This window comes from Meriones unguiculatus, chromosome 7, assembly GCF_030254825.1.
Source record: "Meriones unguiculatus strain TT.TT164.6M chromosome 7, Bangor_MerUng_6.1, whole genome shotgun sequence".
Classification (NCBI taxonomy): Eukaryota; Metazoa; Chordata; class Mammalia; order Rodentia; family Muridae; genus Meriones; species Meriones unguiculatus.
This window is the reverse complement of record NC_083355.1, coordinates 67,557,192-67,629,280: the sequence shown is the minus strand read 5'-3', so window position 1 is coordinate 67,629,280 and position 72,089 is coordinate 67,557,192.

The following is a 72,089-nucleotide window of genomic DNA, read 5'->3' as shown; positions in this document are numbered from 1 at the left end:
GGCAGCTCAATATCCAAATGGGTACCCTAATAAGGGGATCAGGGTCTGTCTCTGACATGAACTTAATGGTTGGCTCTTTGATCACCTCCCCATGAGGGGAGAGTAGCCTTGCCAGGCCACAGAGGAGGACATACAACCAATCCTGATAAGTCCTGATAAGATAGGGTCAAATGGAAGGGGAGGAGATCCCCCCTATTAGTGGACTTAGAGAGGGGCATTGGAGGCAATGAGGAAGGGAGGGTGAGATTGGGAGGGAATGAGGGAGGAGGCTACAACTGGGATTAAATACGTATAAACTGTAATTAATAGAAAAAATTTAAAAAAGGAAATGCTCAATGTCCTCAGCCATCTGAGAAAAGCATATCAAAATGACCCTGAGATTCCACCTCACACACATATGTTACATGAAAAAATGTCAGTTCTTCTAGAAGTTACATCAATTTTTAAGTCTAAAAACCTTTCATTGGTTGTCCTTGCATTTTCCCATTTGGTCCTTTTTTTAAATTATAGCTTGGACCTCTGTTATCTTTCAGATATCAGATAAACATTAATATGAAACTGTATGAAAACCATATTGAAGTCAACATGTAAAACTTGTAGGTGATATGTCAGGATTTCTAGTGAACATCTTAAAAATGATAAAATATACAGAAAATACCAGCTTAGTAATTACACTTTACTTAGTACAATACAAAATGTAATTTTAGTGTACAATCACTATGACAGTGATGATGAAGTATTTAACTTCCTTACTTTCGAATCTTCTATGCATGTCAAATAAGTAGTTTTTACAAAACGACGACAGCCCCTGTGGCTGAAGCGCTGCCCTTGAGCTCACAACTAAGGAACTCAATGGCAGAAAGAAGCTAGCAGAGAATAATGCTTGTTATCATGGTAGAAACCTCCATCACCATGTCGTTTGAGCATTAAGGGTTACTGAGGGGGAAAAAAAAAGAAAGTACAAAATGAGTAGTTGTGCACCGAGCTGACATCTCTGTGTAAGTCAGGTAACTGATCATTCCCTGTCAATAGTTTCTGTGTCCAAATGACAGAGAGGATGGTTCACATGACAATTCCTTGTTCCTATTGAAGAAAAGACACTAGCTGCTTATTGTTTTCTCCCCAAAATAACAAGTGCTTTATTGAACAAAATAAACTCTATTTCTAGATGAAAAAGAAATGCGATTGGGATTTTTACTAATCACAAAAGTCCTTTTTTAAAAAACATCTGATAATATTAATGTGAATTTATCAGCTCAGAGCATGAAGAACATCCCAAAGAGAACTTTTAAATATTTATTCTGAAACCTCTGTGTTGATGGAAATAATATTTTTTTTATAGAAGTTATCTATGGACTTTTGGAGGGTGTTTGCCTCTGCTTTATTCTAGACAAGTGTCCTCATCGGGAAACAGGCACTACCTACCTGATAGGTAAGTGTGGAAAGTGAACTCCTAATCCACCTATACAGACTGTATGAAGTAGCTCAGTAAAATAGCCCTGTTCTGCAGCATGAAAAATGCTGTCAGAAGGTAGAGGACCTCATTGTTCCTCCAAAAGCCTGTTTCCCTAGCTCTCAGCTCATTTACAGATGATCAAAGAAAAATTACCTGCCTAATGTTGCTGGCCTTTTAACTTTCATGTTTCCAGGCCCCTGCCATCATTTTGTTGCCATTTTCTAAGCACAAATGGCAATTTATTAAGTGGTGGCCTAGTTCAGTCACTTCAGGGAAGTGAGTCAGTCGTTCATGGTTGGCCAGAAGAGTCTGATTGATTTATTTTTTAAATGTGCTAAGGTTCACTTACATTCTTATTTATTTGAGTTGTTTGGTATTTTAAGACTTGAAGTTATTTGTTCAAAATAAAAATACAACTGGCAGGACATGTGTTGGGAACATTGAGTTTAATGGGTATGGAACATGATGTTTCCATCATTCCATGTTGTTTTCTTCTCTCTACTTAGATATTATCATTTCAGTGTAGAGGTCCACATCATTATACATATATATGTGTGTGTGTGTGTGTGTGTTTCTGATATAGCATGTTTTCTGATATAGCAAAGCTATAATTTTCAATTGTGTTTATTCTTACTCTTACATAAGATTTGTAACATAATAATGTATGAAAATTAGAGAACTAAGAGTCCTCTTACTGTGGGGCTTTGGAAAAGTAAAGGCAAAATATTATTACAACATGCTCTATAGGAAAATTATACTGTTTTTAGGCATGAGGGACCATTTTTTGAAACTCCACTTCTTATTTATCTTATTAATTTTACTTTATTCACTTTGTTTCACCCCATAAGCTCCTACCTCCTCCCCTCCCAGTCCCACCTTCCCTCCCCCTTCTTCACACATGCCCCTTCCCAAGTCCACTGATAGGGGAGGTCCTCCTCTCCTTCCTTCTGATCTTAGTCTATCATATCACATCAGGGGTGGCTGCATTGTCATCTTCTGTGGCCTGATAAGGCTGCTCCCCCTTCAGGGGGAGGTGATCAAAGAGCAGGCCAATCAGATTATGTCAGAGGCAGTCCCTCTTCCCATTACTATGTAACTCACTTGGACACTAAACTTCCATGGGCTACATCTGTGCAGGGGTTGTAGGTTATCTCCATGCACGGTACTTAGTTGGAGTGTGAGTCTCTGGGAAGTTCCCTGTGTTCAAATTTTCTGGTTCTGTTGCTCTCCTTGTGGGGTTCCTGTTCTCTCCAGATCTTACTATTTCCCACTTCTTACATAAAATTCCATTCACTCTGCCCAACAGGTGGCCATCAGGCTCAGCATCTGCTTTGATAAGTCTGTAGGGCAGAGGCTTTCAAAGGCCCTCTGTGGTAGGTTCCAAGGTTGTTTCCTGTTTTCTTCTTCTGATGTCCATCCTCTTTGCCTTTCCGGATGGGGATTGAGCATTTTAGTCAGGGTCCTCTCGATTAGTTTCTTTAGATGTACAGGTTTTAGTAGGTTTATCCTATGTTATATGTCTATATGAGTGAGTATATACCATGTGTTTCTTTCTGCTTCTTGGACAGCTCACTCAGGATGATCCTTTCTAGGTCCCACCATTTACCTGCAAATTTCATGATTCCCTTCTTTTTCTTTTTTTTAATTTTTTAAAATTTTTTATTATTATTTATACATTATTAATTTTGTATTCCCCCATAAGCCCCTCCCTTCTCCCCTCCAGATCCCACTCTACCTCCCCTTTCCCCATGCATGCCCCTCCCCAAGTCCACTGATAGGGGAGGTCCTCTTCTCCTTCCTTCTGATCTTAGTCTATCAGATCACCTAAGGAGTGGCTGCATTGTCATCTTCTGTGGCTTGGTAAGGCTGCTCCCCCATCATGGGGAGGTGATCAAAGAGCAGGCCAATCAGATTATGTTAGAGGCAGTCCCTCTTCCCTTTACTATGTAACCCACTTGGACACTGGACTATCATGTGCTACATCTGTGCAGGTGTTCTAGGTTATCTCCATGAATAGTCCTTGGTTGGAGTATGATCTCTGGGAAGTTCCCTGTATTCAAGTTTTCTGGTTCTGTTGCTCTCCTTGTGGAGACCCCGTCCTCTCCAGCTCCCACTATTTCCCACTTCCTACACAAAATTCCATTCACTCTGCACGAGAGTTGGCCATCAGGCTCAGCATCTGCTTTGATAGTCTGCAGGGCAGAGGTTTTCAGAGGCCCTCTGTGGTATGTTCCTAGTTTGTTTCCTGATTTCTTCTTCTGGCTCTCCTTGTGGAGTTCCTGTCCTCTCCAGCTCTTACTATTTCCCACTTCTTACATAAGATTCCATGCACTCTGCCCAACAGTTGGCCATAAGTCTCAGTGTCTGCAGGGCAGAGACTTTCAGAGGCCCTCTGTGGCAGATTCCTAGGTTGTTTCCTGTTTTCTTCATCTTCTGATGTCCAGCCTCTTTGTCTTTCAGGATGGGGATTGAGCATTTTAGTTAGGGTCCTCTCTCTTGATTAGTTTCTTTAGATGTACAGTTTTTAGTAGGTGTGTACTATGTTATGTTTATATGAGTGAGTATATACTGTGTGTGTCTTTCTGCTTCTGGGACAGCTCACTCAGGATGATTCTTTCTAGGTCCCACCATTTACCTATAAATTTCATGATTCCCTTATTTTTCATTGTAGAGTAATACTCCATTATGTAGATGTACCACAATTTCTGCATCCATTCTTCAGTTGAGGGACATCTGGGCTGTTTCCAGCTTCTGGCTATTACAAATAAAGCTGCTACAAACATGGTTGAGCAAATGTCCTTATTGTGTACTTGACGCTCTTTTGGATATATGCCTAGGAGTGGTGTGGCTAGATCTTGAGGAAGCGCTATTCCTAGTTGTCTGAGAAAATGCCAGATTGATTTCCAGAGTGGTTGTACAAGTTTACATTCCCACCAGCAGTGGAGGAGCGTTCCCCTTTTTCCACAACCTCTCCAGCATGTGTTGTCACTTGAGTTTTTCATCTTGACCATTCTGATGGGTGTAAGGTGAAGTCTCAGGGTCACTTTGATTTCCATTTCGTTAATGGCTAATGACATTGAGTGTTTCTTTAAGTGTTTCTCTGCCTTGAGGGACCATTTTGAATAGAGAAAATTTAAGTAAAAGTCTGTCATTAATTACCATGTTGAATGGCATTCAAGTTCTTGAATAAAACTTGAGTAAAACTTGAATAAAACTTGAGTAAAACATACTTAAGATATAAAATTTCTTCTCGGGTCTTATGAACAATTTTTTCATAAAAATATTTTTGTATTATCAAATAAGGCCATCATCTTTGATAGACTCTTTTAATTTACATAATGTGTGTGATGAGGTTTGTGACAGCTACAATCTAGGTATATTATACTTTAACTGAAATTTCTTATAAAAAATAAATGTTTATTTATTTCATTATTTTCTATTATTTATCTATCTCATTTTTATATGTATGGATGTCTTCCCTGCATTTATGCCTGAGAAGTATATCATAGCTTCTGGAAAAGGAAGTACAAGTTTCTTAGTCACCAAGTGTATTCTGGGAGTCAAATCTGAGTCCTTTAGTTCAACATTCTATGCTCTTGTCTGTTGATCCATCTTTCCAGCCTCCATAAATCAGTAAGAATAATTTGATCTGTCTTCCTAGACTACAGAGATATTATCAGAAACCCTCCATTGTCCATAAATATTTCTACACTAATGTTTAATATCATCCTTTTAATTAAGCCACTTATATATAAATAACAACAATTTTAACAAAAAGACATCTTCATTTGCTTCTACCCTTCACTGTCATTTGTTTTCCTTTATAAATGGTAACAATTCACAGTTTTTTAACTTAATAATTCATCAATTTATATGCAGTATAGTGTGATTCAATGAATTGTTTCCTCATTTTCAATAAAAAGTAATTGCAAAGTGTAATTGATTTAAATAATATTTAATATTTCTAACCCAACATCAATTACTTATCAATTATCTACATAATGAAATAAGTTAGTGACTTAAATTACATAAAAGCACCTTTAATGCTTGTGATCCTACATTTCAGGAGAGGGTTAGGATTCTGTACTATGGCTTGATTCTTCTCCTGACTGACATAGGGCAGCTGAAATGGAAATCATGGACTGAACATGGCTTTATGAATATGTATGATTATAGGTCTAGTGGCTACAAAGTCTGGAGCCTGGCTGCTCCTCTATTTCTCTGTTTTTGTTATTGAACTTAGGAGTCAAAACTTGTGCCCCAAATAAGGTACAGCTACCTATTCGCAATAAACCAATCAAAAGAGCAAAATTAAAAGTGGAAAACAATGGGCCATTGACTTCACAAGAAGACCTACAGAGTGAACTATCCTGGGTCCATGGAGGCACACAGAGAATGAACCACCAACCAGGGCGCAAGCATGGGCTGGACCTAAAACCCCTACACATATATAGCAGATGTGCAGATTGGTCAACTTATAGGTGCCATAACAATGGTAGTAGGGACTGTCTCTGACTCTGTTGCCTGCCTCTGGATCCTGTTCCCTCAGCTGGGCTGCCTTGTCAGGCCTCACTGGGAGAGGAAGCACTTAGTCCTACTGAGAAGTCAGAAGCTAGGGTGGGTTGGTACACCTTGTCCTCACCCCCGTTCTCATAGAAGGAAAAGGGGAATGAGGAGAGGGCTACATGAGGATAGGTCTGGGAGTAGTGAAGCAAGGGGGCTGGAATCAGGCTCTAAAATGACTAAATTAATTTTTAAAAATGAGGGAAAATGGAGTCATAAATAAGTAAATGAAAATCACGTTGGGAAAGAGGCAGGAGCAGAAGCATCAAACAAAAGGAATATACTTAAAGTTTATTATAGACTTTTGTAAAAATTATCTTATAAAACATGATATAATAAAAAAGAAATTTAATGTTACTATTGTATGACTTAATGTGTTCCATATTCAAAATTTTTAAACATTCCTCATAGTATTTTAAAGTATTTTCCTCCTGAACAGTAAGTGCCAAAAAATGTGGAATATGATAAAATAAAGATTTATTCAATATGGCCACACTGGGAAGAGGAACAAAGAGATCTCACAAACTGCTCAGGTAATTTTTCTGGGTTCTGGAGTGAGATTAAGTTTTAAATAGACAACCAAGGAATTTACATCTAAGCAGTCCTGATCAAACTGTGGTTGCATTCACCATTTATCCACATATCTAGGTTTCAATCTCCTCCTTAACATGGTCTGACAAATTGTGAAAAATGTTTAAAATTTCTTTCCAAAGGCCTGTGTCCCTTCTGGTGAATGCTCTTTTCTTCTAGCATGAGATTCTTAGGCAAACTTCCATATCTCTGGGATCCATTGTTCCAAAGACTGATTGAATGAAAGATACTAGGGTCTTTTTTAGAATTCCTAAATTTCTGCCAGACTAATTACATTTTCTTATGACTCTACCTTCTTCAGAGAAAGTCACTACTTCTTTCTTTTTGGCAGAGGAATTTACCCAAGGGGTTAGTTAACTCAGTGACTCAAGATTTAACAGTAAAGAAGTCATTCTCATTACTGAAAACAACTATCATGACTAGCAGGGGAAGTCAAAGTCTCCTTGATGGAAGGAACAGATTGGTGATACAAAAAGCCAATATTAATAGCTGTCTCATATCCCAGAGACTGTTCATAATTCCACACTCTTCTGATTCTCCGTCCAACCTAACTCTGTTTGATAACAGCTGTTCCCTAAGACACGTTTTTAATACTGCCTCATAGACAGAATTCTGTAGGCTGAACTCATGCACCTGTGAAGGTTACTGTTAATTTGACAGTAATACAAAGTACTAATTAGCTAAAAGTAATAAGATTTAGTGACCAATATATTAAAAAAAATAGTGACTACAATAAGAGATTATCTAATTTTGTGAATTTTAAGTCTTATCATCACAAAAGAAGATAAATATATGAGGCCATGGGTTTATTAGGGTGACTTTATCATTCTATTATACACATGTGTCTCTGTTACAGGATATTTATTCCCATTGTGATCCCTGAAATTATGAACTATGAAAAACCTGTCTTTTGTTTAGTGTTGTTCAGCCCTAACAAACAACTTTAATCCTAAAGCTTTCTCTACACAGGGTTTAAAAAAGTTAATCCTATGTCAAGAGGCAGGGCAAGAAACCAGTTGACATGGATTAAGCAGTAAGGAAGGACTTTGAGACAGAGGTATTTAAAACAGTGTGGAGAAGGGAGAAGGAGGAAATCTTTAGCATCTTGGCTTTAGTGCTAGCTCTTGGGCTTTTCTTTCTTTTTTTTTTTTTTCAATGCAGTTTATTCAGGAACGTTGAACAATCCTCGGACCCTGGGGAAAGCCAGCCCACAGCTTAAATAGCCTCTGGGTAGCCAACCCAGGCGTGCCACGTGGGCAATGCAGATAGGTCCACATACATGGAAGCAAGCCAGATTCTCAGCCTTAGCCAAATGTGGAATTGTTCATGACAGAGAGCACTCACCATCGGGAAGGTGGAAGGCGGAAACCAGCTCCATCTTTAAGGCATAGCATTCCGCAGCTCTCTACAGTTCCCCCTTTTTGTTTTAGACGCATCAGGCAAGAGTAGAGGTCTGATCTCTGATATTAGAAATAAATTGGGACTTTGTACCGATGTTCATTTAGGTGTCATCCACCCAAAGAGCATCAGACCCGTCGAATACCTTTTTCTCAGAGGCGGGACCTGGGGCATCAACCCGCATGCAATCAGACATGCTCTTCTCTGGGTCCAAAGCAGCTGACCCTGAGTGCAGTGCTTAGCCTCGCATCCTGAGCGTAATATTTTAGCTTTTTATGGTATCCAACCATGCTTGGGGAGACTGTCCTGCTTCAATGGCTGTAAAGGCCTGAATGATCATGGCTGCATCACACTGTTGTGAGACTCTAATCTTGCATATATACCACAGGCAAACCAAGGAGACCAACACCAGAAGGCCTGCTAACGCTCCCATGCCCGCCCATTCCTTCAGATGATTCATGGCTGCAGCAATCCATGATGATAATCCTGTGGCTAGTCCTGCGTCCACTCTGGTAGAATTTACTGTGACAATGGCCACTCTCAGCTGCTCCATCGTAGTATCGAATTCTCCAGTCCAATTACCTAAAATATAGCTCGACAATTGTGACATAATCTGATTGGCCTGCTCTTTGATCACCTCCCTCTGGGGGGGGGGGGGAGCAGCCTTACCAGGCCATAGTAGAGGACAATGCAGCCACTTTTGATGTGAACTGACAGACTAAGATCAGAAAGGAGAGGAGAACCTCCCCTATTAGTGGACTTGGGGAGTGGCATGCAAGCAGAGGGAGGAGGGAGGGTGGGATTGGGAGGGGAGGAGGGTGGGGCTTATGGGGGGATGCAGAATGAATAAAGTGTAATTGATGAAAAATTTAAAAAAAAAGGGAAAAAATAATTTAAAAACCTTAAATGACTTTCAAAAGTGGAGGAAAACATGGAGTTAGTCAATTGGCAAGGAGCACGTCTCGCCCCTGGGGGCAATGGTCTCCTGAACCTACTCAGACCTCGGACACTACCACTGCTAGTTCTAGAACTGATGCAGGATGTTCCAATGAGTGGGTTAAGCCTTCTCATAATATTTCCTATAAGCCCACACCTGTTTGTTTATATCCCCCATTTCTATTCATTATTAGCCAGATAGAGCCAAGTAATTGTGGTAATGATACTTGCTTTTTTGCCCAATGCTGGAATGCTAGTAAATTTAGGTATGCCCTGGTTACTCGCATACCTCACTGCGTGCCTGTGCCCGTTGATGCCCCTCACGCTATGACTCTCTTCAGACAGAAAAGGGATCTTGGAACTACAGCCACCATTGTTACTACCATCTCATTGGCGGCTGTTGGAGCTACCACCGGGGCATTAGCCATGAGTCATACTGGGCAGAGTGCTCAGACCCTGAACAATCATTTAGCCAATGTAGCTCATGCCTTAGTTGGACAAAAAGGAATTAATGCTCAACTAAAAGGAAGCTTGATGGTGTTCAATCAGAGGAGTGACCTCGTGGAGGAGCAAATTGATACACTATGGCAAATCGCTCAACTTGGCTGTCAATGAAAATATGCTGGACTTTGAGTCACTAGCATATAACATGAGAATTTTTCCTGTGCTCTTGGGCTTTTCAATGTTGGCTCTTTCCTCCTGGGCTGTCAGCTGAGATAGCAAGCTTTTAGCTTTGGGCTTTAGGTCTTTTCCTTTTAAAACATGAGCTGAGTAGGAAGGTCAGCAATGTGCTTTCTCTGCCTCTCTTATTTAGTAGGTTTTCACCCCATAATTAGCTCCTGAGTCTTCATTGGTAACGTAGAATGGTTGGAATTTTCATTTTTAAGAACAACTTGTTTCAAAGTACTTTATTATACATTATATATAAATATATGTATATATACGGATAATTAATACTGTAAGTGAATACAGTGAAACCACAACAGACATACTCCAAAGGTAGGAAAAAAAAAACAAAACAGTTTATTGGGGAATGCACTGCTGGCCTGTCTCAGGAGAGTAGAGATCAGCAACCCACTCCTGAGAGCAAGTAGGCTTTATCAGGTTTCTAAATGCTTAAATGCAGATGCATTCCTCTACGGGGAATTTTTCTTGTCCTTGGTAGAACACAGTCTCAAGGCTGAGCCTCTGGGAGTAAAGTCTGTACCTGATACAATCAGGGCGCTTAATAGGTAGTCGATGTCTTTTTGGCTGTTACCACAGTTATCTGGTAAACAAGGTCCCTGAGTCACAGGGTTTCTAGGAAATGGTAGTGGGTTAGGTTTCTATTTCCTCATGGTCAATCTGCCCTGGTTAAACTCTGGTAGCCCTGCCAGTGTGTTGGTAGCTGGGCTGGCAACTTAGAATTCCATGTTTTGACCTACCAAATACACTGTGAAAATTTCTCAAAGAAAACACACACACATACACACACACATACACACACACACTTTAATCATGATTACTTTAAATTCAAATTTGTTTGTTCTATTTATAATATTATCATTCTGATACTGTTGAATAATAAATCTTATGAGGCCAAAGAAGAAAAAGAAACTGAAATGTAATTTAAATTAAATATTTTATGGTTTAAAAATGAAAGCTTGAAAATAACACAACCAGTAAAATTTAGCATCTCTTATTTTAAGTTTTTATTATCATTATTTAGGTCTTATATATTCCTCAGTGAAGTTTTCTAATGGGTCATATCCCTGGCTTTGTAGTTCATTTGGCAAGTTGAATTTCCACAGCTCCAGAAGTTCTTTCTTCACAAAGCTGCATTGTAAACATGACACTGTTTTTTGTTTTGTTTTTGTTTTTTTGCTTATTATATTTTCTGCATTTCACTATTATTGTTTATTTTATAATGTTTTCTTGGATTTTAAAGACTGACATGTCCCAGAGACCAGTACTAGAACCTGCTGTCTCTTATATAATAGTGTCCTTGCTTTCATCAATATTCAACTTCTATATTATCTGCAAAAGAGAATCCTAGTTCTGATTACTGAACTTAATAATATGCAAGTGTGTGTTAACAAAGCAATAAATTAAAGGCAATTCTTCTTAGATAATTTTATAGATACTATAGAGATTTTACAAGCCTAGAATATATAATTTATTGCACATTTAGGCTCTATGTTATATGCCATTGTATGTGTGCTCTGAACTTGATCTAATATCATTATGCAGTGCATGATGTTATATCCAAATGACTTCCTAATACTTTCTACATATACCTACTAAACAATTATCATATAAAATTCAGACCCAATCCAAAGTGTCTTTATATACTTTCCTTAGTCAGCCCACATCACATTATTGCCCTTAATTAAGATAGTGATGAAGCCATATAACATCTTTTCTTTCAACCTTAACAAAAATGGCTATCAGCCACGTGGATGCCTAAAACTGGTGGCAAGCCATATGTTGCTTATATCTCAAAATGGATTCATTATACTTGGTTCCTTTAAGATTACCTATGCTTGGATTTCCAATTACAAACTCCGTGTATGTGTTGTAAAGTAACGTTTTATCGCAGGTATTATAGATTTTTTTATTTTTTATTTTTTTAATTTTTATTTTATTATTTTAGAACTTTTTCACTTTGTATACCAATTGTAGCTACCCTCATCTCCTCACAGTCCCATCCTCCCTTCTTCTTCTCCCCGTATCCTTCTCTCCTAGTCTACTGAAAAGAGTCCTTCTCCCTTACTATCTGACCCTAGCCTATCAAGTCTCATCAGGACTGCCTGGATCCTCTTCCTCTGTGGTCTGATAAGACCACCCCACCAGGGAGAAGTGTTCAAAGAGCAGACAAATGAGTTTATGTCAGAGTCTGCCCATGCTCCCCTTACTAGGACACACACATGGAGACTCAGCTGCCTATAGGCTACGTCTGAACAGGGCCTCTCCATGCATGGTCCTTGGTTGAGTCATCAGACCAGACTTTTTGGCTTTGTTGGTCTCCTTATGGAGCTCCTGTATAGAAATTTCATTTCATAATTTTAAGCAATAAAATGAAACCAATAATCCCTTTATTCTGCTTTGCCCCTTTCTCTTATCTTAGCTATTGACCCTAGCTACCAAGACTTTAAAAATATGCCTTGGTCTGCCAAAGGTTATTCATAACCCAATCCAGAGCCATATTTTCAGTAAAATAGAACAGGTTTAATATTATATATAACAAATTGACATTTAAATCACTATTATATTAGTTCCAGTGGCCTTGGTGGCTAGTGGCATGAAAAACAGTACAATAAGCTCATACATTCACTAGCAGTAGGACACACGCAGTGGACACCATGCATTTATACATCACAAAACAGACAGTCGAAAGCAACTTTCTGGTGTAGTAGGTGGCTGAATGACCTCATGCACTGCTATAGTAAATGGCTACAGGGTGTGGTGTTAGAATTGGAGCTTCAGTTGTACAACAGAGGTGTTTAAAAATCAATTTCATTTTCTTCTCTGCCAGCTTATGTTAATAAATATCAACAAGTTCTGAAACAATGAAGTAGTCTCACTTTTAGATAATATATATTTATAATGTTCCCTATCTCAAAGCATAATAATTATTTTTAGTGAAATAATTCCAACTTTTAGTCCTATGAGAATCACATTCATCACTAAACCACTATAACTTCCCACTTTGGCCACTGTGGAGTCCTCTAGAGTATACATCAAGATTCCTATCTAGGTTTCTCAAAACCCCTTACTCACATTGCTGGACAAGTCCTTCCAAATCACTTTATCATTGATACTGTCATAAGTTCATAAAGCTTAAAACAAATGTTCATCAGCGTATCTGTATTGATTAGCTACATGGCTTAAAAGCAAGGATTTCATGAAGATTAGAGTTCTGAGTGCAGTGTTGCTGATATTATTTAAGCATATATTTTGGTCACTCCATTTGGACATTTTCTCAATATTTCTATAATTCTGTGCTGTGAGTGTGAATTCTGCACATGTTGAGAAAGTGTTCTGTAGTAAAGAGATGAGTAGTTTGCTTTAATCTTTTGTTTTTTCATACGCATACATATGATTATATAGTCACATATATGTGGAGGCAAAAGACATGGATCTCACCTTAAAATAAATAAGAGGTAATTTATTCTGGAGCCATGTTGAGTGAGCATGGCCCAGAAAAACACTTTCAAGTTACTCCAAAGTTTACTTTTCAAAACAGTTTTATGAAGTTTTTATAATTTTACAGAATAAATAAATTTATTAATTGGGGCCAGTTTAAAATTTATTAAAGGGTATATCAAAAAAGCAGTTATAAAGAGATGGGAGAAGCCTTTTTTTAAAAAAAATAGGTACAGATGCTATCTAATAATATTTGTAAATTTGGATTGGTAGAAGCTAGTGATCTGTTAAGTTAATAGATGCTAATGTGTTTCTATTCATCACAAAATGTTAGCTATGGCACAGAAATGGGCAAGGAAGAGAAGTTTCAGATATCTAAAAGTAATTAATTTCTGGAAATGTAATTGTCCAATCTTTCCACCAAACTGAAATTCTAAACAATCAATCTCTTCAGACACAAATTCTTTTCAGAAGTTCATTCACATATATATATGCATGACATGTGTGTTTGTGAGAGAGAGGAAGAGAGACAGAGACAGAGAGACAAAGAGAGAGACACAGAGAGAAATGAGAGAGTTCATAAGCACACAAATATGAATATGTGTGCACATGTTTGTGAAGGGCAGAGGTTTATATTGGCTATAGTCCCCAGGCACTCTACCCCTTATTAACTGAGGCAGGGTCAGTCAACCAGGAGCTAGCTGATAATGCTAGTCTTTGGGTTACCCTCTTTATGTCTGGACTACAGGTAGGAGAGGTATGTCACTGTGTTCATCTTTCATTTATACTGGAAATAGAATGTAAACTCTGGTCTTCACACTAAGCAGCAGGCGCTTTATCTCCTGAGGTGTCTCTCCCACCATCATTCTTATTTTTTAATTATGAATATCACAAAGAAACCAAATGAAAATATTCTGCTAAACAATGTACATAAATGATGTAGAGGAATTTTAATCCAGAAACATGGCTGCTCTGGCAAGGGATCATATTAAAAGAGCTTCCAGGTCTATGGGGAATGCAGACATCATCTGGAGTACAGTATGATCTGGTTAGAATATAATCATGCCATTAGTACACACCTTTACTCCCAAACAATGAAGATAATGTTGATTTACAGAAAAACGCAGCCATGTTTGAAAGCGAACCCTCATTGAGGGACAGATAAAGTAATAAGTCAGAGAAAGATTTCAAAGAATGAGTCAGAGATAGGATACACTCAACTCTCATGGTTAGGAAAGAAAGGCTTAAGATCAGTGCAGGAAGAGAGAGGGTTGCACTTATTGATTTATTTATTTGTGTTGTTATTGATAGTTTCTTACCTGTGCAGTATAACAGAGACAGGTTGAAAAGAGAACAAGCTAGACAAAGATGAAGACAGAATGAGCAAGATAATGTGAAGGAGCAGAAAATTTAAACATTTTTAGATTTAATTTGAGACCAGAGGAAGCCAGCTTGAATCAGTCAGCTTGAAGAAGAGTTTATGCCAGACAGCTGAGTTGAATCAGTCATCAAGAGTTCAGAAAGAGGTAGGAAGCCTTGGAAACAACTCTCATCTCTTCCCCTTATCAGAAGAAATAAAAAACAACATTAACACAAGCAATTTCATACAGAATGAACAGGTTATATTTAGGAATATATATGAAGACATATGCATGCCATAACAATTAGTGAAAATGAAGCTATGAATTTGAAGAAGAGCAAAAGGGATATATGGGAAAGTTTGGAGGGAGAAAAGAGAACAAAATGTAATTAAAATCTTAAAACTGAAACAAAAATACAAACAATGTAAAAATTGAGTTTCTAATATGAAAAAACATAACTATAATTTATATATATGTATATTAAGCCAAGAAAAGTCCTTATTCATCACATGAAAATATTTTAAACATTAACAGATGAATTGGATATTCAAGGTAAATTCTAACTAGTAATGAGTATAATAATGAATTGAAAATCCATACTTATGCTTTCTCACGTCTGTCTCCTCTTGAGGAAGGCTTTCCCATTAGGTTAAAACACAGTCAAAGTAAGACCTCAACTTCACTTAGCATCATACTCCTTAATGTGGCTTTCTCTTACCAACAGCTGAAATATAAATGGATTAAAAACCATTGTGAATTATCCAAAACTCCTCTGAGATTCATTTTTTAAACTTTTATGGAAAGGAAATAAACTGACTGACATCTAAGGTTCTTCTTAACAATAATAATGCATTTCAAGCCCTTCACAGAGATTAAGCACTCACATGCAATTGAACATCACAAGTACATCACAAATACTTCAAACATACAGCTTGCTTGAAATTTATGGACATTTAAAAATATTTTTTTTAATTTATTTTACATCAAAGGGTATCCCCTCCCTCTTCTCCACCCAGTCCTCTCTTTACCCATTCTCCTTTTCTCCTTCTCCTCCCTCTTTGCCCTCAGAAAAGCAGAGCGCCCCTCCCCCTGTATTAATCTTCTCCAGCACATCAAGTCACATCACGACTGAGCATATCTTAATCCCCTGAGGCTAGGCAGGGAAAGTTATTTAAAAGCAGTAGAATCCATGTGAGAAACAGCCCCCACCCTCTCCACATATCAGAAAACCCATACGAATGTGACATAAACCCAGAGAATCTAAACCTGTTAGAAGAGAAAGTGGAGAAAAGTCTGGAACTCATTGGCATAGGAGACAACTTCCTAAACAGAAAACCAACAGTCTCTGAGATCAATAATTAATGAATGGGATCTCATGAACCTGAGAAGTTTCTGTAGGTCAAAGGACACTGTAAATAGGACAACACAGCTGCATTCAGATTGGGAGAAGATCTTCACCAACCCTACACCAGACAGAGGGCTAATATCTAATATATACAAAGAACTTAAGAAATTAAAAGTCAACAAATCAAATAAACCAATTTAAAAAATTAGGTACAGAGCTAAACCGAGAAATCTCAAATGGCTGAGAAGAACTTAAAGAAAAAAATCTATGTTCTTAGCCATCAGAGCCATGCAAATCAACATGACTCTAAAATTCCATTTTATACCAGTCAAAACGTCTAAGATCAAAACCTCAAATGACAACACATGCTGGCAGAATATACAGAAAGGGGAATGCTCCTCCGTTGCTGGTGGCATTGAAAACTTGTACAACCTCCTTGGAAATCAGTCTGGCACTTTCTCAGAAAATTGGGAATAGTTCTTCCTCAAGACCCAGCTATATCATTCCAGAGCCTATACCCAAAAGATGGTTCCACCATACATTTGATAAAGTATGTTCATAGCAATATTATTTGTAATAGCCAGAAACTGGAAACAACCTAGATGTCCCTCAACTGAAAAATGGATATGGAAATTGTATTACATTTACACAATGGAATACTACTCAGCAATTAAAAACAAGGAAATCTTGACATTTGCAGGCAAATGGATGGAACTAGAAAAGATCATCCTAAGTGAGGTAACTCAGACTAAGAAAGACGCACATGGTAAGTACTCATTTATAAGCAGATATTAGACCTATGGTACAGGACAACCTTACTACAATCCACAGACCTAAATGAAGCTAATTAACAAGAGGGCTCAAGGAAGGTTGTCGGAATGTCACTCAGAAGGGGAAATAGACTCACCAACAAAACCTGTGATCGAAAAACTATGAACATTTTTACTCTCACATTATGTGCATACAAAACTTGGTTATAACTGACCTGTGTTGTATTGGATTACTAGAATGTAATATATTTTCTCTGTAAGAAAGCTCCGCTTACATTTTCAAATTTTTATTATCACAAGGCCTTTAAAAGATCATATACAATTTCAAACATTTAAAGTCAAGTAGAAGTACTCCTTTCACACAATTCATGGCATAATAGACCCTAGAAACTCTACATTGTAGTCCAATAAACTTGCCTAGTTCATTATTTCGAATATATTTTAAATTACTAAATCATTGATTGCAAAGTTTTCTGTTACAAAGTTTATTTTTCAAGGTCTTCACTTCTAAATTATTAATTTTATAGTCGATAAAATTTTCAGGTGCAAGGTCTGGTTTTATAGGAGTTCACCTCAAAGCATTTCAATTAACTAAAGGTAGGACCTATTCATTATCTCTTGTGGTGTCTGTAATAATTTCAATTCCTTGTTTCCTATAACCTAGGCCAAATTTAGATTTTCTTTAGCACTTCTAACTTCCCATGTACCTTAACTGAGTTTATCTTATATTTTATTTTCATGAATATTTGGCATCCATATGTGATATATTTACCTCATTTGCTTTTGAGTTTGCTGATGACTCTGCATAATGATGGCAATTTTTTAAGAGTAAAAAGAGAAAGGCAAAAATGTGCTAAGAGAAACAGAATTTCAAAGTAATTAAATAATTTTTACCGTGCTTACAAATGACTTGGCATTTTCTCATTAAAATAATTAGGGTAAAATCTTAATTATGTTTTTAAAATAAATTATTGAAAACAAAATTATTTTATGCTTTTTTATTTTTATTGAACATGAACTTAATTTGACTAGTTACATTTATTACTGTCTTTGTCTATTTGGGCTCCAATAATGATATACCCTAAGTGAGGGGGCTTAAAAACAACCAGAATGGATTTCTCACAGATTATAAGATTGATCTGAAATGGATGGATGGAAGGAACTGGACGATTTGGTGCTGGGAGAGGGTCAACTTTTTGGTTCAAAGTGGTGCCTCATTGTTCAGCCAGGCATGGAGGAAGGGTGACATTTTTCTTTGAGGACTCCTCTCTAAGGGTACTCCTACCCTTATGTTCATCCTGTAGTCTGGAGTTACTCCAAAAGGCCCCACCTCCTACTAAAATTATTTGTGGTGTTATAAGATCAAGGCCTAGACTTAGAGAGTGAGGCACAGTTATTTATATTTAAACAGTTATTAATGTAATATTTATAACATACATGTAAATGAAATTAAGTGTAGATTAAAATATTACAACTGTTTAATGTGATATATATGACAATCACTTGCTAAGCATAAGAATATATATTAAACATAACTTAAATATAAATATATTTATATTGAATAATAAATATAATTCTAGCAAATTAATAGTGCAGAATACAAAGAGTTAATAAAGTTTATAACATTTATGCCACAATTTTAGCATATAAAATAATATGCACATATATAGAGAAGAACTGGTCAGTAACTGGGTTTTAACTTTCTTTATTTGTGGAAAGGCTATCTCCTTTTGATTCACAGACAAGGAAAGGTCACAGGATCTCTGATGTGCTGTTCCACATTCCAAAGATTCTTGAAACTCCACTGTCAAATGGTAAATTCTTTTCACCTGTCAAAGCAGGCTAGATAGCTTGGCTTAACCATGTGTTTATGATAGCACTGAATCACTGCCATTAATTTATGCCTTGGGTTTTTCTGAGCCCAAAATTCCCAGCTCAGATTTTGTCGCTTTAATCTAGCCATAAAGTGAGTCCCTGTATAGTAATGACTGGCCATCCTCACAGAGAGTGCCTTTGGGAAGAATACATTTCACAAATTCAATCACCACCACCCCCCGACACACACACACACACACACACACACACACACACACACACACAGACACACACACAGGCACACACACATACGTGTGACTGAGAACCTGGATTCATAGAAAAGATTCTTCAGTTTTAAAAAATTCTATACAGTGGATTCTGGACAAAACTTAAGACTCTTAGAGAGACTTGGAGAGGACTGGAAAAAGACATTCCATGTCATGTGTTCTGATACTCCTAGGATTGCCTCTTGTTTGGTATTTTTCCTTATCAGCAAGCCTCCCTGTATTTTCTCAGGAAAATTCTTCCATGAATACCTGAGACAACTGACCATTTCCCTAACCCATGAAAGTCTCCCAAAAAGACAGATTGGCTTACAACTGGGTTCTCATCAGGGCTCCAGCACTCAGGGCTACCTTTTCCAGGACAAGCCTCTATCTGCAGCACTCTTAAGTAAGTGTCTTCATGTTTGGATCAATCAAAACATAGTGATATATCTGGATCTCTTCTTACAACTTGTAACACACATGAAAAGCTGCCCTAGTGTTTGAGGTTTCATATAGTATTTCTTAAACTTGGCTTATGATCTAATGGAACCACTGAAGTACATGGGAAGCAACACTAGGGAAATGGATTGAAAAATGCTTTTATCTACATAGTGTATATTTTGTCATTTAAATTCATGTGGGTGAAAAGATTTCCTTTGACGGTATGCTGGTAGGAAGAGCAAAGATGAAAATTAGATCATGGGACAGAAGCCCAGTTGTTCCAAAGGTGAGTGATGCCTAGCTCTCAGCTTTCTGGGAGACTCTGACAATTGTTATAGAGCACATATATTTTCATCTTGGATTTTATTTATGCTAGAAACACTAACATACCCTACATTGATTGCTCCAGAAACATTTCCTGCTAAAGCACAATTTAATATTCATCATTGCAGTCTCCTCAGATATTTAGAACCACACTATATAGATGAAAAAAAATTTCCCTTCAGCTATTGTGTTTTATTATTATAATACATTCAGTTTTAAGATGTAACTGAAGAAAAGGAATTGTTCAAATAATTTCTTCAATAAAACAAAGTTATTATGAAATATACTAGGTTATTTCCCATAAGTGTGTCCATAGCTACATGCTGAGAAAAAAATCAGGAAAGAAAAATAATCCAAAAAATAAATATGACAGTTTCTAATATTAAAAGAGAAATATTTTCTAAATAAGGCATAAAAGTAGAAGCTTTAATTTAATATATCCATGTTATTGAGCAAAATGGTAAACCTCTATGCTTACCATTTAACAAATCTAGGAAGCAGATTATTAAATCTACTCTAACATGGGCATTTACTCCATCATGTCTGCCAGAAGCAATATTTCCAGGCTAAATATTTACATGTTGAATTATTCTTTTGGCCTAAGGGACCTTATTTGTTGTAATTTATACTGTACTGGCTTGTATTTTTATTAGGTGTGTTATACACTTTGTAGTACTTTCATAAATAATAATCAAGCAAGTGAAACACTTATTTAGAATATGTATAGTGTGAATTATTTCTCATCTTTTAGAATTATCTTAAAATATTGATATAGTAAATAGAAAAAGACTGAATGATTTCGTAAATATGGCATTTTAGTCCACATTCATTCCAGCTTGGAGATTATTCAGTTTGGAATGTTAAACTAAAATTGCATAGCTTTATTCAGGAAACTATGTTAAACACCGAGAGTAGTGTAATGTTGAGAGTGGAAACATGGCTTTTACTTGCTTGCTCTCAAAGCTCAGAGAGTGCAATATGGGGAACACTTTCAATTTATTTTCTAGGATAGGGTAGTATTCTATCCTTATTTGATTCTAGCATTCAGAGGAAACAGAAACATATTTCTCTTCTCAGTGTCTGTTTTCATCATTTGCAACAATATGTACCCTTAATACAATTCTTTGGTTAAGAAAATATTTAAGTATATGTTAAATCAACATCATACGATAACTCCAGTACATCATTTCTCTATCAAATTCAAGTAAGCGAATCAACAAAGCAATGGCAGGCTCTTGGACTTCGTAAGAACTTCATGCTTAATACAGATGCCAGTAGTACATTAAGTTTTCATATAATCTCTACAACATCCTTTTATTTAACTTCCAAGTCCTAATATTTTTGTTTGTTTGTTTGTTTGTTTGAGACAGAGTATCTCTGTGTAGTCTTGGCTGTCCTGGGCTCCCTTTGTAAAGGAGGATAGCCTCAAACTCACAGAGATCTGCCTGCCTCTGCCCCTGTGAATGCTGGGATTAAAGGCCTGTGAGACCACACACGGCTTCCTAATTCATTTTAGGATAGCCTAGGATCCTAGGCTATCAGGTCCCATCAGGACTGCCTGGAGCATCTTGGTTTGTTGGAGCATCTTGGCTGGTTAGGTTGACTCACCAGGGAGAAATGATCAAGGAGCAGGCAACTGAGTTCTTGTCAGAGACTGTCTCTTCTCCCTTAACTTGGAGACTCATGTGAAGACTGAGCTGTCTATTGGCTGTATCTGAGCAGAGGTCTAGATCCTCTCTATGCATGGTCTTTGATTGATGCATCAGTCTCTACAGTACCCCTTGGGTGCAGCTGTTATTTTGTTTGTTTGTTTGTTTTTGTTTGTTTGTTTTGTTTTGTTTTTGCTCTGTTGGTCTCCTTGTGGAGCTCCTGTCTCCTCCGGGTCCTACTATACCCCAAGTCTTCTATAAAACTCCCTGGGCTCCGCCCAAAGTTTGGCTATGAGTCTCTGCATCTACTTGCTAGGTGGAGTCTTTTAGAGGACATCTGTGGTAGGCTCTCATAATCTTTCCTCTCTTTTACCGCTTCTGGTGTCTATTTTGTTTTCCCTTTTGAATGAGAATTAAACATCTTCCCTAGGGTCTTCCTTGTTGTTTAGCTTCTTTAGGTCTGTAGATTTTAATATATTTAATGTGTATTATATGGCTAATATCCAGTTATAAGTGAATAAAACCATGTGTGTCTTTCTGCATCTGGGTTACCTCACTCATGATCTTTTCTAGTTTCATCCATTTGCCTGAAATTTTCATAATTTCCTTGTTTTTAATAGCTGAACAATATTCTGTTGTTTAAATTTATCACAATTTGTGCATCAATTCTTTGACTGAGGGACATCTAGGTTGTTTCCAGATTCTGGCTATTATGAATAAAGTTGCTATGAGCATAGTTGAGCAAATGTCCTTGTTGTATGGTTGAGCCTTTTTCAGAAGTTTGCCCAGGAGTGGTATAGCTGGGTTTTGAGGTAGCACTATTACAAAAAGTGCCGGATTGATTTTAAAAGTGATTGTACAAGTTTACTTTCCCATCAGCAATGAAGTAGTGTTCCCCTTTTCCCACATCCTCTCCAACATGTGTTGTCACTGGAATTTTTCATCTTAGCCATTCTGATGGGTATGAGATGGAATCTCAGAGTTCTTTTTATTTTCATTTCCCTGATGACTAAGGGTGTTGAACATTTCTTTAAGTTTTTCTCTGCCATTTGATATTCCTCTACTGAGAATCCTCTGTTTAGATCTGCATCCCAATTCTTAATTGGATCATTTGGTTTGTTGGTGTTTAAATTCTTGAATTCTTTATATATTCTGGAAATTATCCTTTGTCAGATGTAGCATTACTGAAGATCGTTTCCCAATCTGTAACCTGTCGTTTTGTTCTGTTGACAGCTTCCTTTGCTTTACAGATGCTTTTCAGTTTTATGAGATCGCATTTATTGATTGTTGATCTTACAGCCTGTGCTGTTTGTGTTCTGTTCAGGAAGTTGTTTCCTGTGCCAATGTGTTCAAGGCCCTTCCTTACTTTTCCTTCTAATTTTTAGATATAGACATCCAATTAGACCAGCACCATTTTTTTTTTTTTGAGTTGTCAAAAATCAGGTGTCCATAGGTGTGTGGGTTTATTTCAGGGTATTTGATTCAATTTCTTTAATCCTCTAGTCTATTCCTAAGCCAATACTTTGCAGTTTTTATTACTGTTGTTCTATAGTACAGCTTGAGCTCAGGGATGGAGATACCACCAGAAGTTCTTTTATTGTACAGAACCATTTCAGCTATTCTGAGTTTTGCTTTGTTTTGTTTTTCCATATTAAGTTTAGAATTTTTATTTCAAGGTCTGTAAAGAATTGTGTTGGTGTTTCTATGGGTATTGCATTGAATCTGTATATTGCTTTTTGCAGGCTGGCCATTTTTACTATATTTAAAATATAGTAAAAATCCATGAGCATAGGAGGTCTTTCCATCTTCTGATATCTTCTTCAATTTCTTTCTACAGAGATAAAGTTTTATCTTTCATACAATCTTTAACTTGCTTGGTTACAGTTATACCAAGGAATTTTGTGTTATTTGTGGCTACTGTGAAGGATGTCATTTCCCTAATTTCTTTCTCAGGCCATTTGTCTTTTGTATACAAGAAGGCTGATTTTGTTTTTTTTTTTTTTTAGTTAATTTTGTATCCAACCAGTTTGCTGAAGGCGTCTATAAGCTATAAGAGTTCTCTGGTAGAATTTATGGCACCATTCATATATACTATCATATCGCCTGCAAATAGTGATAGAGTTCAATCTGTTTGTAACTTCAATAGCCACAGAAACAAATTATGAATACTCAGTAGTTGACTCCTAAAATTGATTCTTGCAATCTAGAATTCTACATGTTATTTTCTGTTAAATTTATTTCACATACAGCTTGTTTAGCTACAGCTTTTAATTCTAGTATCAGTGGCTTCATCTAGAAAAGAATAAAAATTTACCACTTCATCAAAGACATAGTTTGCTCTGTTAATAAACAGTACATTATCATAGGATCCTTCTTGCCTCAAGCTGTCACACAGAATAGCACCACTTGCTACAATAAACAGGCCTGTGTTTGCCCGGATTGTTAGGCACATTTGGAAAAAAGCTTTGTAACCTGCCTTTCAGCTGAGGATGAACACAATGGACTTTTCTGAATTAACTTAAAACTGTAAGTAATCATTTCACAACACTTGTCGCAACCGCCTCGACCAGCAAGGAAGACGCAACACTGGACTCTTCTCAATGCAGTTTATTCAGGAACCTTGAACAATCTTCTTACTCTCGGGAAGCCCAGCCCGCCAATTAAATAGCCTATAGCCAGCCAATCCTGACAAGCTACATAGCACCTGCAGATTAGCCACAACTGCGGAAGCGAGCCCGATGCACATACACAACCAATTAAGGAGTTGATTACCGAGAGCTTTTACCTACCAGAGGCAGATGCCAGCGCCATCTTTAGGGCGCGGCAGAGCTTGGCTCTCCACAAACACTGTCTATGATTTAACCAAACTATTTTAATTTATTTTTACATTTACTTATTTTTGGTATGAGTTATATGTTTGGATATCACAATACAACTTGTGGGAGTTGATTTTCTTTGTCACCATGAATCCTAGAGATTGAACTGACTTTACTGAGTTTGGTAACATGCTCTCTTACCTACTGAACCATCTTGCTGCCCACAAAAGTTTTCTTTTCTTTTTTCTTTTTTTCCTGTGTCCTTTATATAATAAATAAGCATCGGCTTTTACAATATTCTCAGTAGAGTATTTATGTAAATATGCATTTTTCTTGTAACCAACTATTTCCACACTTAAATTTATTAACTGTTTTATTTACTAGAGATGGTTAAAAATAAGTGCACACTGAAAGTAAATAGAAGGAACTGAGGCAGTCACAACTGTTATTGTTTCTAAAAGACCTTATGTGTCCAATGATCTTTCTATTAGTGTGTGTGTTCTACATTTGATGCAATGCATTTCCTTTATATTGTGTTTCTCAGAGTAGAGAATCATTGTTTTCCGTTCATGTCCACCCGAAGACCTACATGTAACTACTTTCTTAAAATGATTTAATGGATTGTATTCTTCCCATGGAACTGAGTAAACATTCATTTTAAAGCTGTTTCCTAAATTAATGAATTTTTAATTCTGAGGTTGTTTTAAAATAAATCAAAGCATATACTCTTAGGGAATATATGCATAGTTACTTTCATTTATTCAAGATAAACATATCTGGATCTATTAAATATTGTGTCATAAATGACTAAATTTTAGGAAAATAACAAGAAATCATTATTAGTGTATAGCATCTCCCAAACTTCATCCTCAGACTGGAATTATAATTTAGTATACAATGATTGTTTAGCATGTATGGAATTCTAGGTTCAGTCCCCAGGACAAAAATAAAACAACCTAAAACATAATGCTAAAACACCCACCCAGCAGAAATCAATCTAACACAATCCCAACATGTCCTTTAACAAGCTACTTAAATGATACAGACCCTATCAAACCAAAGAAGTCTGATGTGGCTAATGTTGTAGTGAGGGTGATGATTTGGCATTTATTATATTACATAACAACTTTCAGGAAAGAAAATAAAATGAAAAGATTCATCAACAGTGACTGATGTTTCTTTGAAGGGAACATCTTGGTGATGTCACAAGTAGATCCAGATTGCCTAGTATATTTATTTGTGACCATTTGGGGAATTACAGTCCCTGAGGTTAGGAACAACAATTAGATAAATATAAGCTGAATGTTAAAAGGAGAAGAGACTAGAAAAATTCATTAGGGTTTTCAGACCCAGAAGGCTCAGTGTGAAGGCTTCAGGCAATCTTTCCTACTATACACCAAGGTTCTCTTACAGCTAATAGGAAAAAGCATTTTTTTAATACCAATACAGTGTTAACAATATGTTAATAGTGGTATTTTCTCCTTCTCCACAAAACAAGTATTCTGTGAATTAGTAACACTGATTAAAAATATTAACATGTTTCTTACATATTTATGTTTTGTGTATATGTATCTGGCCTTATAGAATGTGTGTAGATGTTATCACAGGTGCCTACTGGGATCCCCTAGAGCTGAAATTATGGGCATTTATGTGGTACTTGATTGAATTATGGTTACAAAACTAAGGTCTTCAAAAAGAATGGAACTTTTTCCCAACCCCTGAGCCATTCCATCATCAAAGTCTTGGTCTTCATAGATCAGGTTTGTTTTTAGGTATCTCTATGAGGAATGGTTTTGATTATAAATTGATATAGGAGGAATCATCTGATTGTGGGTGACATTATTCCTTAGGTAGAGAATCCTGAATTCTATATCATTAGAGAAAGCTAACTGAGCACTGAGCATTCATGTACTTCATTCTCTTTCTCTTCCAGAGTGTGGATGTGATTGGGCCAATGTTCTCCAGCTTCTTCTGTTGAAACATCCTTACAAAAATAGAATAAAAGCTGAAATTGTGAACTATAGTAAGCTATTTGTCCCCAAGCTGGTTTGTGTCAAGCATTTTGACACGGAAACTGAAACTTGTACCGAGCAAGTACAGTCACTTCTGGGGTCTATCCACAAAAGCCATATGGCTCCTAAGACTGAACTGTGAGAGAAATGTGGTGGTGGTATTCTTTATTTTTCTGCTATTTACTGTGGCTTCAGCTATCTAAAGCTCCTGTCACTGTGACTTCTCCAAAGTGATAGATTTTACCTCTAATTTTGGGTGAAATAGAATCTTTTTTTTTTCTCTCCTTAGTTGCTTTTTCTCAGGTTATTTTTTTTGTCATGACACAGAAATAAAACTAGTACAGATGGTAACCCCTCACCTATGGATTGTTTCTCTTCCTTTTTTTTTAATTGATTTATTTACATATGGGGTCTAACTTTGGAGGAACAAGCTTAGCTCTCTGTAGTATTCACTTCAGACTGCCTCTTTAATGTGGAGGCTAAAGTCCAAGGTGTCTTCGCCAGACTATAGGATGGATATTTCTTTATTTTTTTTGGGGGGGGGTATACTTTTTACATTTTTTCTTTTATTATTATTATTATTGTTTACAATTTATTTACTTTGTATCCCAGTTGTAGGCCCCTCCCTAACCTCTTCCTGGTCCCACCCTCCTTTGTCCTCTTCTATCCCTCATCCTTAGTCCACTGATGGGAGAAATCCTCTTCCTACTCTCTGACCCTAGCCTATCAGGTCCCATCAGGAACTTTCTTCTTGAAGCTACATTAAAAATATTTAAAATTATATTCCTAGTTATCACTGATAGATTAGTTAAAAGAGAAATTAAAATAAAAATATTTAAAAGTAAAATGTCATAAATTATTGTTAGAAAGAAACAAGTTTATCCACAGAACATATTTATTACGAGGTTGTGCTTGTATGGATTGTGTTTCTGTTTGCTGTGAGAAAATATCTTATAAATCAATTTGGGGAAAGAAAGTCTGAATTTGGCTCACTGGGGCATTTTCTTCTGATGGGGCAGCTATGGCACTAGAAAATAGAAGCTTCTTGTGGCATTACGTTGAGATCAAGACACACAGCATGAGATAAATGTTAGGACCCACCTATTCTCTCTCTCTTTCTCCATCTATCTATCTATGTATTGCTCCCTGTCTCTCTCTCATTTTGAAATTATAAGATAATTAATTATGTTTCTCCCTTTTCTTTTCTCCCTCCAACCCTTCTCATGTACACTTTCCCATTTTCCCTCATATTCATGGTCTCTTTTAAAACCAGTTGTTATTGTATGCCTGTATGTGTGGATATATATGATTATGCGTATATTTCTAGATATTACGTGCTTATCTGTATGTTAATTGTAGGTATGTTTTCAAGGCCGACTGTTTGGCACTGCACAAACAATTGTGCTCTTGCCTAAGGAAAATGATCTCTCCCACTTGCAACTTTTACTCATACACCTTCAATTCTTTGAATAGGGTTGAGGCCTCATGAGCTTTTTCCTGAACCCTTGGGCATGTACATTGTGCAGATCAAATTGATGAGATTTTATAGATATGAATTCTGATTTTACTAGGAGATAAAATCCCACAACAAGTTTCTTGATCCTCTGTCTCTTATCATTTTTCTAGTCCTCTTCCACAATGTGCCCTAAGTCTTAAGTACAGGAGGGTTTTGTTTGTTTGGTTGGTTGGTTGGTTTTTTAGATGTATCAATTATTTTTTAGATGTATCCATTATAATTGGGCTCTGCAGCTCAGCATTGCAATTTTTTAAAGGGTGAAAACAGCAATTTTCTGTGGGTATAAGGACAAATGTCTGTAGCCTATTGTTAGGAATCATGCTACCTTAGTAAATTAGTAGTTGTCGATTATCCTCTAATAGTCATGATTTCACTAGCTAGGTTTCTAATATGAAGCATGGTCTCCCTCTTGAAATCTCAGATCATGGTCTGGTGCCATACACATTATAAGTGAGTCTCCACATCTAGCTTAAATAGAAATGGCATCATAGACACACTCAGAGGCTCATCTTCTACCAGATTATGAGTCCTATATAGTTAATGATAAAGATTAACTATTACAAAATATTACCATTAATCCATATGTCTCATCCACTGATTTTTAAACTTTTTTGGTTAAAAAGTGAATAATTACTTTCTTTTAAACCATAGCACAGCCAGACATTTACAAAAAAAGCCTGAATTAAACCACCAGCTTTACAAAAATATAAGTGAAGAAATAATAAAATAATTGAATGAGACTCAGCATTAAAAGAACAAGTACTGCTTTTTAACTAATTTAATAATATATAATTAACTCCACCATCTATAACCAAGCAACAAAATGAAACTTCAAAAAATGTTAATGATACATCATTAAGAAGGTTAACATTACACTCCTGACTAAACTTAGATGTTTCAGGCATCAATTGTTTGGTTTTTGTTGTTGTTTATTTGTTTCATAGAGAAAAAGCAGCTGGCTTAACAACTGGATATAAATTGTGAGGCTTCACAAATTTCTAGTATTAATATGTGAGTAACTGTGTCTTCTGACACTCTATTTTTATATTTCTTACACATTAATGGAGGCAAAACTGACAGAGGACCTGAGATTTTTCCTGGGGCTATGGTTACCCTCCACAAAATTACACTTATAAGCGGGAAGCCTGTGCTTTTACAAGATGGACTGAGACTTTTGAAAAACAACAAAGTAAATAAATTAATTTCATATAATTATATATTATTAAATATACACTAATATAATAATTATATGTTTATATAATATACAATATATTATACAATTACATATAATAAATGATATATTTTACATAATTGTATATATTATATAATATATAAGATATATAAATATATTAATATATTTAGATATATTGATATAGTATATTAACTAATTATATGTAATATAACTATTTAAATATAGTGTAATATTTAAGTACATAGTTATAAATGGAGGACATGAATCAGCTTTTGTCTTTCTGAGTATGGAATTCCAGATCTCGTACTGTACCACTGAGTTATAATCCCAGTTCTTTCTCATATCAAGTTGAGATAATGTACAGTTAAGTATTTTCAACTATTTTAGAATTTTCTAGTCTCATACCTTAAGATCAAGGCATGAATCACCATGCCCAACACATGTTTGTCTTGCTTTATTTTTGTTCATATTTTAAGGACATTCATTCACATTGTGAATCCTGAGATTGTATTCTTTACTGCACAAACCTGTTTCTAGTTGTGGTATGGCTCAGCCCTTGCCCACACCCCTAATCCAAAACCTTTTTGATTGAATATTGTTAAAAGGATTAAACAAAAGTCAACCATAGGTCAAAAGGCAGAGTAAGAAGCCAGCTGACAGGAAGTGAATTAGAAAAAAAAAAAAAAAAAAAAAAAAAAAACAGAGAGTAAGAGAAAGTCAGGAAGGTGAATAGAGAGTCACAGTAAGTAGAAGGGGGTGATACCCAGATTAAAAAGGTTTTGAGATGGCTAGGAGGAAGGTCAGCTGGGTGCTTTCACTGTCGTCCTGAGCTATCAAGCTTTCACTGTCGTCCTGAGCTATCAAGCTTTCCCTGCAGCATCTCGTTCCTGAGGAGTCTTTATTAGTAAAATTGAATGACAGAGACTTTGTTAAAAAACAACTCCTTTTTAATATTTTTAAGTTAATGACTGGCTATAATTGTCAATTATCTTGCTTTCACAATTAAATGACGCCTAGGAAAACCATTATATATTAAGAATAATTTTCTTAACATGAACAAAAGAGAAAAAACAAAACAGATAATGTTACTGTGTGTGGGGAGGAGCTCTAAAGGCCTCAGACTTAAAAGAAAAAGCACAAGTAAGTAGATAATACTGAGAGTAGAAACAACAGTCTTTCCAAGAGAAGAATATATTAACTGGTTATAGAGGAATTTCAATCCAGCAACATAGATACTCTGGCAAGCAATCACAACCAAAGGCCTAGGTCTGTGTGATCTGTCAGGAATACAGATTGACCCTAAGTACATACCTTTAGTCACTTTGGCTGCAATACAGATGACTTTAGTAAACATTCTTTTCTTTTTTTATAATTTTTATTATTTTTATATTAATCACAGGTTATTTACTTTGTATCCCCCTCCCTGATTCCTTCCCAATCCCACCCTCCCTCCTTCATCTCCTCCCTGCCCCTTTCCAAGTCCACTGATAGGGGAGGACCTCCTTCCCTTCCATCTGACTCTAGCTTATAAAGACTCTTTAGGACAGGCAGCAATGTCCTCTTCTGTGGCCTAGCAAGGCTGCTCCTCCCTCGGGGGGGTAGGGGGAGGCAGAGAGCCAGCCATTGAGTTCATATTAGAAATAGTCCTGTTCTCCTTATTAGAGAACCCATTTGGATACTGAGCTACCATGGGCTATATCCAAGCAGGGGTTCTAGGTTATATCTATACATGGTCCTTGGTTGGAGAAACAGTCTCATGAAAGACCCCTGCGCCCTGATATATCAGTAAGCAGTCTTAATCCCATGCAATGATGACTAATTGAGGGACAAAATAAGTCAGAGAGAGGATAAACTCAACTCTCACAAGAGATGCTACATTTTATATTTAACAAATAATTCATAAATATTTTTTGCTTCTTTGTTAGGACATTTTAATTTTAGGTTCAAATGTTTTGATGTATTTTAAATAATTTTCAATTTGCATTAGACTTCCTAGGAGATTTCATGAGTCTTAAACCAGCCTATAGCACTATATAACGGTAGTTTATCTATAAGAGCAAAGAACTCAAATTTGATACAATATAGCTAATGAAAGGAAATGATTTAAATATATTAGTGCCCTTCCAATCCCATTTACTTGTCTCAGAAACATGATATATTCAATCCCCTTTAATAACATCTTCTACAATTATAACCTATGGCATTTCTTAGTCTTCTTTTGCATATTACAATTTAAACATTTGGAAAAGTACTACTTTTGATTTTTTACTTTTGACCTGCCTATTTGGTTTACATGATGCTTCCCCTAAGTCAGTAAACTTTCTAATGTCTTCATGTAATTTCCTTTTCACATAAATCCCCTCTATTTAAAGCTAGCACACTGGCTTGGACTGAATGATACCGGAAAGCTTGCTGTCCATTACCACGCTGCACTTGCTCCTTCTCGTTGTTCACAGAAAACAGAAATAGCTGTATTGTGAATGTGGCTCCCTTTTGTTGTCAATCAACCTGATAACACTTCTCCAAACACAAATGTTCTTAAAATTTACTGTCCATGAATGTGACATTTTAAATAATATTTTGTCAGAATTCCCCAGAATTAATTCTCCATACATAGCTCAGCTACCCAAATAAAAGATACAAAAGTACAATCATCAAATCCAATATTCATTTCCCCAATTTGATTATACATTTTAGGATTTCTTTGCAGAAACTTAAAAAAAAAACTACTCACATTTCCAATTTAATCTCTTTTATATAGCTATTTCTAATCTTTTTCTTTACAAAATATACAATGAGAAATATTTTCATTTTCTCATTTATTGGACTTAAAATCTTAAAGCCGTAAGAAAACATACAGAAAGCAATTTTCACATAAAAAGAGAAAATCAGATATGAGAAAGTCTTAAAGGGTTCTCCAGAAACTTGTCTGAGAGAAGTTCATTTTGGTTAAATGAACTGATAACATTTTTATGCTAGTCTCTGTCTTTAGGTTATATACACATAAATAATAAAATATCAAACTGGTTAGGTAGTAAGCCTTAATAAAATTGCTCTCGTTTTTTAAAATTAATTTTATCAATGTGATTTTTTTAGATATATTTTGCATACATGTATGGTATTAAAAATCAAGACATAGCATTTGAAAGTTGCTCTTCCTATGTTAATGTTAGTGTTCTTGTGTCACTGAAGTTTCTTACCTCTAGAGTCTAAACCCATGTGCCACTTGGAATTTCTTCTCTCTGCTTTTTGTCTGTGGTTCAAAATGTCAGCTTTCTTTTCCCGCGGGCATACCTGGTGTTGTGGCATCTTATCTCTCTGGAACTGTAAAACAAAATAAATTTTTTTCTTCCATAATCTGCTATGGGTTATGGTATTACATCAAAGAAATAGAAAAGTAGTTATAACAAATGATTAGATTAAAGACTATTTGCATATTTTATCTAAAGGTGAGTACCTAGTTCCAACAATGCAAAATTTTAATTTTTTATGTATGTTAGCTTTCTGAAGCAACTGCAAAACACAATTTCTATCCATTTATGTTCCTAAATCATGAAGATTTACATAAATAATTTAATTTCTCCTGACTTCTATATGTAAAATCGCTTTCTACAATAGTTATTAGAATATCTTCTTTATAGCAGGAGTTCTACTTACTAACAATGTAGGTATTTGCTTTTTCTTTTGTTTGTATTTTTTTTGTTTGTTTGTCACTTGAGTTTTTTTAATTTTTTTAATATTAGTTACAGTTTATTAACTTTGTATCCCAGCTGTATCCCACTCCCTCATTCTCTCCCAATCCCACCCTCCCTCTTTCATCTCCTCCCTGCCCCCTTCCAAGTCCTTTGATAGGGGAGGTCTTCCTCCTCTTTCATCTGACCCTGTTTTATCAGGTTATCTTCAGGACTGGCTGAAAATTCCTCCTCTGTGGCTTACTAGGGCTGCTCCTCCCTCCAGGAGGAGGGAGGTCAAAGAGGCAGCCATCGAGTTCGTCTCAGAAATAGTCCCTGTTCCCCTTACTAGGGTACCCACTTGGACAATGAGCTACCATGGGATATATCCGAGCAGGGGTTCTAGGTTATATCCATACATGGTCCTTGGTTGTAGATACAGTCTCAGAAAAGACCCCTGTGCCCAGATATATTTGGTCCTGGTGGAGCTCTATCCTCTCCAGATCATACTAACTCCCTCCTTCTTTCATATGATTCCCTGTACTTTGCCAAAAGTTTGGTTGTGAGTCTCAGTATCTGCTTTGATACACTGCTGGGTAGAGACTCTCAGAGGACCTCAGTGGTAGGTTCCTATCCTGTTACTTGTTTTCTCTTGGCCATACCATTTGTCTTTCTAAGTGAGGACTGAACATCTTGCCCCAGGTCCTCTTTCTTGTTTATCTTCTTTAGGTGTATAGATTTCATTATGTTTATCATATCTTATAGGTCGATATAAGTGAGTATATAACATATGGGTCTTTCTCCTTATGGAATACCTCACTCAGAATGATCTTTTCTAGATTCCACCATTTGCCTGCAAACTTCATGATTTCCTCGTTTTTAATTGCTGAGTAGTATTCCACTGTGTAAAAGTATCACGATATCTGTATCTATTCCTCCGTTGATGGACATATGGGTTGTTTCTAGGTTCTGGCTCTTATAAATAAAGCTGCTACAAACATGGTTAAACAAATATACTTTTTGTGTACTTGAGCATATTTTGGATATATGCCTAGGGGGGTTATAGCTGGATCTTGAGGGAGCACTAGTCCTAATTGTCTGAGAAAGCACCAGCTTAATTTCCAAAGTGGTTGTACAAGTTTACATTCCCACCAGCAATAGAGGAGGGTTCCCCTTTCTCCACAACCTCTTCAGCATATGTTGTCATTTGAATTTTTTATTTTAGCCATTCTGATAGGTGTAAGGTGAAACTCTCTGATAACTAAGGACATTGAACATCTCTTTAAGTGTTTCTCTGTCATTCTATATTCCTCTACAGAGAAATCTCTGTTTAGTTCCATACTTTATTTTTTAATTGGATTGCTTGATTTATTTCTTTTTAACTTCTTTAGTTCTTTATATATTCTGGATAAGAGGCTTCTGTTAAATATAGGGTTGGTGAAGATCCTTTCCCAGTATGTATGCTGTCATTCTGACAACAGTGTCTTTTGCTTTAAAGAAGATTTTCAGTTTCATGATGTCCCATTTATTGATTGTTGATCTTAAAGCCTTTGCTGTTGGTGTTCTGTTCAGGAATTTGTCTCCTATGCCAATGAGATCTAGGCTCTTTTTCTTTTAATGGATTTAGAGTATCTGGTTTTTCTTCTAATGGATTTAGAGTATCTGGTTTTATGTTGAGGTTTTTGAACCACTTGGACTTTAGTTTTGTACAGGGTGATAAATATGGATCTATTTTCATTTTTCTGCCTGTAGACATTCAGTTGGAACAGCACCATTTGTTGAAGATGCTGTTTGTTTTTGTTTTAGTTTTTTTTTTTTCTCCATTGAATGGTTTTGGTTCTTTGTCAAAAATTATGTATTCATAGGTGTGTGGGTTCATTTATGAGTCTTCTATATGGTTCCATTGATTCTCCTTTCTGTTTCTATGCCAATATCATGTGGTTTTTATTGCTATTTCTCTGTGCTACAGCTTGAGGTCAGGGATGGAGATACCTCCAGATGATCTCTTGGTGTACAGGATCGGTTTGGAAATTCTGGGTTTGTTGTTTCTCCATATGAAGCTGAAAATTTTTCTTTCAAGATCTATAAAGAATTGTGTTGGTATATTCATGGGAATTCCATTGAATCAGTACATTGATTTTGGCAGGGTGGCCATTTTCACTGTGTTAATCCTATGAATCCATGAGCAAGGGAGATCTTTCCAACTTCTGATATCTTCTTCAATTTCTTTCTTCAGAGACTTGAAGTTGTTTTTTTTTTTGTTGTTGTTTTGTTTTTTTGTTGTTGTTTTCGAATAGGTCTTTCACTTGCTTGGTTAGAGTCACCCCAAGGTACTTTAGGTTATTAGTGGCTATTTTGAAAGGTGTTCTTTTCAATTTCTCTCTTGGCCCTTTTCTCTTTGTTATACAGGAGGGCTTCTGATTTTTTTTGTGTTGATTTTTTTATCCAGGCGCTTTGCTGAAGGTGTTTATCAGCTAAAGCAGTTCTCTGGGTGAATTTTGGGGTTCGCTCATGTATACTATTTTATCATCTGCAAATATTGAAAATTTGACCTCTTCCTTTCAGATTTGTATCCCCTTGATCTCCTTTAGTTGTCTTATTGCTTTAGCTAGGATTTCAAGTACTATGTTGAAGAGATATGGAGAGAGTGGGCAGCCTTGCCTTGTCCCTGATTTTAGTGGGATTGATTTAAGTTTCTCTCCATTGAATTTGATGTTGTCTATAGGCTTGTTGTATATTGCCTTCACTATGTTTAGGTATGTGCCTTGTATCCCTGATCTCTCCAAGACTTTAAACATGAATGGGTGTTGGACTTTGTCAAATGCTTTTTCGGCGTCTAAGGAGATGATCATGTGGTTTTTCTCCTTCAGTTTGTTTATATGGTGGATTATATTGATGGATTTCCATATGTTGAACCACCCTTGCATACCTGGGATGAAGCCTACTTGGTCATGGTGGATGATATCTTTGATGTATTCTTGGTTTCAGTTTGCAAGTATTTTATTGAGCATTTTTGTATCAGTGTTCATAAGAGAGATAGGTCTGAAGATTTCAATTTTGTTGGGTCTTTGTGTGCTTTAGTTACCAAAGTGACTGTGGCTTCATAGAATGAGTTTGGTAATGTTCCTTCTGTTTCTATTTTGTGTAATAGTTTGAAAAGGATTTGAGTTAGCACTTCTTTGAAGGTCCGGTATATTTCTGCACTAAAACCATCTGGCCCAGATGGTTTCTACCTGATCTTGACTTAATGTTGTTAGATGGAATTTATCAAGAAAATTGTCCATTTCTTTTAGATTTGCCAATTTTGTGGCATATAGTCTTTTGTAGTAGGACCTAATGATTGTTTGTGTTTCTTTAATGTTTGTAGTTATGTTCCCTTTTCATTTCTGATTTTGTTGATTTGGATAGTTTCTCTCTCCCTTTTAGTTAGTTTGGCTAAAGGTTTGTCTATCTTACTGATTTTCTCCAAGAACCAGCTCTTGGTTTCATTGATTCTTTGAATAGTTTTATTTGTTTCTGATTGATTGATTTCAGCCCCAATTTTGATTATTTCCAGCAGTCTGCTCCTCTTGGATGTATTTGCTTCTTCTTCTTCTTTTTTTTTTTCCCTAGGGCTTTCAGTTGGGCCATTAAGTTGCTTATATAAGATGTTACAAATTTCTTCTTGAAGGCACTTTGTGTTATGAATTTTCCTCTGAGCACTGCTTTCATTGTGTCCCATAAATTAGGGTATGTTGTACCTCCATTTTCATTGAATTCTGGGAAGTCTTTAATTTCTTTATTTCTTCCTTAACCCAGCTCTCATTGAGCAGCAAGTTATTCAGTTTCCATGTGCATATAGGATTTTTGCTAATTACATTTTTATTGAGGTATAGCTTTAGTCCAGGGTGGTCAGATAGAATACAGGGAATTTTTTCAATCCTCTTGTATCTGTTGAGGTTTTTTTTTTTTTTTTTTTTTTTGTGACCAACTATATGGTCTATTTTGGAGAAGGTTCTATGGGGTGGTGAAAGAAGGTATACTCCTTTGAGTTTGGGTATAAAGTTCTGTAGACATATATTAGGTCCATTTGAGTTAGGGCCTCTATAGGTGCCTTTATTTCCCTATTTGGCTTCTGTCTAGATGATCTATCCCTTGGTGAGAGTGGGGTGTTGAATTCTCCCACTATTAAGGTGTTGGGATCGATGTGTGATTTAAGTTTTAATAATGTTTCCTTTACAGAAATCGATGCTCTTGTATATGTGACATAGATGTTCAGAATTGCTATGTCCTCTTGGTGGATTTTTCCTTTGATGAGAATGTTGTGCCCCTCCTCATCTCTTTTGATTAATTTTGTTGAAAGTCTATTTTATTAGATATTAGGATAGCTATCCCAGCTTGTTTTCTGGATCCATTTCCTTGGAGAACATTTTTCAGCCCTTTTTCTGAGGTAATGTTTATCTTTGTTGCATAGGTGTGTTTCTTGGATGCAGCAGAATTTCGGCTCCAGTTTCCGCACCCAATCTGTTAGTCTCTGTCTCTTTATCAGAGAGTTGAGATCATTGATGTTGGTAGATAACAGTGACCAATGAACATTTGTTCCTTTTATTGTGGAGTTGGTGGTCTTGCTATGATTCATTGCTTGTTTTCTTTTAATTTTTGTTGGGAAATTATCTGTATGTTATGTTTTCTTGGTATAGTTGTTTTTGTTGGATTGGAGTTTTCTATTTAATATCTTCTGTAGGGCTGGTTTGCTGTGTAGAAATTGCATAAATTTAATTTTGTCATGGAATATTTTATTTTCTCCATGCAAGTTGATTGAAAGCTCTGCAGGGTTTAGTAGTCTGGGTTGGCATCTGTGGTCTCTTAAAGTCTGCATGACACCTGCCCAAGCACTTCTGGCTTTCATAGTTTCTGAGGAGAAGTCTGGTGTGATTGTGATAGGTCTACCTTTATATGTTACTTTTTTTCCCCTTGCTGCTTTTAATATCTTTTTGTTGTTGTTTTTGTTCTGTATGTAGATTTAGTGTCTTAACTATTATGTGATGTGATTTTTTTTTTCTTGTCTAGTCTATTTGGTGTTCTGTAGGCCTCTTGTATGTTTATGGACATCTCTTTCTTTAGGTTGGGAAATTTTTCTTCTATGATTTTTTTGAAAATATTTCCTGGTTCTTGGAACCTGGAATCTTCTTTTTCATCAATTCCTATTATTCTTAGATTTTGTCTTTTTATGACATCCTTGATTTCCTGGATATTTTGTGTTTGGGTCTTTCCTGATTTTACTTTTTCTTTGAGAGAATTATCAACTTCTGCAAGTGTATCTTCAGCACCAGAGATTCTCTCTTACATCTTGTCTATTCTGTTGGTGATGCTTATCTTTGTGGTTCCTGATATTTTCTCTAAGTTCTCCAGCTACAGAGTTTTCTCAGTTTGTGTTTCCTTTATTGATTCTAATTCTGTTTTCATGCCTTCATTTTCTTCATCTGTTTGAATGTGGATTCCTGTCTATGAAGGTCTCTATTTTTTTGTTCATTTCCTCTCTGTATGCCACTTGTGCCTCTATTTGTTTGGCTATATTTGCTCATGTTTCTTTGAGAATTTTGTTCATTTCCTCTTTGCCTCCCATTGGTTCACCAAATCTTTGAGAGATTTGTCTGTTTCCTCTTTACCTGTCTGTATTTGTATGGCCATTGCTCTGAGAGATTTGTTTGTTTCCTCTTTATGAGCCTCAAATGATTGAATAAGCACACCTTTAAAGTCATTTTCCTGTGTTTCAGATGAATTGGAGTATCCATCAATTTGGGGGGTTGCTGGTGAAGCCATAATGTCCTGATTTATGCTGGAAGTGTTCTTTCACCTACCCCTGGCCATTTGCTTATCTGTAACCCTCCCTGTTTGTTTCTGCATTCTGCAGTTCATCCTGGTACCATCTTTCTCTGGTGTCTGGAGAATTCTTCAGGAAGTTGAGAGCTGTCCTGTGGCCTCAGTGTGCGCGTTGGTGTTTCAGCTGTACCTGTGGGAGGAAAGTATGCTTGTGCAGAAGGACAAATACGAATGTAGAAGGTCAAATGCAGGCGAGCACATGTGGGTGGAAGTGTACCTTGAGGGACAGAGTGGTAGAGAATGTTGAACCCTTGAGTGTGTGGGAGGGACTCTGCCTTGCAGGCATCTAAGGGTTTACTTATGCATATTCTGTAGCAGATGCTGGTGTTAATCACAGTGTAATTTCCTTATGCAAATTTACTGAATACTTCAATGGCGAACAGGTTACTATGATTTGGCTCTGTCTGAGCTCTAGGTTATCTTCCTGAACTCCACTATTGGACCAGCAGAGCAGGGGCCTAGATGTCTCAATAGTCCCTCTGTTTCCCATAATGGGCGTGTGGGTGGGAGGGTTCTGATATTTAGCTGCTAGTTTAGAAGGATCCTGGATCTGGGCCTGTGCAGGCACCTAAGGTCGCACTCACTCTCAAGCAGGTCATATAGGTAATCAGGCATCTGGGCTCTCCACTCTCTGGTCTGGACCCATTTAGTCCTATGCAGGAGGACTGATGAACTCTGACAGCTCAGTGCTGCTGCAGCCCCCAGGTTAGGAAGTCCAGCTGCAGACTGAGATGCTGGTCCAGATGTCTTTTGAGAAGTCCTGGGGCCCTGCCACTGTGTTGTCCAGACCTGGGTGGCCTGCCTCCTGGTGTGCCTAATTGGTTTGGTGGGTCTGCTGGACTTTGGTGGCTATATAGCCAACGATCTTCCACTGAGGGTTTGGGCAGGAGGAGGCATGCAGTCCCCAGGCAGTGAGTTCTGAGCTGAGAATCTCAGTGAGCCAGCTGTGGGCTGTACCAAGGAGGAAGGAGGCCAGAAAAAGGGGAGTGCAAGGAAATCAAATGATCATTTCTTTCCTTCCCCGGACTTGGAGAAGTCTTCCGGTGACCTGAGACTAAAAGTCTCAACTCCTGTGATGTTCCCTCTCGTTCAGAAAGTCTCACCATCATTTCCCTGGCTTTAGATGTCTCTCCAGTCACCAACTCCGGTGGTTCAGCTCCTCTGACTCTCAGAAACTGTTCGTGTTCGCCACAGCCATCTTGGATACACCATATGTTCACTTTTTCATTACTAAAGATTCAAGTATTGAAGTTATATCTAAAGGAAACTCTCCTGAAAATTTTGTTTTCTCTTTATTCAGTCACTTAAAAATGTTATTTTAAAAACTCTTATATAATCATTTATAGCTCAAAATTCATGGCATGCTTCAAAAACATAAAGTTGAATTATTATTTTGGCCATTCAAGAGTATCTCCAAGCCTCGAAACCTACTTAAAATTTTCAGGTTTTAATATTAAATGTAGTCTTATCATCAATTTCTACAAGAAGAAAAACTGCAACTTACTGTCTTGTAGAGGTTAATATACTTGTGTACTCAGACATAGTGCTAGTTCCCTTAAATATTTCTTTATACCTTATAAAAGAATAGAAAGAACAACAAAACCTCTTTCCTTCTAGAAATGAATATCTTGATATCTTAATGATCTATCCAGCTCAGGTAATTAATCCAGTCCTAGCAGAATAATTTTTTTAGGCTGCTGTCAGATATTGCCCGCTTTCAAGTTTAATAACAGCAATGACACTTAGCTCTTATAGAGAGAAATCAAATCTCAGTGCACCACACAAACATTACATAATTAAATTTGAAAGTGCACAGTGCTGTAAGTACAAAATCAATGCTAAAATTCCTGCAATGAAAAGTATGCACATCATTACTTCCAATGAAGGGAAGCACAGTCAGGGATAACTACTTATTCTCAGAAACAAGTTGGGGTATGTAGGAGTTCTAGTGTTTATTGGAGGGAGAAGACTTACCAGTCCACAGAGGAAGACAAAGAAGCCAGTCCTGATGAGACCTGATAGATTAGGGTCAGATGGAAGGAGAGGAGGCCCTCCCCTATCATTGGACTGGAGGAGGAGCATAGGAGAAGAAGAAGAAGAAGAAGAAGAAGAAGAAGAAGAAGAAGAAGAAGAAGAAGAAGAAGAAGTAGAAGAAGAAGAAGAAAGGAGGGTGGAATTGGATAAGGATGGGGAGGGGCTACAGCTGGGATACAAAGTGAATAAACTGTAATTAATACAAATAAAATAAAAGTTTAGAAAATAATAAAAAGAAAAAAAAGAAAAAACATAATTTAAAAACACATAAATATTTGGAAAGAAACTTAAAAGTCACAGGTTTTTATTTCCAAAAAACAAATTTTCTAACACTGCTCTTTTTATAACTATTGAACATAATTGATAAAAATAAACATTTATCAGAAGAAAATACTCAAAATTGGAATGTTAGAAGTATTGTGAGGAAATTTGAGGTCATAGCAATTGCAATTTTTCAATGCAAAAGTATTAAGCTATAAGAAGATAATATTAACTAAAATTTATCACTCAGAGTAGTGAGCTTAAATGTATATGAGTATAATATACAGAAAGAACCTGTGATAATGAAAGGATCCCTCTATGTAGTTGAAGACTTCATCAAGTACCATAAGTTTTTGACCCATCAAATGTGATTTTCAAATGCCCATCATTACAGATAATAAGTCAATGATGCTTATCAAAATTTTCTAGATTGGATTTTTTCCTCTTTCTCAAGAATATTTACATTCATAAATGTGTAAAAATCCCTGTAAGTTCTGTACCTGATTTATCTAGAGAATTTATAAAGCTTCAAAACATTTAAAATAAGTGGATTTATTTTGACTTAGCCTTTTTTTGAACACCTGCAAAATCACAGCCTTAATTAGGATACAGCTCACTGATTGTGGTGATGATGGTGTCTATGTTGACTGATTGGCCGATTTTATTTGATAGTACATTGAGCGTTCTTCTTTTTCTCTTTGCCTTGAAATTTTACCTTTTGTAGGCAAAGATTTAAATGATTAAAGACGTAAAATGGAGTGTCACTTTGCCACTATCAACAGTAGGAAATGAACTGCTTTCAGTGAATAAACAGTGCCAGACACCTGGGTATGGCTTCTTCCACTTCAGAGAAAGAATATTGATCTTAGGAACCAATTTGCTCAATGGTTCAGCAGTCACAAAAGTAAATGTTTTAAACTGATGAGGCATACAAGCTAGTAGAAATGTCAAGGCAGCAGGAACAATTAGTTTTGCTTTAAAACGTCCACGAAAGAAACCACACTGCTTATGATGAGTGTTAAATAAATGTGGAAGCTGAAATTATTTTTTCCACATAATGTCAGCAAGCGTTTTCTATAATTTTATGTTATACTTTGATATTTAAAACAATCATTTTAAAGTTCCCTCAGGGTAGAAGTCTGCGTTTTTTTTTTTAATATAATTTTTTCATTTACTACAATTTATTCATTTTATATCCCAGCTGTAGCCTGATACTTGTCCCCTCCCAATCCCACCTTCTTTCCCTCCCTCATTTCCTTTCATGCTCTTCCCCAGTCCACTGATAGGGGAAGACCTCCCCACCTTCCATCTGACCCTAGCCTATCAGGTCTCATCAGGACTGGCTGCATTGTCTTCCTTTGGGGCCTGGTAAGGCTGTTCCCCCTTCAGGGGGAAGTGATCAAAGAGCCAGCCACTGAGTTCATGAGAGAGACAGCTCATGTCACCCTTACTAGAAAACCCACTTCGACACTGAGCTTCCACGGGTTACCTCTATGCACAGAGTCCAGGTTATCTCCATGAATGGTCCTTGGTTGGAGATACAGTCTCAGAAAAGACCCCTTGGCCCAGATTTTTTGGTTCTGTTCTCCTTGTGGAGCTCCAGATCCTATCTTTCTATTTCCCCCTTCTTTTATAAGATTCCATGCACTCTGACCAAAGTTTGCCTATGAGTCTCAGCATCTGCTTTAATACCCTACTGAGTGAGAGTTTCAGAGGCCCTCTGTGGTGGGCTCCTGTCTTGTTCCTTGTTTTCAACTTCTTCTGATATCTGTCCCCTTGACTTTCTGAATGAGGATTGAGTATCTCACCCTTCTTGCCTAGCTTCTTTAGGTGTACAGATTTTAGTATGTTTATCCTATACTATGTCTAATATCCACTTATAAGTGAGTATATGCCATGTGTGTCTTTCTGCTTCTGGGATAGTTCACTCAGGATGATCTTTTCTAGTTCCCACTATTTGCCTGAAAATTTCATGATTTCCTTGTTTCTAATTGGTGAGTAGTATTCCATTGTGCAAATGTACCACAATTTCTGTATCCATTCCTCTGTTGACAGGCATCCAGGTTGTTTCCAGATTCTGGCTGTTACAAATCAAACTGCTACGAACATGGTTGAGCAAATATCCTTGTTGTGTACTTGAGCTTTTTTTGGATATATGCCAAGGAGTGGTATAGCTGGATCTCGAGAGTTCTGCTTTTACAGAAAAACAAATGCTATAATTATGATTAGCATTTTTGCCATTGCTCATTGAATAATTTCTCAATCTCCTCCAAATATCAATATCATTTGAGGAGATTGAAATGATAATCCACATTATTCTTTAGTTTTTCTGTACATATGAAATAGTAGTGTATTGTAGAAATTATTTCCTAAAAACAAGACAAACCAAAACTCCCTAGCAAAATTTAAAAATCCTATAAGGGCTAAACTAGAATTGTAAAAACTTACTTTATTATGTGACTTTCAAATCTTTTTATCGTTGTACTCCTGAATACTCAATAATTTGCCATTTTCCTCAGAGTATAGTGCTAAATAAAATAATCTTTGGAAAGTACTGCCCAAAATCTTTATTTCAAAGGTAGAACTCTTAAAAAGAATTCTGTTTTGAAAGCTTCTAATAAGTTAATTTATTGCTGAGACACTAAATCATCCAAACTTTGGCTTTCTATGCTATATTTAATTGCAATGCACTCTATACAATTAACACCAACTTCAATGATCTAAGGGTATTTCACTTTATTCACCTATTAATGTTCACTATACTAGTTTCCTTCTTTAAAACTAGCTGAGGGAGGCTTCTGTAGCGAACAGAGAATTAAATTGGAAGACAGACAATTAAGAAGCATGTCACATGGTGATGTGCTTGAGCAGATATAAATACAATATATTGACCATAGCTTTAAGGAGAAACATAAAGAGTTTTGGAAATATATTTTCATAGACTATTTTAGTGATTAATCAGCTCTTAATATGATTAAAACATAAACCTAAGCTTCAAGGTAGTGTAGATAATATGAACAGACACATAACACATACACACATACACACAAGAAGAGAGGGAGACTAGCTGGGCTGTATATATGCCATCCCATGAAACATTCCTAAGAATGCTTCAATTGCTAAATCTGTCTTGGGGAAATGACTTAATTAGACTAGCCATAAAATCCTACCCTCTACGACCCTGACCTCAGCTTACAAGAACCGCCTAACCATTTAACTGCCTTGTGTTTGCTACTGTAAATAATGTTTGCTGACTACAGATGGCCAGAACTGCTTTTCTAAGTGCATTAAAATTGTTGTCCTTGCTTTTGTGATTTTTAAAAAACTGGAAGTTAGAGCTGTTTTCCACTACCCTGCTGGGCATAGTCCTGCCAGCAGAGGGTAAAGACTCTATTTTGGCTTATTCAGGATTTAGGGGAGATTTTCTCTTCAAGTACACCATAAAAAACCCCAAAACTTACCAACTTCTTATTCCTCTTGGAAAAGAAAATGTTGTGCCTTTGATATCTTAAAGCATTCTATATTTAGTAACGATGTATTTGTCAGGGTTATGGTTGCTCTAATTATGGTGTCTTTTTGCAGATAGAGTATTTGAAATGATAAATTAAACAAAGTCACTGACATCTGTAGTAGTGTTTTTCTACTTCTGCTTTTCAAACATTTTAGCATTCTATGTGTTTATGTACAATAGGTTAGCAATTTCAAAATTGTATCAGTATAATGAAAGAACAAGATATACTAGTGGATATGTGGGATTACAACACTTAAAGGAAGAGTAGTTTGTCAAAGCAAAGAGGAAGAGGAGTTACTATATATATAAAAAAATACGTGAAGATCCAGAAATTGGCTCAAAGGTTAAGAGCACTGCTGCTCATTCAGAGGACCCAAGTGTAATTCCCAGCACCTCCATGGCCTTTCACAACTCTGTGTTAATTCCAGTTCTAGGATATCTGTTGTCCTCTCTGGTCACAATAGGCATTACACTCACAGTTTGAAAAGACATACATTGAGAAAAGCCTCACGTACCTAAAATATATTGAATAAATAAATCCATGATTTTAATCTGTAGAGGTGAAGCATATAATAATTCATATGAGAAAAGACTGGGTCTGGGTTTATCAGAATGCCAGAATTTCTTGTTAGGAAACAATGTTGAATCTCTAATAATCATTTAGATATATTCATATTCTTTTTTTTTTTCAATGCAGTTTATTCAGGAACCTTGAACAATCATCTGACCCTGGGGAAAGCCAGCCCACAGCTTAAATAGCCTCTGGGTAGCCAACCCAGGCGTGCCACGTGGGCAATGCAGATAGGTCCACATACATGGAAGCAAGCCAGATCCTCAGCCTTAGCCAAATGTGGAATTGTTCATGACAGAGAGCACTCACCATCGGGAAGGTGGAAGGCGGAAACCAGCTCCATCTTTAAGGCATAGCATTCCGCAGCTCTCTACAGTTCCCCCTTTTTGTTTTAGATGCATCAGGCAAGAGTAGAGGTCTGATCTCTGATATTAGAAATAAATTGGGACTTTGTACCGATGTTCATTTAGGTGTCATCCACCCAAAGAGCATCAGACCCGTCCGATACCTTTTTCTTAGAGGCGGGACCTGGGGTATCAACCCGCATGCAATCAGACATGCTCTTCTCTGGGTCCAAAGCGGCTGACCCTGAGTGCAGTGCTTAGCCTCGCATCCTGAGCATATCATTTTAGCTTTTTATGGTATCCAACCATGCTTGGGGCGAATGTCCTGCTTCAATGGCTGTAAAGGCCTGAATGATCATGGCTGCATCACACTGTTGTGAGACTCTAATCTTGCATATATACCACAGGCAAACCAAGGAGACCAACACCAGAAGGCCTGCTAACGTTCCCATGCCCGCCCATTCCTTTTATATTCATATTCTTTGGCAAGAAAAAGCTTTGAATTTAAGATTCTATGAGGACTCTATGAAGAACTCATGTGTCATTGCAGAGAGAGCCAGCAAGTCCTTCATTAAAATGCTCCAGTGTTTAGATATTAAAGAAAACTAGGCAAATATTAGAAATCAAAGACAGTGAAGAACATTTTACTATAAAATTTGATTCAAATGGAATGAGAATTTATTTCATAGGTAGCATGCTTTCCTGGCATGCGTGAAGCATCTGGTATCACTCCCAATACTACCATCTAAACAAAGATGATATCTAAAGATTCAGAATTTGGTGGACAACTGAAAAACTGGATACTATTTATAACTAGGGTCATGAGAAACACAAAATACTCATTTCTAAATTTCTCTATATGTATTTCAATATAGTTGGTAATGTGAAATGTAAGAAAAATAGAAGATTCTAAATAAATATACAGAAGAATTGATAGAGCAATTGTTGATCAAATGTAGGTAGTATGTAGAATTTGAAAGTATAATAATAATAACCAGTTTCTATAATCTCAGGAAAATTGGGGAATATAAATTTAAATTTCTTATACTGTAGATATATCTGCTACACTTATCTTATCTAATATAATGAGGATGATAATTTGTTCCTTATTCACAAATGTTACTTTGAGAAATCAAGTAATCACTTTGCCCCAGAAATTACAGAATAGTTTAGAATTTTAAAAAAGTGAATATCAATTTATCCTTTGATGCCTGAAAACAATTTAAAAGTATTGCAGGGACTTGACACTTTTAAATTATAAAAAACACAGGATGAAAAATATATAAGAAGATATGATTACACATATAAATATATAAAAATATACTACCTGACCAAGAAAATTCAAATGATTTTTAAGGAGGATTGAAAATTCCACATTGTCATTGTACAAAGAAATGGTCTAACTGGATGTCTAGAAAAATGAAAATAGATTCATACTTATCACCCTGCACAAAACTAAAGTGCAAGTGGATCAAAGACTTCAATATGAAAACAGACACACTAAACCACTTAGAATAAAAAATGTGGAAGAGCCTTGAACTCATTGGCATAGGAGACAACTTCTTGAACAGAACACCAAAAGCACAGGCATAAGAGCAACAATCAATAACTGGGACCTCATGAAACTAAAAATCTTCTGTAAAGCAAAGGACAATGTAGTCAGAACAAAACGACTGCCTACAGATTGGGAAAGGATCTCAATCAACCCTATATCTAACAGAGGACAAATATCCAGTATATATAAAGAACTCAAGAAGTTAAACAGCAAAAAATCAAGTAACCCAATAAGAAAATGGAGTACAGAGCTAAACAGAGAAATCTCAATAGAGGCATATCGAATGGCAGAGAAACACTTAAAGAAATGTTCAACGTTCTTAGTCATGAGGGAAATGCAAATCAAAATGACCCTGAGATTTCACCTTACACCCATCAGAACAGCTAAGATCAAAAACTCAACTGACAACACGTGCTGGAGAGGTTGTGGAGAAAGGGGAACCCTCCTCCACTGCTGGTGGGAATGTTAACTTGTACAACCACTCTGGAAATCAATCTGGTGTTTCCTCAGACAACTAGGAATAGCGCTTCCTCAAGATCCAGCTATACCACTCCTAGGCATATACCCAAAAGAGGCTCAGGTACACAATAAGGACATTTGCTCAACCATGTTTGTAGCAGCCTTATTTGTAATAGCCAGAAGTTTGGAAACAACCCAGATGCCCCTCAGTGGAAGAATGGATACAGAAATTGTGGTACATCTACACAATGGAATAATTACTCAACAATAAAGAAAAAAAAAACCACAAGGAAATCATGAAATTTGCAAGTAAATGGTGGGACCTGGAAAAGATCATCCTGAGTGAGCTATCCCAGAAGCAGAAAGACAAACACAGTATATACTCATTCATATAGAGATATAATTTAGGATAAACCTACTAAAATCTGTACACCTAAAGAAACTAATCAAGGGGGAGGACACTTGCTAAGATGCTCAATCCCTATCCAGAAAAGCAAAGAGAATGGACATTAGAAGAAGGCAAAAAGAGGGAACAAGTCAGGAGCCTGACATAGAGGAACTTTGAAAGGCTCTGCCTTGCAGGCTATTAAAGCAGATGCTGAGATTTATGGCCAACCTTTGGGCAGAGTGCAGGGAATCTTATGAAAGAAGTGGGAAACACTAAGATCTGGAGAGGACAGAAACTCCACAAGAGAGTAACAGAACTAAAAAAGCTGAGCACAGGGGTCTTTCCTGAGACTGATACTCCAACTAAGAACCATGCATGAAGATAACCTAAGACCCCTGCACAGATGTAGCCATTGGCAGTTCAGTATCCAAGTGGGTTCCATTGTAATAGGAACAGGGACTGTCTCTGACATGAACTGATTGGCCTGCTCTTTAATTACCTCCCCCTGATGGGGAAGCAGCATTACCAGGCCAAAGAAGAAGACAATGCAGCCACTTCTGATGAGACCTAACTGACTAGGATCAGAGGGAAGGAAAAGAAGTCCTCCCCTATCAGTGGACTGGGGGAGGGGCATGCATGCAGAAGGTGGAGGAAGAAGAGAGATTAGGACGGGAGGAGAGAGGGAACCACAGAGGGGATACACAATGAATAAAGTGTAATTAATAAAGAATTAAAAAAAATGAGTACTGAAATCAGGGACAAGGAAAGGCTGCCCACTCTCTCCATATCTCTTAAAAATAGTACTTGAAGTCCTAGCTAAAGCAAAAAGACAAGTCTAGGAGAACAAGGGGATACAAATTGGAAAGGAAGAGTTCAAAGTTTCACTATTTGCAGATGATAGGATAGTATACATGCCAACCCCCAAAATTCACCCAGAGAACTGCTTTAGCTGATAAACACCTCCAACAAAGTGCCTGGATACAAAATAAACTAAAAAAAAAAAAAAAAATCAGAAGCCCTCCTATCTTCATTCTGTTGTGATCATGTAGAATATAGATCTTTTGTGTTAATATGTGATCATTCTTGGAGAAAGTTCTGTAAGCTGCCAAGAAGAATATGCATTCATTGATGTTTGGGTGGGATGTTCCAAAGGTGTCCAATAGATTCATTTGCTTCATGTTATCCGTTAACTCTAGAGTTTTGATTAGTCAAATTTAGTTCAGTCATTTACCTGCAGAGTTTAGTTTAGTTCAGGCTTGTTTGTTGCTTGATGGGTTTTCTAAATATCTATTTGGCCAGATTACTTGTGAGTGAGAGAAAGGCACTATTGTAAATTAATTTTAAATAATGAGTTCTACCTCTGGATCCATATGCCATAGCTAACACTTTCACCTATGTTGAGGAATTTTAATCCAGCAGCATTTTTATTGTGTCAAAGAAATCATATTCAGAGACATAGGTCTGTGTGAGCCAGAGGGAATATAGACACACCCTAAGAACACATATTTAATCCTTCTGCCTGGAAAACACACCTTTAATTCCTCTAGCTGCAAAATATGAAGGAGTAATTGATTACAGAAATAATGAGTACTTTTTCTTTGTTTTGTGAATACATTTGTGTATTTTTGCATGTGTATGCATATTTTCTTTTCTTAATCAAACCACTGTCTCACATAAACTTTATTTATTTTATTCTACTTATGCAAAGATAATGAAGTTATAGAATATTCACAAGTGTGAATTTGAATGATTTCTAGGTAAAATTTTAGTGGGCTTTTGCTTATATTAGTGGCAATTCTATCATGCGCAATGGGAATATGATTTTTATTATCATATATAGAATCATGTATAGGAAATAAATGTGTAGGTACGGCACAGTTCTAGGGTGTGGAAGTATGTCAGGGAGATGAGATGTAGAAGTCAGGTGTGGAGATATATAGAGGTGTGGTATGGTGATGAGATAGGGGCATGAGGCATGACAATAAGGAATGGCAGTAGACTATGAAGATATGATATTGCAGAGAGGTATGGAGTCTAGGTATGGAGGTGAGATATGGAGATGATATACAGAAATAAAATATGGAGATGAGTTATAGGGATGAAGTATGGTTCCAGGTTATGAAAAATGAACTTGGAGAATGTGTTTTCTGTGTTTACTCATCTAGTCTAGTGGTAAGCTATCCACAAAAATGCCAATTTAAGCATTTTTTAATGTAGATTTTAGGTGAGCATAGTAGCATCTACTGCCATTTGCTTCGTAATGGAAATTGTCTTGAATTGTTACGATTTGGATATGATTGAATATGATTACTTATTATTAAGGCCTTAATAACAGGAGTCTTTCATGGAAATAAGTCATTTTTTCATGTGCAGTGTCAAATACTGCCCAAGAGACCCAATCTTGCTATGTAATCCTTACAACTACATAAGCCACTGTCTCATTTTCATTCTTGTTCTCTCATTTCCACTACAGTCAAGGACCAGATTCTTCTTGGGTAGCATTCCTGAATCCTATGATATTTACCATACCTAGCATTTTTCATGTTTTAGATAAGTTTATGATTTGGGGGTTAGATTGTATTCATAGCTATCTTGAGCCCAGGTTGGACAAACCTATTCTAAGTTTTGCATCATACACATGTGTGTGTGCACTTATACACATATACACACATACATAGAACTTATTAAGCCTCAACCTATATGCTAACAATTTAAAAACATATAGAAAGAAGTCTTACTATCTGGTGTTTTTCTATATCCACATACAGTTTGAATTTTGAGCTACAGCAGATTATGCTATTTTTGCTTCAAAACATTTTCTTCAAAAAAAAAAAAAAGAAAAGAATTTTTCATACATAAGAAAAGAGAACTCTGTTGTTCCAGTCATAGTTTTTCTTACCATGTTCTGGATTTATTGCTGATATTTTGATATGTCTACTTTTTAATTAAAATTTTACCTGAAAATGTCACATATATACCTAGCACTTTTAAGAACACATGCCAGTGAGAATACCACGATAGTTTTATGTATCTAATATGTGAACATTTTGATGTTTAACATGCATACGGTTGCTGCCATAGACACATGTTTTGCTACATTTGTCGCATGAAAGTTTGAATATGTCTATGTTTTTCGTGAGTGTATGACTTTATCTGAATTTATCTCTATTTGTTAAATATGGAGTGCATATGATATTATGCATAGAGTGTATTTGGTCTAACTTAATTTGTCAAACAAATACAAACAAAATGAAAAAGTAAGAAGATTCCAGGGAAAATACATTGTAGTTACACAGAAAGTTTCACCACAGTTACTTTTTGTGATAATGTGTCACAGCATTTACAACTGCAAGTAGTTTTATTTTATTTTATTTTATTTTATTTTATTGGCATTGGGAAGAGATAGGCACAAGAGAGCATACTGTCCAACATGGTACAACTTTCATAAAGCTTTGTCAAACTTCATTGATCTGATTTTTGCTGCAGAGTATTTGTTAATTTTACAGTGCAGGTAAACATTAAGCTTAAGAAATATTCTGTCAAACATCAGTCCTCTCCAGTATTCACTAAAGAGAAGGAAATGATAAAGAAAACTATGGCTGTATTAACACAGATATTTGCAAGATGAATTCTGTAATGTTGCTCTCCTGGAAGAATCAACATCATAGAATACCTAGAATAACACTGGTTCACATTTAATATCTGAACCACTAGTTATTTGAAACCTTTCCAAATTATTGAACCAATCTGAAGCCATCATTTGATATGAAGCATGCAAAGAGATCATCTCAATGTCAGACATACTTAGTAAAAATAATATCGTTTTTTTTTAAATAATTTGTTTTTATTGATTACAGTTTATTCACTTTGTATCCCAGCTATAGCCCCCTCCAAACCCTCATTCCCTCCCAATCCCACCCATCCTGCCTTATCTCTTCCAATGGACCTATCCAAGTCCAATGATAGGGGAGGTCCTCCTCCTCTTCCCTCTGACCCTAGCCTATCAGGTCTCATCAAGATTGGCTTCATTGTCTTCCTCTGTGACCTGTTGAGGCTGCTTCCTCCTCAGGGGAAGGTGATTAAATAATATTGTTTAAGTTGACAAGTCCTTATTTTTTTTTCAGGATGGTAAAATTTTCAACTATCTTATAAATGAGCATTCTTTTAATCTATCAAATTTTTCTTACTGCATTTGAAACAACTAATATTAATGATAAGCATGTATAAATATATTTAGTGTGCATATTCTCTGTTAGGTGTTGTTTTGTTCTATTGTATAAAATATCTTACAGAAAAAGTAAACAAAGCCATTTCTTTTCTTTCTCAAAAAACTTTAATTTTAATACTGAAAAATGTGTATTTAATTCACCAATGAATTCAGGACTATAATAGTTATCTTGGATCTTTATTAATGGTATTAGCTAAATAGACTAGGATAAACATTAAAAATAAGCATAGCTCATAAATACAACAAGAAAATCCAGATTTTATCAATAAGAAGTAGCTGTAGAAAGGTCTAGAGATGAAATAATGGCCAATAAAACAGCCAGTAAAAACCATGCTATTTTTAGTTTCATTGTAGCAATTTATCAAAGGGTTCCCTGTGCTGGCTAGTTTCCCTTCTAAATAACATACAGTTCTTTTAGTCAACATTTATATCAAACCACCAGCTACAAATTAAGAAAAAAAGTCATTAAATGTTACTTCACTTGCCCATGGGTATGAATTTAGTTTCCCTAACATTTGGGACATAAACCTCAGCTTTTTGAACAAACTATGTTTCTAATAACTGCAGTGCATGCATCCCATAAGACATAAGCATCCACATCATCCTTAATATGGACAGCTGGGAGTGTGAGGGGGACACAGTATTCAATGCCCAAGGTAAGTTGAGGCTTCTCTTAGAAACAAAGTTACTCTCTTGGGCTTGCTTTTGCACTTGCTCAGGTTTTACTGTTTCCAAGATACCAGGTTACCTAATGGAAAAATAAGAGGTGTTTTTTTTTCCAGTGTCAATCATATCCTTCTCTCTCATTCTCTTTTCTGTTACTCTTAGAAGTATAAGCCAAAATTAGAAAACCCATCTGTCCTTTCATAAAAATCAATTGACATATTCTGAAGAGCTACATTTGAAATTTATGGGATCTTACAATTTCTTTGAATGGTGAAAGTTTTATTAAGTATTAGTGGAGAAATTTTAGTTTAAGTCATAAATACTATATTGTTATTATATTCCCCTAGGATAGTTTCTAAAGTAATCATATTAAAATACAAAACTTCAATTAATGTGTTATAATGATTTTAGCTCAATTTCAATAAGAAATTGGGAATAACTTTCATTTTTGCCATATGGAAAACTTGGCAAATCTTGGAATAAACGTTTTAGAATGTATATTTGTGTGAATGTTTGAGAGCACAATAGCTGCACATTTCCTTGATTTTCTAAACTATGTTAGTTATTTTGTTATACCTGTTTATGGGACAGAAACAATTTAAAGTAAACAGAATTGTGTTGCCTTACACTTTGAGGAAGTCAGAACACTATACCATGGAAGGCACAGAGTAGAGCTCAGTGCATGGGTGTTCTACTATGCAATGGTGGATAACATTCATATCATGTTAGATCAATAAGCAGAGAAAGAAAGTGGAGAGTGTTTTAATGAAAAAAAAACCGCATAGAATTGAGTTCTCTGAAGTTTCTCATGCTCTGCACATTGTCTAGTTGTGTGTCTCTGTGTTAATTCCTATCTACTACAAATAATGAGCATCCCTGATGAATGTTGAAAACTTTCTTAATCAATGGTATAACAATACTTTAAAAAATTGCATGGGAGGAGATGTCATGCAACTTGAGATTGAGAGGGAATAAGGGAGGAGGCTACAGCTAGGATGCAAAGTGAATAAACTGTAAATAATATCAACAATAAAAATTTAAAAATACTAATAAAAGAGAACTATCAGTACTGAATAGGATTGACTATAAAAAAAGTTGTTTTAATACCATCCATTTCACAGTGTGATAACTGTGGTTCTCCTTTAGAGATTCTAACTTGTTTAGTCATAGATTGTTCACTCTAATATCACGGCATTAGAGCAAAATGAAAAGTAGACAACACATAAACACACTACCACAATCGACATCAAAATAAAGGAACTAACAATCATTGATCATTAATCTCTCTCAAAAATCAATGGACTCAACTCTCCAGTAAAAAGATACAAACTAACAGAATGGATGTATAAAAAGGACTCAATGTTTTGCTGCATAGAAAAACATACCTCAGCTACAAAGATATACATTACCTGAGAGTAATGGCCTAGAAGAAGGTTTTCCAAGCAAATGGACCCAAGAAGCAAGCAACAGTAGCCATTCTAGTATCTAATAAAATAGACTTTCATCCAAAATAAATCAAAAGATGTGGAAGGACACTTCATACTCATCAAAGAAAAAATTCCATCAAGATGACATCTCAGTTCTGAACATCTGTGTCCCAAATACAAGGGCATTCATACTTGTAAGAGAAACATGAAGAAGAAGAAGAAGAAGAAGAAGAAGAAGAAGAAGAAGAAGAAGAAGAAGAAGAAGAAGAAGAAGAAGAATTAGTATTATTTATTTTAAATCAATTTTTTATTTTTTATATTAATTATACTTTATTCATTTTGTATACCAGCTATAGCCCCACCCTCATTATCTCCCAATCTCCCCCTTCCACTGTCATCTCCTCCCACTTCCCTCTCCAAGTCCACTGATAGGGGAGGCACTCCTCCCCTTCCATCTGACCTTAAGCTTATCAGGTTTCAACAGCTGATGGAAACAGATACTGAGATTCATAGCCAAACATTCCGTGGAGCAAGCACCAGAAGATTTATGCAAGTCTAGGAAGAAGGATAGAAGTACCCAGAAGGAACAGGATCTCCGCAAGAAGATCAACAGAACCAACTAACCAGGTCCCATGGTGCTTTTAGAGACTTAAGCACTAGCCAAGGTGCATGCATGGCCTGGTCATAGGCCCTCTTCACAAATGTAGCTGATGGGTAGCTTGGTTTTCATGTACATTCTTAGTAAGGGGAGCAGGGACTGTCTTTGACATGGACTCTCTTGCTCCATCACTTCCTTCTGGTGAGACTGCCTCACGAGGCCACAGGGGAAGAGGATGTACTCAATCCTGATGCCACTTGATGTGAGCTAGTGAATTGGTGGGAAGCTTCCTTTTTCTGATGAGTAGGGATGGGGGAAAGTATAGGATGAAAGAGGAATGAAGGGGCTGGGATAAGAGGAGGGAGGGGTGCTATGATTGGGATGTAAAATAATAAAAGAAAGAAAGAAGAGAGAGAGAGAGAGATAGAAACATGTTTCACAACCCCAGTTACCTACATCACACAGTAGACTCACTTAGTTTATATAGTGTTCTCTGTAGAACAAAACCTTCAGCATGTGGGCCTTTGCATATGTGTGTTCGGGAGAGTCAAATTCAAATCTAAATAAAGCAATTGCCATTTTATCTGTGCGGTAATACCTAGCAGGATTTATAACATGCAGAGTTATGGTAGTAGGCTTCAATTAGTCTCACCAAATTCCTCAAATATTTTTTATGCATACCCATCAGAAAACACATTAGCATTTAATTTTCCATTAAACTGCAAACAATTCCATTGTTAAAAAATAAAGGTAGATGAGATATCAAAAATATCTAGTATACAAATTACATAAGGGTGTATTGATTAACTATAATTAATTCAAGATTAAATGAATGTGTGGCCTGCCAAGCATCTCTGGTTCTTAGCAAAATATCTCTACATTTCTCATGCATATAAAGAAACAGGAACTGGCAGGAAAGACACTGATAATTAAACATTGCATTATGAATCATCTTGAGAATTTTAACAATTACTGGTTTCACACTTCCCAGTAATAATTGCATAACTATGAGCTATGAAAAGTCGTAATGAAGACCTGCTATTTTTTTTTTCATTCTCTTCTAACTCTGTCATCGCAACAATTAGCTTCCTGGTCCACCCATAGTAAAGGAAAAGTAAGAAGCCTGTTTTTAAGTACTGATCTAGATAACACCAGTTACTCTTACTACTCACTCAGAATTGCCAGAATGCTTTATCATTCTGGTTGCCTACTTTAGCCTTCATACACGTCTTACTCCACATTAATTAATGTTGTATCTTGTTTGTTTATATGACTATGTTTGTTCTCTGGAACACTGTACTATCACCTTGGTTATGTCTATGTAAGCCTCACAGGCATACTGCCTTTCCTCTTAGAGTGTGTACTGGAAACACAAGCATAAATTGCTATTATTCACAAACTTTACAAAAAATTTTATATTCTCCTGAGGAGAATGTAATTCTTTCTCTTCCTTCTCAGAATATGATCACAAATTGTTCCTTAAGGAGAAACATTTGGTATACATGGCCCTCATTAGAAACCTTATTTTAATTTTCATTGTTTTTAATTTCTTCCTATATCCCATTTGCTTTTTCCTTTAATATTCACAAAGCAGAGTATTATTTCCCATGCCAGAAAATCTTTAATAAGACACCTTCTCATATAGCCATGTCCTGTCTTTCAGTGCAGTAGCATATGGTGGCCATCTCTTGGTGTAGATATCTGCATTTTCCTATGAGGTTCAAAGGTAAACCATCTTTAACATTTTCTGAGAAATCATAAGAGGGTATTGAGAAATCTATTGTGTGGTAAATATAGTCTAACTATCAATTACATTATTATCCAAAGCTAACAGACCCATTTCTTTTCAGTCACTTTGAGAAGAGAAACAATGATGATTTCTTTGAGAGTGGGCAATGAGGTGACTCACAGGAGTTATTACTTTAGAGGTACTGTTTAGAAAATCTCTTGAGATGAGATAAATAGCACTATTTCCCAGGGTTTGTTTTGCTCTTACATTTTGGATTCTTTGCTTTTTCAAGTAGCCACTTTCACTCCTCTAATTTTCCAAATGTTAATCCGTATCTTCTACCCCAGATAGAATTCGTAAGTAAATGGTGCAAGAAATAACTTTCATTTTTCCATTGCCACCTAGTTTCTTTATTTATTTTTAAAAGAGTAATAATAAAATATAGGTCTACTCCCTTTACAGAAAATAATAAAAAAGAATTGCACCTGTCCTCCTAAATTCCAACACACACACACACACACACACACATACACACACACACACACACACAAGGTTCTTCAGAGGATATGAACAAAATGATGAGCACATACAGAAATAACATGTGCCAAAGATGACCTTTCATTAGGATCTGCCAAGACAACATAGGAAACTTTAAGATCCAACTATACAGAAAAATTATCATCAAAGAGGAGTGTCCTGGAAATTCACTTTCATCTTTCACACACATATACACTTGTATTACGTCCTCAGACTAGACCCTGAACTTATTTCAGACCTTGCTTTTATATTCTTGGTGTGTACTGTATATACTAAAGATGTGTTTACTTAATCTTCAGTGGATAACAGAAGCAAAAGGAGAACAATGGAAATAAGTTAACATATAAAATTTTGAAAGACAGGTACTTAGGGAAATGGTTGAGTGGTTAAGGATGTGTGCTCCTCTTTCAGGTTAGCATATTTCGTATCACAGCATCACATATTCAGGTTTGGGACCACCCTCATTGGTCTGGGCTTTTCTACACGAATCATAAGAATATCCCACACATTTATCTACAGGTCAATCTTATTAGAGACAATTTCTTTTTTTTAACCTTTCTTTATTATTATTATTATATTATTATTATTATTATTTACAATTTATTTATTTTGTATCCCTGTTGTAGCCCCATCCCTCATCTTCTCCCAGTCCCACCTTTCCTCCCTCTTCGTCCTCTATCCTTCTCCCCTAGTCCACTGACAGGAGAAGTCCTCCTCCCTATTTTCTGACCCTAGCCTATTAGGTCCCATCAAGACTGCCTGGAGTCTTTCTTCTGTGGGCTGGCTAGGTCGCCCCACCAAGGAAAAGTGATCAAGGAGCAGGCAACCGAGTTTGTGTCAAAGAATGTCTCTTTTCCACTTTCTAGAAGACCCCCATGGGGGTCTTCTAGAAAGTGGACCCACATGGAGACTGATGCATCAACCATGGAGACAATTTCTTAACCAAGATTTCCTCTACTGAAATCACTCCAGTGTGTAAAACTTGATCACAAACTAGTGAACATAAGCTAAAACTTCACTTGCCCTGGTTACTGAATACAAATATTCCATGGATATAGTAGAATTAATTCATTGCCAGTCTTTCTTGAGAAGCTGTCCAAGCTCTTAGATGTATAATTTCCTTTCTCTAAGCTCATTGCTCTCTATTAATTCAAATGTACATTATAATTTTTTTTTCTAATAAACCCCAAGTCTGCTTCATAGGGATTTATCTTGAAATTCTTCTCTGTGACAATCTGTACTATCTTCACCTGAATGGCGTTCTCTACAAAGAGTTCCTCACACAGATGTAGGTGTCAACAGCCTACATCAACAACAGCAGCAGTTGTGTTGCTAGCCTCCACTCCTCTGCCACTGACATTACCGATATTTCAAGACCTTATACTTCCTGTGAAGTATAAGTGAAGCATATTTTCACTTATGCCAGTAGCCTGTTCTTGTGTTTAATCAACCTGGTTCTGCAGCCATTTGCCTTATACTGTGTGTTTTAGATACCTTTACTTATTTCAAAACACAAGAAATCTTTCTTCTTGGGAACCTCTTATACTAAGGCACTATTAAGTTCTGCACAGCAAAATAATATAATTGCCTAAAGCCAGATATGATTTAGAGATTATTACACACCCATCTGCTGAAAAGGCCAGTTAAAAATGGTTTATTAATATTATGTTTCTAATGATTTTCAAATGACAAGAACATTTCCCTTGGGCAAATTCTCATTTATCTAACTAAGAAATTTATGAAAATTAATTAATGAAGAGAAAGGTTAATTTTTTTCTTTAAATTCACAAGGTAATTATAAATGATAACATTTATTTCTTATCATAATCTACTAACAAGCAGGTATAGGAATGATCTTTTCACACTTTCACATTTGAAAAAGTCCATCCAAGCCCATGTTGGACAACTTTTTCTTTTGAACACATTGTCATTTTATCAGTTCTGGTGTTACCTTTAAAAGAATCTGCAGTCATGCTTCCTTTAGATAAAGATGAAAATCTAGAGGAAAAAAATCTTGTGGTTTTATTAGTAGCTAAACTTGAACATCAATAAAACACAGACTTTTCACCCTTGATTTCACTGTAATGTTGACCACTGGAAGATCAGTGTTGCTTTAAGAGTATCATGGAGAATCTAGATACTATAAAGTTTCAAAGAAGCCTTACTGTAACAATATTGACAAGACTATTACTTTCATAACACTGAGAATAATGTAGATTAACATTTTAATTGTGTGAGATTTAATATTTTACCTTGAGTGTTTAAAATATGATGTCATTTATTATTTTAGAAGAAAAATATTAGTATAGAAATTGATAATATTTTACATTAAAATTAAATGTAACCTCAGAAATTCTGCTATCACATCTATGTTAAGTTTATAGGGTTTATATATTTACAAAATTATAAAATAAAGTAATTTATTGTATTGAAGCTCTGATAGTTTGTTGGTTAATTCCAAATATCATTTTGCTTGGATTTGGAAAAATCTAGGGCAAAAATGAGCAATATTTTTGGTATGTCTCTCAGAATTTTTCCAGAAAGAAGTATCTGAGGGAGGAAGCACAATCTTTAATGTATCTCCATATTAGAGCCTCATTTCTGGATTGAAAAAAAGGAATATTAAGGAATATTAGATAACCAGCTGAGGGCAAGCATTCTTCTTCCTCTTTCTTCTGATCTGTCCAGCTGGAAAATAAAAAAAACCCTATAAACACAAATTTACAGTAATCCTTTCCTCCCATAAATTGTGTTCTGTGAGGCATTTGGTCATAGAGACAAGAAAATAAACTGATATAGAAAGTAAAATATCTGATGAATAAAAATTTACTTAGTTGTCTATAAATTATGGTAATATATTTGATGAATAATAAAATATTAATGCAATGTTTGAATAATCACAAAACTTTATTTTTAAAAATCATTGTTAATAACAGAAAAAGTTCTCATAAGTTAAAGGAAAACACATTATTTATTATCAAAAGTACATGTCTTTGAGACCCTATGTTAATTAGGAACATAATGAAATTAAAATAAAAAGAAAAGCAAAGTTTACACAGAATGGAAAAAAGTATAGAAATACCATTTGAAATGCAAGATAATCTTTATTGTGCTTTTAAATTACAGGGAGAGAAAACCTCTCTTTTTCTGGGATGTAAAGAGGCAGGGCAAGGTGGAAGGAGGAGAAGTGTAGGGTCTGGGAGGAGGGAAGGGAGGGTCACCCTTGGGATGTAAAATAAATAAACTTATATATATATATATATATATATATATATATATATATATATATGACTTATTACAATTGTGAGGATTTAGATATGCATATAATAATACAGAATTTGGTATCACCAGATTACAGGTGGGGACATAATTTTACTTAAGTACACAAGATATGGGTTTCCTTTTATAAACTATATAAGAAATAGTTAAAGTAAGATGCCACTGTATTTCTGTTAGGTTAACTCCCATTATTTGAAGAGCTTGTGTTTGCTTTATTCTAAAAAGCATTTTTATGAATTCAATAGGTAAATACAATAGCTACTTCTCTATTGCTCTGATAATACACTATGGCCAAAGTTACTTATGAAAGAAAATGTTTGTCTGGCCTACAGTTCCAAAGGTGCAATTGTCCCTCATGTCAGTGAAATATACATAGAAGTAAGTTTCAAGTTTGATGGCAGAAGCTGGAAGCTCATAGATCAGACCTTCATCAGCATATAAAAAAGAGAAGAAGTGAACTGAAATTAAGGTGAGATTATGAATTCTCAAAGTCTACCTCCAGTGTGATCAACTCCATACTTCTAAATTTGAAAGAAGGATGCATAGCCTATAGTCCATTCAGATGAAGACCAGAATGGATAATTAACTCTTACAGCTATTGGTGGGAAAGGGGAAGAAATAAAGGCATTTGAATGGGAGATAAACAGAAATAAAAGTATCCGTAAATGAAGAAATGCAAGAAAGTTTAAAAAGTTCAGAAACTTGATAGATCTGTTTCACAACACAGATTTAACAAGCATTCCTAGTTCTTCCCTATAGATTTTAATTTAATAATTAAAATCAATAACATATTTCACAAACAAATCCCTATTTCTCATCCATCCCAAGTATACACAAACTATTCCCATGAATAATGATATTCAATTTATCTTCACTACGTATTAATTTAATAAATGTCTTTTGGCACTAATATAGGCTAAGTGTTCACAATTATTTATTTGTGTGTATACTTGATGGGAGGATGTTTCTTGGCTACTATGTGGTTTCTGGGAATTGAAATTGTTGCCAGCAGAAAATGCAGAATTGTCTAAATATTCTGAATTATGAAAACAGTACTAGAGATATCATCAATCCTAATTTCAATCCTATTGTACAGATTGATAGTAACAAAAGCTCTATGGTGCACACATAACTACATGTACACTGATCGACAGAGTGGAAGAGATGAGACAGATATAAATTCATGTTCTTAACCCAACTGATATCTTTTAACCTGACCCAAAAATACACACTGAAGGCATCTTCTAAAATGATGCCAGTAAAATTGGATAGCTACAAGTATAAGAATGAAATTAGAGCCTTTTCTTTCGTGTTGTACAACACTTAAGTGAAAATGGATCAAGGACTTTAATAAAAGACCTATTATCCTGAATCTGTTAGGGCAGTAGATCTCAGCCTGTTGATTGCAAAACCCATGGAGACCACCATATCCAGTATCCTGTATAGGAGATATATTAATTATGATTTTTATGAAATATGAAATATCAGCAAAATAATATTATTAAACATACAAATTATTTATACAGCATGAAGAACTGTTTTTTTTTTTAAAACAGTTCTTTCAGCATCAGGAAGGTCAAAACCACTGTGTTATAGGATCTACAAGGGATTATAATTCAATTTAAAGGCACAGGAAAAGAATTACTAATCATACCTCAATAGCAGAGCCATTAAGATCAACAACTGAATAATGAACCTCATGAAGCTAAAAAGCTTTTATATAGCAAAGGACACAATCCACTCAGATGAAGAGAGAACCTGCAGAGGAAAAATAACCTTTTTCACCTACATATCTGTTATACACCAAGAACTGAAAAATTAAATATCATGAAAACAGAATAATTATACGAGTCATGTTTAATTAAAGATAAACTTTTCAAATGAAAAAAACACAAATAACTAAGAAATTCTTTTAAGTACCCAACACCTTTAGCTACCAGAGAAATGCAAACTGAAACAACTTTGAGAATTTCACCATACTCAAAATGGCTAACATAAAATAAAATGACAACAAATGCTGTTGAAGAAGTGTGGAAATAGAAAAGCTTTTTCACTGGTGCTGTGATGCAAAATTGTGCAGCCACTATGGAAATCAATGTGGAGCTTCCAGAAAAGGACAGAAATAGATTTGCAAATGATCTACCCATACGAATCTTGGACTTATTCCTATAGGACTCTATATCTCATTACAAAAGCACTTACCCATCCATCTTCACTGATGTTCTCTTCACAATATCCAGGAAAAAGAAAAAGCTTACATGTCCATCACTGAGGAGTGAGTATGTGTTATATTTACACAGTGGAATTTATGTAGCTGTAAAGAAAACTGAAAATGTCAGGTGATCAGATGGCACTTTAATGATTCTGAGTGAGGTAACCTAGACCCAAAAAGAAATAATGTTTCATCTTCATTTATAGGTGGGAACACCAGCTTTGAATCTTTATGTTTAAAATTGGGTACCCTAGAAGCCAGAGCAGTAGTATGGAGCCATTATAAGGAGCATTTTTTTTTAATTTTATTTTTCTTTTTAGTTACATTTTGTTAACTCTGTGTCCCAGCTGTATCCCGCTCCCTCATTCCCTCCCCAACCCCACACTCCCTCCCTGGTCTCTTCCCTGCCCCTTTCCACGTCTACTGATAGGGGAGGACCTCCTCCCCTTCCATTTGAACTTGTTTTATCAGGTATCTTCAGGGCTGGCTGCAAAGGAAACAGAGAACAGGGAGTACAAAGGGAGACTGATGAACAATACAAGAGGAAGTATTAGTGGTATAGGGAAATGAGATTGCCAGGTAAAAGAAGGGGTATGGGAAGGTAAAACTAACAGTGAAGTCCCATTAAAGATATTTAAAGGAAATACTCTCTAAGGAAGTGCTCAAACTTCTAGATTATCCATAGTTGTGGAATAGGCTATGAATAAAAAGTCCTATTACAGTGATAGGTTGCCTGTTTAGGAGTTCTTGATCAGTGGGGTCCAAATATTTGCAAAACATTGTACACAATGAAATTACTCTTGGTTACACATCATAAACTGATGGAAAGAACCTGTTCACACTGACACTACTTACTTGAATCACAGAACATGGAGAAATCTAGTTCATCAACCTGGAGACTTCATATCTACTGGAATATTTTCAAAGTGCTGGATGGTGATGAAACTGGAGGGGAAAGATCATTATCAGTGTTAACCAGCTGTGAGCAACAATTACGGGCTTAGTGATATATGCCTACTAGTGCAGTAGTGTTACAAATGTTATGGCAGTAATCAACATCTTTATGCTTGGATTTAAGACCTACTTTACAGGAGAAAATTCATGCCTGTTCTTCAGTTCTGCCAATAACCTATGGCTGGAGAATTCATAGGCTGCAGGAAAGAATATACTACTACAGTTCCACTAAATTAACATTGTATTAAACCAATTCCTAGTGACCTTTCATTCTAAACATAAATGAGTGTATTTGTCTACCCTTATTAGGGATGATGATTAAAATAGAAACCCACAACTTGGCAGCATGCATAGAATAAGAGGCAGAGTGTTCACCACTAGATGAGAAATCTTTATGATACTCCTGCCTCCCAAGTAAAGAAAGATGGCATAGAAAGATGCTAAGCATGAAAGGCAGACGCACATATGAATTTAAAGCACTCCTAAAAGGATACACAAGAGCAGAATATGGTGAGGCCAGACAAAACAGCCTGGAAAAGGGCATTCCAAAGGCCCACACAGGCTGAGAAGCTATTATTGACAGATGGGATGGCTGCATGGAGAGAAAGAGTTTGGTTTCCTCATGATTTTGTCCCCTGAGGTTACTCATCATCAAGTAGTGGGCCCATTCACTCCTTCACAAATTAGCAACTCCAAGTGCACTTAGTAAACTAGAAGAAGAAGGAGAAGGAGAATAATGAAAAAGAAGGAAAAGAAGAAGCAAGAACATGAATTTTGTTTGGGATACTTTTTTGAATTTTAAAATTTATTTTTTAATAATTACAGTTTATTCACTTTGTATCCCCCATGTAGCCCCTTTCCTCATGCCCTCCCAATCACACCCTCCATTCCTCTTCTCCTCCCATGCCCCTCCCCAAATCCACTGATAGGGAAGGTTCTCTTCCACTTCCTTCTGACCCTAGTCTATCAGGTCTCATCAGGACTTGCAGTATTGTCTTCCTCTGTGTCCTGGTAAGGCTGCTGCCCCTTCAAGGGGAGGTGATCAAAGAGACAGCCACTGAGTTCATGTCAGAGACAGTCCCTGTTTCCCTTACATGGAGACTGAGCTGCCAAAACTTTGAGCAGAATTCAGGGAATCTTATGAAAGAAGGGGGAGATAGAAGACCTGGAGGGGACAGGAGTTGCACAAGGAAAGCAACAGAATCAAAGAATCTGGGCTCAGGAGTATTTTCTGAGACTGGTACTCCAAACAAGGAACATGCATGGATATAACCTAGAACACAGATGTAGCCCAGGGGATGGGATATTTTTTAGGGGCAGAGAAAAGAAATTGGAGGAGAAAATGGGGGAACTGATTTGATCATTACCTGCATCTGAGAAATTTCTCAAATAGTAAAATAAGTTTTAGCTAAAAGTAGTAATTTGAAAAGAAGAATTTATACAAAATAAATTTGAATGGGATTACAATTAAGATAAAATAAAATTAATTTTATTTTACTTTTATTATTTGGGTTTAGTCACTATTTGTCACTGTGACAAAATTCTTGTCATAAAATTGCATTTGCCTAACTTTAACTTTTAAAAAATAATCTTCACAAGATAAGAAATGATTGGTGGAAATAATTTTGTGGCAGCATTTCACTCAGGTAATTGAATTTTGACATATCATATTTGCTGTGGTGAGAGCATAAACTATTTCAATGAAAGCTTGTATATTGCTAATGAGGCCCCCATCCAACATTGCTCTGGATATGTGACTGGTTTATCATCCCAGTAAGCTCATCACTGAGTCAATACATGGATGGATTCATACTGATTGGGATATTAGGAGATGCTATGTCTTTTAACAAAGTAGTTAACTAGAAATGTGCTTGTTCAGATATGTCTGAACTTTGTCCTCCCCCAGTCTGCCATTCTCTGCTTCCCAGCAGGCTTTGATCCAGCAGGAAATTCTGCCATAGTAAAGAGCCTCATGAGAGGTTCAGAATCATTGAAACTGCCATGGGTGTTAGGTTATAAAACTGTGAGCCAAAGCCAATTTTTGCTTTTAAACTTATTTTCACAAGAATTTTGTCACAGTGACAACCAAGTACAGTGCGTGGAGGCAACCTAGAACCCCTGCACAGATGTAGCCCATGGCAATTTATTGTCCAAGTGGGTTACATAGTAATGGGAAGAGGAACTGTCTCTGACATAATCTGATTGGTCTGCTCTTTGATCACCTCCCCCTGAGGTGGGAGCAGCCTTACCAGGCCAAAGAAGATGACAATGCAGCCACTTCTGATGAGATCTGATAGACTAAGAACAGAAGGAAGGAGAGGAGGACCTCCCCTATCAGTGGACTTGGGGAGGGGTATGTGTGAAGAAGCGAGTGGGAGGGCAGGATCAGTAGGGGAGGAGGGAGGCACTTATGGGGGGATACAAAATGAATAAAGTACAATTATTAAAAATAAAAATAAAAATAAATGCCACAGATGTTCTTTTAAATTTGATGCAGTTTCTTTTATATATTGGGTTTTTCCAACAATGATGTTTTAAAATAAGTAATAACCAGGTTATCTATTAGTATATGTACAATATGTACCCTCTCTAAACCCAGGAACATAAAAAAGTAGGAGCTAAATATAAATTTACCAATATAGTGTGCTCTTAAATAAATAATTTTGTATGGAACTCAAATTTATCTTTATGTAAAACAAATAGTAACAGAAGTTTATTGCCTGAAGTCAGAATGGTGTTTTATAATTATACAATATTTTCCAGAAGAGTCAAATGTGGAGTTATTTCTGTTTTTATTTTTATTATTTGAAAAATTTTCAATGTGTCTAATTCACAATAATTTCATCTCCTTTGGTGTTGGTTACTTGCTAGTATTATCTGAGAATCTACTTTTATTCTAAATCTAAGTAATTTATATACTGTTCAAACTTCCTCCTTTTTCTCCTCACTATTTGGATTTAAATTTACATCTTCTCATCACAATTTAAGATGCAGTTTCAGTATCAACATTTTGGCACCATGACAGGAGCACATAGTCATGCAATATTTATTGAATGAATAAAACAAAGCCTGACTTCAGTCAAACCTTAATTACCCTATTTAGTAAACATTGAAATAACTGTTCAATATTTTATTTCTCATTACTCTGTATTTCTGTTATTTGATCATTACATTTTTTTGCAGAATTTCAAAGAATTGTTTTTTCATAAAATGCTTAGATGCTTTAAATCCTCTGCCAATCTTCATTCAAGTTCACATTCATTATTGTTTGCTTCCTGAGTAACGTTCATGACTTTAGAAACATTCATCTTAGTAATTCTAAAGTGTATGTGGCTCTTTTCAGTCTAACATGCTGAACACACCAGCTACCACAAAACTCTCATAAAATGAGCAGATACGCTTGCTCCTGTCTGTAAGCTTAGCAGAGTATCATAAATAGCACCAGCAGTTGGCTCTCTCTCATGGTGTAAGTCCCAGGATGGACCAAGCACTGGTTGGACTTCCCCACTCTTTCTGTCTTTATCTCTGCACATTTCGTAGGCAGAGTAAATTTTGGGTCGAAGGTTTTGTAGGTGTATTGGTGTTCCCCTCTGACCACTATAAGTTAGGTCCTGCTTGGCCAGAGCGTGGCTTCCTCAGTTTCCATCTTCTCCACTGTTCGGAGGCTCAGCTAGAGACATCCCAATAACGGCTCCCTGTACTATCCCCTGTCTCAGGTTTCCAGCTTGTCTCAGAGATAAGCCTTCCCTTGGTTTTCTCAAAGAGGCCGAACCCAAGTAGCTCATCTAATCAAATGCTGGGACTCACAGTCAAGCGCTAAGCTCCAGAAAGAGTAACAGGTGGGAGGGATGATGAAAGGACCTGAAGAGGACAGGAATGCCAGAAGAAGACCAACAGAGCCAACTAACCTAGACCCATGGGGGCTTGTGGAGATGAAAGCACCAGCCAAAGGGCATGCATGATCTGGACCCCTACACATGTGTAGCCAATGGACAGTTTAATGTTCCTGTAGGTCCTCTAGTGAGTTGAGCTGGTGCTGCTTACATATGGCATAGACTCTGTTGCATGCTTTCGATTATTCCCCATGGCTGGGCTGTCTTGCTTGGCCTCACCTGATGCGACTTGCTGCTGGTGGGGAGGGTTGGTGGGGAACAACTCCCCTTTTTTGAGGAGAAGGGGGAGAGATAGGGGAAAAAGGCTGGGATGGGGGATCTGGAGAAGAGTTTGGAAGAAGCTACAATAGGGACATAAAGCCAATATGTGAATTAAAAAATAAATTAAAATATTTTTTTTAAAAATGAGTAGCTATGTGCTAGATGATACACTGTAAAACAGCTACCTTATTTTAATATTTGTAAACACCTCTTCATTTTAATATTCACAAAGCCTTTAAATTTCGATATGCATTTAAAATCCAACATTTATTTACTTCTTCTTTTGTCCATGTTCCAGGAACTCAGCTACACATTCCTGCTCTATACACATACAGGCATACTCACTTATTTTTGGGTGTTCAGCACTGAATCACGATCTCTTCAGGATTGGACAATAACTCGATAATACTATCTGCCCTTACTCGTGGAGGTGAACAACCTCTGATCTTCTTGGAGCAGAAACTTGCTCTCACACATGAAAACCTTATGGCTTTAAGAACAGGGTGTCCTCTGAGACATTTCAAGAGCATCAATATTATTCAACCAGTAGCTGTATACTCTAATACGCACTTGGCTGTAATTTTGATTTCCAAGTTTTGGTGATCCACAGTCAACTGTGGTATGAAAATAGCAATTGAAAAACTCCCAGAAGTGAACAATTTGCAAATTTTATACTACTTTTATTATGTTAGCTTCACCAATTCTTCTTTGAATATTAGGTACAATTGCCAATGTTTCATTTTGCTTTACTTTAAATTAATATTTATTACAGATGTGTTTAAATAAGAAAAACTTAGAGTATAGTCTGTAGTGATATATCTATGGTCTTGTAGCATGGATAAAGAGAGCCTACTGTAGATCCATTTGAGTAGTATCAGTTCCTTGAGGTATTTATTGTATTGTCGTCTAGCATTTTTCCTTAAAAAGGGGCATTTTATTTTTTAACAAAAATGGTTTATCACATTTCACATTCTTCTACAAGCTGACTTGGTAGCAAACATTCTCTGGTAGCTTTTTTAGGGTTTCACCTTTTCTTTTTTAATATAATTTTTAATTTATTACAATTGATTTATTTTGTATCCCAGCTGTAGCCTCCACCCTTGTCCCCTCCCAATCCTGACTTTCCTCCTACCCTTATCTCCTTCCATGTCCCGTCCCCAGTCTACTGATAGTGATGGCCCTCCTCCCCTTCTATCTGACCCTAGCCTATTCGGTCTCATAAGGAATCTATTTCATAGTCTTCCTCTGTGGCCCTAAGGAGGAGGTAATCAAGAGCCAGCACTGAGTTCATGTCAGAGACAGCCCTTTTCCCTTACTAGAAAACCCATTTGGAGACTGAGCTACCACGGGCAACATCTGTACAGGTGTTCTGCACACAGAACCTGTTAGAAGAAAAAGTGGGGAACAGCCATGAGCTCATTGGCACAGGAAACGACTTCCTGAATAGAACACCAATAGCACAGGCTCTAAGATCAACAATCAATAAGTGGGACCTCATGAAACTGTAGTTTCTGTAAAGTAAAGGAAACTGTAGTCAGAACAAAAGGACAGCCAATGGATTGGGAAAGGATCTTCACCAACCCTATATCTGACAGAGGACTAATATCCAGAATATAGAAAGATCTCAAGAAGTTAAACAGCAACAAATCAAGTAATCCAACTAAAAATGGTATACAGCACTCAACAGAGAATTTTTCAATAGAGGAATATTGAATAGCAGAGAAACACTTAAAGAAATACTCAGTGCCTTTAGTCATCAGGGAAATGCAAATCAAAAATGACCCTGAGATTTCACCTTACACCTATCAGAATGACTAAGATAAAAAACTCAAGTGACAACGCATGCTGGAGCGGATGTGGAGAAAGGGAAACCTCCATTGTAGGTGAGAATGTAAACTTGCCCAGCCATTTTGGAAATCAATCTAACGCTTTCTCAGCCAATTACAAATAGTGCTACCTCAGTTTTTCTTAAGTGTAAGAGTATTTGAAATCCACCAACATATCCATTTCCATTTTGTGCTTATGTCATAGAACAAATGCCCTCAGAATCTACTCTCATAAATTTTGCCTACCTTCTGGTCTGGTGTTTCTAGCACTTTGGAAAAGTGTCATTTTTTCTGGTTTCAAATGTTTCAAATTTCATGTCTGTCATGATACAGATTAATGCTGATGATTTGTATGGCCTAAGAAAACACATGCATTATTATACATAGCAAAGAAGACTATCAATAGAACAAAATGACAGATCACAAACTGGGAAAAAAATCAAACCCTATATCTCACAAAGGGATAATATCCAGAATACATAAAGAACTCAGGAAATTAAACATCAACAAACCTAATAATCTAATTAAAAAGGATGTAAAGAACTATACAGAACATTCACACCAGAAGAATCTCTAATGGCTGAGACACAGTTAAAGAAATACTCTACTTCCTTAGTAATCATGGGAATGCAAAACAAAAGGACTCTGAGAATCCATTGTATACTTAATCAGAATGGCTAGGATCAAAAACTCAAATGATAACACATGCTGACAAGGTTCTGGGGGAAAGGGGAACACCTCTCTATTGCTGGTGGGAGTGCAAACTTGTACAACCATTTTCTTAGAAAATTGGGAACAGCTCTACCTCAAAACCCAGCCAGAACCACTCCTGGGCATATACTCAAACCTGTTCCACCATACAAGAAGAACATTTGCTCAACTATGTTCACAGTGGATGTTTTTGTAATAGACAGAAACTGGAAACATCCCAAATGAGATGATTTTAGTTATTCTCGATTTGTTGTTTTTCCATATGGAGTTGAGAATTCTTTTTTCAAAGTCTGTAAAGAATTGTGTTGGTATTTTGATGAGAATTGCATTGAATCTGTAGATTGCTTTTTGTAGGATGGCCGTTTTTTTAAATAATTTATTTACTTTTCATTTTATGTGCATTAGTGTAAAGATGTCAGACCTCTGAAGTTATAGATGGTTATGAGCTGCCATGTGGGTGCTTGGAATTGAACCCGGTCCTTTAGGAAGAGCAGACAGTGCTCTTAACCACAGAGCCATCTCTCCAGCCAGGATGGCCATTTTTCCCATTTTAATCCTACCAATCCATGAGCATGTGTTGGTATAATGTTCTTTTGAAATGTATACACCTTACCCTTGGTCATTCAAATGTTGATTTTTTTCCCCTGCACTCTCTGGTTTCAATCTGGATATTGCATTGTGATACTTATTTTAAGCATCTTGTATTAACTTTGTGTAAACAGGACAAAATAAAGCAACTATCCACAATGTTGATCAATGGGAGGAGCCAGAGGACAGGAAAGAGAGGAGGAGCCAGAGGGCAGGAAATGAGTGGGAGGTGAAAGGGCAAGGAGAGCAAGGAGAGCTGAGCTGGGAGATCTTGGAACTACCTGGAGAGTGGAGAATGAACCAGACCTAAGATTTCACAAAAAGCAAGAATAATAGGTAAAATCTAAACATTAGGAAATTATGAGGGCTTGGAGGTTTAAGATGGAGTAATTATTGCCCAGCATTGTGTTCTAGGTTAAATAAATAAACCCAGTCTCTGTGTGGTGATTTGATTATACAGCTGTTTAGGATTAACAGCAGGTTTACCAGAAGATGTATCATTAGTAAATATTAAAACCACCTACAACAAGCAGGAGAGATTTTTCCATTTTCTGATATCTTCTTGTATCTCTGATCTCCCAAAACTTTAAACATGAATGGGTATTGAATTTTTTCAAATGCTTTTTCAGCATCTAAGGAAATGATTATGTGGGTTTTTTTCTTTGAGTTTATATGGTGGATTACATTGATGGATTTTCATATATTGAATCACCCATGAATGCCTGGCATGAAGCCTACTTAGTCACAATGGATGATATTTTTGATGTGTTCTTGATTCAGTTTGCAAGTATTTTACTGAGGATTTTTGTGTCAATGTCCATAAGAGTGATTGGTCTGAGATTTTCTTTGTTGAGTTTTTGTGTGGTTTAGATATCAAGGTGACTGTGGCCTCATTGAATGAGTTTGGTAATGTTCCTTATTTTTCTATTTTGTAAAATAGTTTGAAGAGTATTGGAATTAGCACTTCTTTGAAGGTCTGGTAGAATTCTGTGCTGAAACTGTCTGGCCTGGGGCCATTTTTTTTCTTCCTTTTTTGGATAGATTTTGATGATAGCTTCTATAGCTTCTATTTCCTTAGGGGATATAGGACTATTTATTTACCTGACCTTGATTCAACTTTGGTAAATGAAATCTATCAAGGAAATTGTCCATTTATTTTAAATTTTCAAATTTTGTTGTATAAACAGTTTTGAAGTAATACCTTATGATTCTTTGGATTTTCTCAGTGTTTGTTGTTATTTGCCCCCTTTCATTTCTAATTTTGTTCATTTGGATAGTGTCTCTCTGCTTTTCAGTTAGTTTGACTAAAAGTATGTCTATCCTGTTGATTTTCTTTAAAAAGACAGCTATTAGTTTCATTGATACTTTTAATTGTTCTGTTTGTTCTAATTTATTGATTTCAGCCTGAAGTTTGCTCATTTCCAGAAGTCTTCTTGGGTGTGTCAGCTTATTTTTTTTTTCTAGTGCTTTCTTTTGTGCTGATAATGTCCTCATATGAAATGTCTTGAATTTCTTTATGAAGGCATTTTGTGCTGAACTTTCCTCTTAGCACTGCTCTCATTGTGTCCCATAAGTTTGGGTAAGTTGTGGCTTCATTTTCATCTAATTCTGGAAAGTCTTTAATTTCTTTCTTTATATCTTCTCTGACCCAGCTGTCATTGAGTAGAGAGTTGTTCATTTTCCATGTGTGTGTAGGCTTTTTGCTATTTGTGTTATTGTTGAGGTCTAGTTTTAGATCATGGTGGTCTGATAGGATAGGAGGGAATATTTCAATCTTCTTGTATCTGTTGAGGTTTGTTTTCTGTCAAACTAGGTGGTTGATTTTGGAGAAGCTTCCATGAGGTGCTGAGAAGAAGGTATACTCTTGTGATAGGGTGGCAACATATTATATATAATATGTTATATAATGTTATGTGTGTGTGTACATATATACATATGTATATATATG